General features: G+C 47.8%; 3 long non-coding RNA genes across 5 annotated transcripts; all 3 read left to right on the top strand.

Annotated features, from left to right (window-relative positions):
- The first annotated feature begins 200 nt into the window (after window positions 1–200).
- Window positions 201–21025, top strand: LOC123373737. Of its 2 annotated transcripts, XR_006580841.1 has the most exons (5): window positions 201–304; window positions 942–1236; window positions 2686–2762; window positions 17036–17141; window positions 20667–21025. It is a non-coding gene; the product is annotated as an uncharacterized LOC123373737 (long non-coding RNA). The 2 variants fall into 2 exon arrangements; XR_006580840.1 differs by lacking the exon at window positions 20667–21025 and having other exon boundaries at window positions 17036–19239.
- Window positions 21026–26862: 5837 nt separating this feature from the next.
- LOC123373740 lies at window positions 26863–29462 on the top strand. The gene is made up of 3 exons (XR_006580845.1): window positions 26863–27060; window positions 28365–28503; window positions 29293–29462. It is a non-coding gene; the product is annotated as an uncharacterized LOC123373740 (long non-coding RNA).
- A 1549-nt stretch (window positions 29463–31011) lies between these two features.
- LOC123373739 lies at window positions 31012–43370 on the top strand. Of its 2 annotated transcripts, none has more exons than XR_006580843.1 (3): window positions 31012–31643; window positions 34577–34857; window positions 41276–43370. It is a non-coding gene; the product is annotated as an uncharacterized LOC123373739 (long non-coding RNA). The 2 variants fall into 2 exon arrangements; XR_006580844.1 differs by lacking the exon at window positions 41276–43370 and adding an exon at window positions 36624–38396.
- The last annotated feature ends 17578 nt before the right edge of the window (window positions 43371–60948 follow it).

Raw genomic sequence — 60948 nt, 5'->3', positions numbered from 1 at the left:
GTAAGGGCCGATTCTTTAGGTAAATGAATCCATCAGACAGAAAGAAAGTTGCAAAATGTGACATTTCTAGCAGCTCTTTCCAGTGTCTCTGTAACCCTGCCGCTACCCCCCCCCCATACACTTTCTCTCCCCCATCCCACTCCGCCCCGCCCCGCCCGGGTCCCCTTTCGGAACTGGCTAGGTTCATAACCAGAGGGGATCCGAGAGGGAGTTTCTTTGGGGAAGGAAGGGCCATTTTCGCCACTGAACAAAGAATGAAAACGCACCAACAAAGGGATCCCCCTCCCCAGTGAGGGAGACGCAGGTGAGGAGAGGGCTTGGGGACATTTGCCAGGAGCAGTCAGGGGCTCCTGTCTAGGGAGTTTATTTGCATATGGGGCATTTTCAGGGACCGGGCACAAACGGGCAGTAAGTTTCTGGGGAGACCCCCAACACACACACACACACACACACACACACACACACACACACACACACACACACACACACACACACACACACACTTTCCTTCTGTGAAAGCAGCGAGAAATGACGATTTTCGATCGTCTTTATTTTTTTTTTTGAAGGTGACGATTTCCCCCACCGGTCAGAGCGAAAGCCCGAGTCTGACGCCTAATTAAAAAGAGTGGCAGCGAGAGTCATTCATCTCTAGCATCAGCTGCTAACGGGCTCGGAGTTCTAGTGACTCCGAGGACAGGACTGTGAGAGAGGGGAGCCGAGAGAAGCAGGCGAGAATGGATTTAATCAGAGCCACTGGGAAAGGGAAGGAGAATTTACGGGGCGCGGGGGGGGGGGAGAAGGAAAAGAAACTGAAAAAAAGAGAAAGACCCCCCCAAAAGGAGTGACTGGATAAAAGCGCGGGGGGAGGGGCAGACTCCGGCTCCCCAGAACTAAACTGTAAGCAGTCACCAACCCTTTCCATCTCCCCTTTGCCGCTGCAGGATCAGAGAAACGAGAGAGACATCGGGGGGAAAACACACGGGCTAGAGAGAGCCAGGCAGAGGAAGAAAGGATCTCTCTCCACTGAACTGCGGAAGGGTTTGCCCACCTCGCCTGCCGCTCTTCTCCTCCTTTGCCACCCTGCTCCCTTCCCTCCGTTCTCCTCTCTCTGAGGTTTGCAAACAAAACGTCACCAATCGATAAGCCTCTCGCTGTGTGTGTGTGTGCGTGTGCGTGTGTGTGTGATCCTGACCGGCCGGACTCCCAAATCTGCCGCTCCCGACTTGTTCACTACCTGTAAGTTCCGAATTACAACCTTATACTTCTATACAAACTTTTCTGTGTAAGCGAATCCTTTCTCTGGGAGGGACGGAGGCAGAGAAACAACCAGCAGGGGATCAGTTAATTTCTGACACGAAGGTTTTGACGTCCCAAAGTGGGCAAACAAAACAGCCCCTTGGATTTTGTTAACAATATACAGAATCAGTAATTTAAATATATCTATATATAAATTGTGATTAACCGAAATAAATCTTTAATTTACCAGACTGAGGGGGAAGACTGTGGCATTCAATCTTTGGGGGCGAATCCACATGTATGCCCAGGTTTCGGTTCTAATGTAATTAGCTCTAATTTGCAGTGTGTGTGTGTGTTTAAAATGTATCTACTCTGTGAAATTGAGGTTGGGGCCACTTTAAATGAAAATCTACCTTTCGCTTTCAGGGCTCCTTTATTAAGGGATACCCGGGAGCGTAGCGTCCGGCAGAAAACGAGCTTGTACTTTCCATTAGGAAATGCCAATCAATCCTTTTCAATACACCAATTAATAAATTCGATTGGTGATAGCGCCTCCAGGGTACCTCTCTGGGTGGGTGGGTAAGTGAGTGGGGAACGCGAAGTTAGAAGGAAACTGTCCTCAAATAGCAGCCAGACACCTTTCCCCCCTCCTCGAGGCATGAACTGAGAAGCATTCGAATCCTGAGCTTAAAAATAAGTACAAGGACAAGGAGCCAAAACCAGAATGAGATCTCAGGCGAGGCAAAGGTTTGGGGAGCCAGTATAAAGCCCTGGCCTGTGGAAACAAGACGGGTGTTTAAAAAGGGGACACACAAGGACGGAAGGGAAGGAAAGAAAACAGAGAGGGGGAAATGAACAGGAGAGAGAATTCCCTATGTGGAGCCTTCAGGCTGTGCAGTTAAATTAGTACAGTTTAGTGAGATATCTCAGTGGCGAATATTTTTTGTCTCTGTGTGTGTTTGTGTGTGTGTGTGTACGCGCGATTAGAACAGGGCCTGTAAATTCCCCTCGTTATTTGATTGATATTTAGCCTGCACTTATTTAAACGACACCCCCTCTCCCTACCCCACGCCACGCAACTCTGACCCGGGGAATAAACATCGGTTTTGTTCGGTTAATTTCAAAGTGAACTGCAGCCCCAAGGTTTCATTTTTCATAATTAAAAGGGTCCAGGAAGCTACAAAACTCCTCTAAGCTGGCAATTCATCCTAGATGGGCTGCTCTCTCTTCTGCTGCTACGCTTCCCACATATACAAATCAGAGGGGAAATGGGAGGGAAATAGTGACTTTATTATTATTTTTAAAAGAACCGTGTACACGTAGCGCATAATGGATTGTGTCGTAGGACTTCGATGCTCGCTCTGTAATGTAGCCATGACATCAGGTCTCCTTTCTTTGAAATGCCTCTGCTAATGCAAAACAAAACAAATGTTGTGAATATTTGTGTAGCTGTAGGAAGCCACAGGAAGTTCCCAGCCAGGCGAGCGGCCCTTTGGCGGAGGATGGCGGAGCTGGGACAGGTGCAGGTATGTGGTGGAGGTGGGAGAGGGTGGGTTACGGGGCAGTTATGGGTTGTGAAGCCCCCCTTAACTAGATACGTTTCCAGGTTACTCCATATGGCCAGAACAAAATCAAACAACAACTATCTGCATATTCCCTTCCTGCCAGCCTGCGCCTCCCTCCAGGGAAACACTCACATGCCATTTCAGACTAATAGTGCTAAAGGAACTGATCACTTTTCTCAAACCTGAGCCAGTCAAAAGGACCCTTAAAACAGAGCGCGAGATTCCCGAAAAACCTGGGTACTAATATCTAAATACATAAATAATACGTAATAATGATAATAATAATTAATATAATAACCCGGTCGCCTCTCTTAATAAAGGGGAGCGAACGAGAAAATTCATATTATTGCACGTGGTTTCACCCTGAAAATAGAGATTTATTTGTTTACACTCAGGGCCGGTGGCGGTTGTTGCTGGTTTTGGTGGTGGGGGACAAGCCTCTTTTGCGAGTCTCTAATGTGCAGTGTAAATACAGAGCGGAGGGGAAAGCGCAGCGGAGGCTGATTTTGCAGGTTTGCACTTCAGAAAGGAGAGAAGTAAAAAAGAAGAGAGAGATTGAGAGAGAGAGAGAGAGAGAGAGAGTCTCCCAGGCAGCCTGATCCCATTAGCTCCGTCCTTGGGTTGCATATTTATACGGTCTAGGAGGTGAACAGATGGACTATCAATTTAATTCCATCTTCAACACCATCAGAGATTGATTTTCTACTCGCTTTTAATTTTGCCATAATTAATTAGATCATTACAACTGTTTGCTATTGATCTCCCTACTTAAACCTCAGATGCAAAGGGACTTCAGCAGACCCTTTAAAAACACAGAAGGGAAAAGGAACACCGGGTATATATTCACAATCAAATCCACTATATATACCCAATGAACGTGCCTATATTATGGATGTATATAACTCTACTGTACTCATATATATGTACTAGACCTGCCGCCTGGCAGGGGTGTGTGCATATGTATATATGTATGTATGTGTGTGTGCATATCTATATGTATCTCTCTCTCTGCCTAGATCTGTACATATGCGCGCGCGCACTCCCACGTTCCTAGCTCGTGGATATTGCATTTTATGACTCGATCAGAAATGGCAAAAGAAAATAATAGCAGCAAACATTAGTTACCAAACGTAACATGGAATCCCCCCCCCCATCCTGGCTCTTAGCAGCAGTTAGACACTAAGACAGCAAACGAGTCAGCGCTGGCACACGGCAAGGTTTGTCACACAAACCTCAAGTAGGATTCTGTTTTTCACAGTGACATTAAAAATCCCAGCTCTAGATGTAATTTGAAAGAACCAAACTGCACAATGGTGCGCCTAGCCCGTGATCAGCCGGTCAGGAGCCCCGAGGAAATTCTCCTGCACAGAAGGGGTTGTTTGAAGCTTTGTTTGCAAATCATTAAAAAAAAAGCCGTCAATGGGAAAGGAAGATTTCCCTGTCAGAGCATGGTCTGGGGGCAGGAGGTGGGTGTGGAGTAGCTATATGGAGCCAAATCATTAGCTCCCAGTGTAAACCTCGCAATCCCTGTTCCGAGCTCCAGATCCTAGCGCTGGAACCTGAACTCTCCAATGCCGCTCCCTCAAACCAATGCCCTGACTCACAACACGCGCAGCACAGCACACCCAGGGCCCACAACACACACACGCGAGAACTGCTCGCTCCTCACACCCCATACTTCCACTGGCAAGGCGCAAACAACCTTAAGCACACGCGGGAAACCCAACACACGCACCAAGCAGCCCACGGGAAAAGCGTCCGAGGGGAGTTGGATACAATGCCGTTAGCCTTCTCCAGACGGGACAAAACTCGTGCTAGGAAAAGTAGAAGTTTCAAAAATAAAATTATATACGGGGTAGGGCGGGGGTTCAGTTTGCAACAGATGTAGCCGGCTGAACTGGGAAGGGGAGAGCGAGCGAGAGTAAATACGAGGAGCCCAGGCAGTGTACTATGCACACACGCACACACAAAGTGCATGCCACAGACTCACACACACCCCGAGCGCATGTCACACAAACAGTGCATGCATGCCAGCCAGACACAATTCATGCATTTCACACACACACACAATGCATGTCACAGACACACACATAGTGCATGCATGACACACACACAGAGTACATACATGTCACACACACTGCATGCATCTCTCTCTCTCTCTCTCCCTCTCTCTCTCTCTCTCACACACACACACATGCATGCGTGTATGTCTCTCACACCCATCTGGCCGTTCTCTTGCGGGTTGCCAGCAAAGCACTCACTAGAAACAAGGTGAGAACCCAAGCCTGACGTGGTCCGAAGCGCGGACGCTGTAGGAAGTGTGCTGGGGGAGGGGTATTTAGCAGGTAGGGTGGAAATGTTGGGGGACCTGGTGGAGGAGAGGAGGCCCAAGCGGTGAGGCAGCTCAGCTGCCTCCTGCCGAGGGAGGGAGTTGGGGTGACTGGCTCATCCCCTCCCTTCTGAATATTCACCCTCCCGCCCCCGCCCCTTACCTGCTCTCCCTGAGCTCTGAGCCATGGCTCCTTTGCCTAATGGTCCGTCTCCCCGGGACGGCTGCAGCCCAGGAGATCCGCCGCGGCCTTGGCTTGCTGCGTCTCCTCCCCGCTTGGGTGTCCCGCTTTCCCCCGCGGACTCGCAGGATCTAGGCGCAACCACCCACAACTAAACGGTTTAGATAAGAGCGCGCACCCAGCCGCCCCGCGCACACAGGGAAAGAGCCAGCCCCGGAGAGCGAGCCGCCGCTCTACTGAGCCGGGACAGGCGCGAAGGAGGGGGAAATAAATAACAATCCACGCCAATGCCGCGCTGCTGCTTCTCGAAGTGCAGCGGGACTCACCTGACCCCAGCATCGGGGCCGTGCAGCCGCGGGGCTGGGCAGGGCCAGGGGCGCGAGGTGAGGCAGGGCTGCGGAGCAACTTCCTGGAAGTTTACAGGGAGGTTGCTGGGCTAGCGGGCGGGCGGGCGGGCGGGGGGGGGGGAGAGAACTGGGTGCAAGCGAAGGGAATGCTGAGTGGTGTCAGGCAGCTTTTGCAGCCGGAGAGAAAGGGGGTGCGGAGGCTGGGAAGTGGACAAGGAGGACGGGGTTCAGTGCAGCTCATCTAAACAGATGGCCAACTCTGGAGGTTGGCCTGGGGGGCTACCCTGCCCCTTCAGTCTCCAGACATACCGGGGCTCGCTCGTTTAGAGGGAGAAGCTCGGTTTGGGTACATATGCAGGCAGTTTTGTAAAGTCTCTGTCTGTTATGATGAAGTTTTGGCTGTGTTTGTTTCAGTGAGACGTTTTAATCTATCTATCTATCTATCTATCTATCTATCTATCTATCTATCTATCTATCTATCTATCTATCTATCTATCTATCTATCTATCTAATCTACGATTGTCACATCTTGGAAGCCCTACTAAAGACCTCACGGTTTCAAAGCGTAAGAGCTGTGAAGAAAAATCCTCAGTGGTAAAACACCCCTGAGCGAGTATTTTTCTTTCTCTCTTTCGCTTCCCCCCACCATCCCTGCATTGATTGAAAATCCCTCTCAGCACCAACAAGGAGTCCCAGGAAAAATGAACCATTCTCCTATCGATTCTTCATTAAAATTGCATTTCTGCATTTGCTAAATTGGTTTTAAAAAGCTTCCCCTGTTATTATTGTCTTGTCAGGGCCGACAGTACTGGGCAAACAGTATTTAAAAGCTTGGGATGGTTTTTTCTCCAAAATAAGGCTGAATTGTTGTTTTTTTCCCTAAAGTCTTTAGGAAAATGTTAACACCAGATACAGGGGGAACAAAGCAGCGAAGTAGATGATTGTATAAAATACAGGGCTGGAATGAGACGTTGGTTTCATCACACTTAAAAATCATCGATTGTAGCTTCAAGCAAAGAAAAAAGTTTCTCTTTAAATATTAAAATAGGAGACAATAAAAAGCCAGTGATCGCGGGAACGATTATTTTCCTAAGGCATCATCACAAAGGCTACTTTGTGCCATTGTCTAGTGAAATTCACCAGCTCCCCTCACCAGGGCAGAACCCTGCTCCGAGCAAAGCAGAACCGCTGCTTTGAAACTTGCCTCCACGGGGAGATATTTAAATAATTCCAAATACCTCCCCCCAACACACACACGCACCCCGGATTCCGCCAGTCCTGCCCCCAACAGCCGCCGAAGGATACCCCTCCCCAGCTAGTGTGGGGGAAAACGCAACAAAAGGGACGCTGGGAGCTTTACTTCGAGTTCTGCAAACCTCTCTCAAAAGAGCAGGGAAGCAGAAATGTCTTCCTGATGTGTTTATCCCCTAATCAGTTCATTAGTTATAAACAACATGACATTAGAAGTTTGGAGGCAGTTGATATTAATTTTTATTTAACTAGTTGATGTTTAATCCGTCACGCCAGGCTACATCGGAGTGAGGAAGAACTGCCTGACGCAAACCAGTTAGAACTTCATACACCGCGGTGTGTGTTGGGGTTCTGGGGGGTGGAAATGGGGACACACAAATAACACAGGGGAAGGGAAACGGGGCCTGTGGGGAATGAGAGAGAGAGAGAGAAAGAAATGGGGAGAGAAAGAGAGGCTAACGGGGCAGGGGGAGATCCCAGGGCAAGGGCAGAGAGAAAGAGAAATTCAGGGCGATGAAAGAAAAAATAGCAGGAGCAACGAAAATAAAAGGGCGCGGGAGAGACACAGCGAACAGGGGCAGGAAAGAGCGAGGGTGGGACAGGAGGGAGAGGGATCGAGAGGGTGAGCAATGGAGAAAGATAGGCAGAGTGGGACGACAAAGGAGGGCAGTCCTTGTGCCAAGCCTGGCTGGAGGAGAGAGGGGCTCCAAGCATCGCGGAGAGACCCGGGCGGTGTCCCCGCACGCCCCGGGCTGTGCGCCTGTGCTATGTACCGGGGCAGTCCCAGCTCGCTGCAGGGCAAGGACCGGGGAGCTGAGCCCCCGCGCCTGTCTCAGGTGCGGCGTGGGGCTGGGCGCTTCTTTGCAGAGCGCCTTCTGTGCGACCACTTCTTCCTCTTCATTCAAATAGGCACCATTTCATTAGAGCGGGATTGGCGGAGGGATGAAAGCAACACATGGAAGGATCCGGGTTTATATTGATCGCTCTCTTCCCAGATTTCCGGGATGTAACATTTCCCATTGGGGTCAGGCAAGAGGGCACCGAGCCTTTGTTCTTAAACAAAACGCAAAAGTGCTTACCGAAATAATTCCGGTAAATCCCTGAGTGCGAGATACGTATGTGTATGTGTGTACGTATGTACCTATGTATATATCAGCTATATTTGCTAAACGGATATACAATTAATTAGAATCTAGAAATATAGACACATCTGCTATAGCCTTTATTTTCTTCCTATATAAGAACATAGAGAGTACACACACACATATATATACATACACGCACTATGTATAAATATATATATGTGTGTACCCTCTACGTTCATATATAGGAAGAAAATAAAGGCTATAACAGGTGTGTCTATGTATAAATATATATATGCTGTGTACATTCAAATCTATACGTGTGTAAATATCTAGTTAGATTGTACATACACATGCATATACTTCTACATAGTGTGTGTATGTATATACATATATATATACACATTCAAATCGATATGCGTATAAATATATAGTTAGATGCTAGAAATAGACATACTATATAGACCTACTATAGACGTACTATATATAGTCTATATATTTTAGCCCTATATAGGCAACATACAGTATACACTTATAATTCTGTATACGTTTATACATAGTCTTTTTCTTTAAAATGTATTATACACATCTATTTATCTATCTGAATGTATATTGTTTTAAATATAAAGCTAATGTTAAAATTATCTAATACACAGGTTAAGGAAAGAGTGTCTGTACATCTGGGTATAATGCTTAATTATCCAAAAGTATTAAGTTTAGTTTAAAAGTCATAACATGCATGTAGTCCATAATCTCATACAGTACATAATGACATTAGTAATTGCACATATTAAACAATTAAAATACCGCCCTGCAAACAAAAATAAGAAAGAGGATCACTTTGAATGCATTAATTAATTTATTTTCCTGGGGTCTGCATAGACCTACATTTGCATTTCTCTGGGCGAGCTATATCTAAAATGAACACACATATTAGCCATATTTAATTTTAATATCTATTTTCAGATTAATCAATCACTCCGTCTATCTCCCGTATAAAGGAAATAGTTTACATTCCGAAGAAAATTGCCTGCTTTCCAGCAGTTAATAGTTAACTCTAGAAGAGAAAGTTCCCAGGGAAGTGCAGCGAGACAGAAGCGACTCTCCCCTGCAAAGTGTGAGCACCTGGCACTCATTCCTATAACTGCGATAATTCAGTTCATAAAGCCCCCTCTTGGAGAAATCTGCTCCTTAGTTCCGGGCTCAGATCACCAGCTGACTCTGGTCGTTTTAGGAAATAAATCACGGAGCCAACATTTAAAGAAACAGAGGAGACGGGGGGTGATGGCACAAATCACCTTCTCCATAGGTCAAGAAAGATTTCACTGCAACAGGCAACACAGTCACAAGCAACTGGCTTCCGTGGGGTGGTACATTTTAGTGTAGAATAAAAATGCAGGTTTCTCGCCTGTTTCCCTGTAGAGAATCGCCAGGAAGCCGGGACCGTTCCGTTTTCCTGGCATTGCCTACCGATTTGTCCAATGCAGAATAGGTCTTTTAGCAACCAGACTCCACAAACCAGGGCTCACTCACCCCACCTCCTCTAGGTGCTTTCCCCGGACACAGAGCAGTGAGTGTCGGAGGAGGAAGGTAGCTGGGGGTGAGCGCTGGCTGGGGACAGGCGCTGCTTTGGAGTGCACTGGGATGACCTTCGGGGCTGGCCTGGTCGAAGGGACTGAGTGGATGGGCTCCGGGTTTAGAAGTGGGGTGGGCTGGTGCAGGGAGGGAGGTTAGCTGGGTGCTGGGGTTGCCATTGAGTTTTTAAGGTGGGTTGGGCACTGACCGCCCAGGGTAAGGGGGAGTTTGAGAGGAGCCTGAGTTTGGAATAAGGCTTGCTGGAGCACGGTGGTTTGGGATTCGCTCTGGTTCAGGGGCTGTGTGAGAACCGGGCGGTGTTTGGTGTGATGGGGGCAGCAAGGAAGAAGGGGATGCTCCTGGGCGCTGAGGACAGCCGGGAACTGCGGGATTTTGTCTCCCCCCCCCCCGGGTTCATTGCAGAGGAAACAGGTGGGAACGGGGTCCAGGTTTGCAGTAGGTCCCACCTACAGTGGGAGTGGGATTAGGGGGGTTTGGATGAGGAGTCCGTTGGGGTGAAACTGCACTGGGATCCAACTGTAGCTGGGTTGCTGTGGGATTAGCGCTGGGCTGGCTTCATGCTTGGGCTGGGTTGGCCGAGACTGGGCTGGGTTGGAATTAGCTGCGGGGCTGGGATGGAGCCAGAGGTTCGGGTTGCAGTGAGACGGGGCGGAGAACGCCAGGGTTCAGGGATAGCGATGCTTTGGGGCTGTAGAGGATTGGCAAGACGATGGCTCTTGGGTGGGGCGAGCCGGGTTTAGGAGTGGGATAGATGAGGATGCTCATCTGCTACTGGAGAGAGATGCAGAGATGGTGCACGTGGTTTGCAATGGGGTCTGGGGTAGGCCAGGGAATAGGGAGCCACAGGGCATGGGCGAGTAGGGAACAGGTAGAGGAGCTGCCAGGGGTCAGGACCAAGATGTGGGCGAGGCAGGCCAGGTTACTGGGTGAGCTGGGCCTGGCCTGGCCTGGGGCGGATTTCAGTGCGTTGTTCCTGACAGGGATCAGTGACTAGACCCCCTGGGGCCAGGATCTGGGCTGGGCCGAGTGTCTGGCAGTTCTGTGGGGGATTATTCTGGGATGTGCCTGAGACACACGTGAAGTGACATAGCTGGGAGGGCTGGGTGCGAGGCAGGGACCAGCGGAGCGAAAAAGCGAACGGGCTGGGCCGGGGGTTAAAGTTGCAGTCGGAATATATGGGCGTGTGGGGCAGGACCATTTGGAAGCTACAGCAGAGCGGATTCAGCCCAGGTTGCTCAGTCCTGGGCTGACGGGTATCATTAGCATCAGAGTTTGGAGCTCCAGGAAATGATTAACCAAACTGTTCAGAACATTTGCAATTCAAACACCTGCCTTCGCAAAGGGAATTTTAACCATCTCTCTCTCTCTCTCTCTCTCTCTCTCTCACACACACACACAGTTGAAGCGGCTCTATCCACCTATCCTTGCTAAAGGGAGACTTTTCTCCCTTCGGAAACAACCGCGGGTTAAACTTCCTGCCGAAGGCAATACCTGATGCCTGTCGATTATGACCCAGGCACTGCGAGGAGGACGCCTGCCCTAGCCGGTTGTTATTTCAGGCTTAAGCGCCCAGCGATAACTCTACTCGGGCATTGCACGGGGAGCGGATCAGTTCACCAGAGGGGGCAGTACAGCCGGCCTGTGCGGGAAGCTTCTACCCACCCAGAAACTCCTGCAGGCTGCAGCTCTGCTCTCTTCTGCGGTGTCTCCCCCAGGCCAGGTGCCCTGGAGCACAGGCGAGGGGGCGATATTTTTGGACACCCCCTGCAGCTCAGCTATAAAACAAAATCCATTCCCAGCCGCTCTCCGCACAAAGCCCCCACCCAGCCGAGAACAAAACCCAGCGAAGTTGCTCTGAGATGCAATCAAACTCCCCTAGGTGGCTGCTCAGCGCACGAAAGTGAGGAGGAGTTGCTAGAAGCGGGCGGGTTGCAAGCACATGGGTTGGTGAACTATTATTTTTTTTTCCTGGTGGGTTCTGAATAGTTTCTAGCTAGAGATCGGGTTTGCCAGGTGAGGAGCTGTCAGCTGGGGTGGGCTGGGTTTGCCCTCTGTAAAGGACAGCCTGGGCTGGGCGGAGGGAACCCCCCACTACAGAGTTAGTAGCTTGGATTTGTCGGTGTGAGTTTGTTGGGGCTAATGTCCTTAGCAGAAGAGGAAGAGAAAACAGAGAAAATCAAAAGGAGGGAGAGATATAAAGAGAGCGAGGAAATTTCATTAGCATGGAGAAGAAAGGAAAAGGAAAATATAAGAGAAGGATAAAAGTGAATGATAGGATGAAAACCAGGAGAGAGAGATTTTTTACTAACAAAAGACAAAGTGAGAGAATAAAAAAGAGGAGAAACTGAATGAGAAAATGAAAAAGAGGGTGGATAGATTATAGTATTTAAGAAAGAAAACGACAAACCAAGAGAATGAGGAAAAAGAGGAGAGAGAAAGGCAGGACGGAAGCAGAGACATGATGAGATTTTTTAAGAGCAAGTCAAACCCTTGGTGGATATTAGCATGATAACGGAAAAGCAGCAACATTTATCACACATCGTGAGGAGGTGGTTTTGACACTGGAATTTTATGAAGCCCCTAAATCGCTGTTTAAAATTGTTTTTAAAGTTTAAGTTTTTTTGCCACACTTTTTTTTTAGCTTGAATTTTTATCCTTCGGTTTAGGATTCTTTGAGAGTGTGTGTGTGCGTGCGTGTGTGCACGCGCCCCTATGGGACACTCTCTCTCTCTCTCTTTCTCTCCCTCTCTCTCCATTTTTTCCAGAAAGTGATCTCCTGACAGTTCTTAGAAGAACCGGGGATTTGATTAGGGAATCGGCCCTTGCTACTGTCCTTCTGCGGCGCTGGAATTCCCGTTTATATCTATTCTGGTTCATTTCTCCTCTTCCACCCTCCACAACTAAACGATAATAATGAATAATCGAACGCCCTGTATGACTCTCAGAAAACTTTGCCAGGAAGTTTGGTCTGAACTGACTACAGCCTTCTGCTTTTGCATATAACCCCCAGAGGACATTGCTGGGCACAGTCTACTATTTTTCAGTAGCTTGCCTCTCGGAGCCAGAACTGGGCGGCTAACACAGAGATCCCCGCATCTGATACCGTTGCTACTACGAGATCAGTCGCCCAAGGGGACTGACACCCCAGGAGGAAAAATCAGCTTGGTAGAAGTAGCAGTTTAAAAAACACTAGAGAGCTGAATAAACAGCCACCTTCCGTAGAGAACTGATTTCTAAAAGAGCAGGGGTGAAATCCGGGCCCGCTGCTGGGTTGAATGGAGCCGGGATTTCACCCTCGGTGGTTTATGTGACCACACTTGAAGTTTCAATAGATTGAAATCCATTCTCCCCTCTCAGCGGGGGGGAAGAAGATTTGGAGGTGTGGAGAACTGTAGAGGTTCCAGATAAAATGTACCCACCCATAACAGCCCGCTTTGAATGGAGGGGGATTAGAAATGCTCTAGGAAAACAAATGATTATAAATAAAAATAATTGTAATAATACCCCCACCGGCTGCTCCGGACTGGCTGAGCTCCGCTATGTGAACCCCCTCTCTGCACATTCAGAGAGCGACAAAGATTTTAGTGTTTAGGGGGAGGCTCAGAACGTCACTAGAGACTGTAAGAGGCAGGGGGGGATTTAACTCCTGGGCCTGCCACCTTAGTCCAGGACCAGGACCGGGTGTCCCTGCTATGGCCTGGGAGCTGCAGAAAGGAAAGTTGCAGGTCTGTCTCCTAACTCTGTTAGGGCCGGCTCTCAACCAGTTGATATAAGAGGGGGTTCCAATCTCCCCCATGGGGGGAAAAGGCTGCAGGGGTAGGAACAAGCTAATTTCAAGCCGATTTCTCATTAGTCTCCTTAGCGCCTATAAGGGAGAGAAAATTAGGCACCCAGCACACGTTTTGGCCACTTCATACAAAATGCAGATTTGCGAGATGATGTGCAATGTGCCCTCGAGTCAATGATCACAGATAGCTGACTGCCATTTTTCTCTCTCCTATTTGGAGTTGAGATGAGAAATGCCCCTGAGCTCTCCAGGTCCAGGCAGGGTCCTTTAATAACTGACAAATTGGCTCAAGATCTCCACCCACCCCCATGCAGCAGGAAGGGAAAAAAAACCCTGGCTTTTCTCCAGCCAATCAATGGGAAAGCTCCCTTGTTTCCGAAGCGGTCCCTGTGCAGGCAAGGACAGGATTTAGCAACGGCGCGGCAGGAATCGCCTCTTCCTATGTGTCCCTTTCCAAGATCTCCTTAGCTGCGCCCCCAGCACAGCTAAGTGACGGGGGCAGCTTCTGAGCGCGGTCCCGCACAAACAACCAGCTGCATTAGAAAAAGAAAGCAACCCGCCCAACGGCTGCCAGCCCTGGAAGCACATTTCAGCAGAGAAAGTTGCTAAGGGCGGTGTGTGATGGGCACCTCTGGCTGCAGGGATAATTTCTCGCCATGCCAGGAGTTCAATCTGCTGGCAAGTCCTGAGACTACAGTTTTGCAGAGTCGTGGGGGGATTCCCCACCCACCCAGACATAGAGATATTCCCCGAGCCTTTAAAGAGAGAGAGAGAGAGAGAGAGAGAGAGAGAGAGAGAGAGAGAAGTTTAAGGAAACTTGAAAGGAAGCTGACATGCTTAGCTCGAAGTGTGCCATCTTCATCTCTCTGACACGCATTGGCATAGAGGGGCCAAGCAGATCTGGCTACTCACTCAGAGAGTTGGGCTTCTAAATAGAAACCAGCACGACAAATGCTGGAGCGGGAGGCTAGAATTGGGAAGAAGTATCAGTTAGGACATGAACATCCAGTCCACGCTTTGACAGTCTCAAATGCATCCCCCACGCCCCCATTAGGGAAGAAGGGGGAGGTAGGGAAATAGAAAGGGAAGGAAAGACAAGAAGAGGGGGAATATAAATAAAAGCTTTCCAGCCCGCTGGAAGAAGAAATGTGTATTTCTTTTTTCTAAACACTCCTAATTTTTCAACCCAATTGAAAATAATAAAATGTATAAAGAGAGCAGGGATGCAGTTTTCCAGAGCTCAGCTGCTGAATAACTCCTCATCAAATGCACCGATTTCTTTGATTAATCCCGAGGTCTAAAGCAGAAGCAGTTCCAATATGAAACCTTGCACGCCAAGCTGCTTCTGCTTCCCTACTTTGTTGGAATCGTTTATGTGCATTTTTTACAATAATTTGAACTCCTTTCCCCCTTAATATATCCATTTTTCTGAAGCGGTACCTGCTCTCTAATTGCCCTGAATACAGATCTGAGGGTGACCAGACAACTGAACCCTTCTGGTAATTGCCTCGATGGCACAGTAGTCAGAAACTTGCAACTGCTCTAATTCCGAGTGGAAAACTGTATATATATAGTTCTATATAGTCATATCGAGAATCGAGAATATATATAAATATATGTTTCTATATGTGTGTGTGTTTATATATTATACGTGCATACATACATATACATATGTTCATCTCTGTGTATATTGTTTTATATAGTCATATAAAGAATTTAGAATATATATACTATATTATATATTACCAATTCTTTTTATATAACTATCTATGACTGTTCTTTATATTATCAATTCTAACTCGCTGTATTACCAGTTTTCTGATTCTCTGTATAGACCTGTATATATGTGTCCAGTGAAATATATAAATAACCAATTCTCTATAAAATATAAAACATTTAATATATACATGTATTACTGCAGATAACCAATTATTTTTAAGACATCAAGTTAACATTTCACACACATCTATAGAAAGGTACACACATATATAGACATATGTGTATATATCTCCGTGTGTTTATATGGATATCTCTTTCTCTGGGCATGTGTATATGAAATATTAACTTGATGTCTTCTATAAAGAATTGATAAGATCTGCCCAGTTCTCTACTCTTTCGCAAGATGATTTTGTTGTTGCTAAAACACCACTCCTATTTCTCAAAGAAGCTCCTATTTCAGGGGGTTGTCCCCTAAATACTAATACACAATATTGAATAATTTCCCTAGCTCTTGTCCTGTATCATCCGACTTTGAATTAACCACAAGCGCCAAATTTCAGCCTCTGATGAATGTAAAATTTGTCTGTGTATTTCGGGGGCGAGGGGGAATAGCCCTGCAAAGGACACTAAAATCGTGGTCTATTTGGTGGCTACCTCGCAGGGATCGGAATGGGTTTGATTCTTGTTTTGTTGGTTTAAACGGATTCATTTTCAATCCACAGCCCCAAATATGATAGCGCCGAATACTCCCTCTCTGTGTGTTTGTGTGTGTACAAATATAGTTTTTGGTAGCGAACTTATTTTAAAGGAATCCGAAAGAGTTTTTGGCTGGGTCTGGGCTGCCCAGAGTGGGGGCTAGACCCTTTGAAGAATGTTAGTTCTGTGTTGTGTTTAATTTTCTTGCACTGGCTCAGGGCTGCTTCGCAGGAGGCGCTAATTGGAGTGTAACTGCCAGGTCATTGATTTCATGTTACCAAAGTTGTGGTGGTTTTTTTTTGTTTGGTTGGCTTTTTGATGTGAAATTTCAGCCCAGATCAGAGGCACTCGGAGCCGGGTGCAAAGCGGCATCCCTGGCCCAACTAGTTTTGTCTAGGCGATCGCACAGAACCCAATTAACGCAATCCACCCACGCTGCTTGGAAGAAAAACCTACAAACGCAGCGATCTTTATACCGGATCTCCCCTTTGCTGGAAATCTGCTTCTGACACTAAACTCTGAGTGCAGAGAATTATCAGTGGCTTTTAAATAACAACAAAGGGGGGGGGGGTACAAATAATTAGCCCCACCCTCTTTGGGTTTCAATGGCTCTAATTAAAAACTCGAAAGGCAATTCCGAGGCAATATCTAATAATAGAATTAGCAATCGGTTCCATCATTTCACAGAGGGATTTACTTCTGGGGTAGTGTGCGAGCTCTATTAATAATAATAAAAATCCTGCTAACCCTCTTTTTAAAATTAATAACTCTGTAATTATAATAATTTTATGTGCCTTTTTATAAGAAGAGGTTAATGTTGCCACAGTCTGGGGATGGGAAGGATGAAGTGAAGCGAGATACTGCTGCTTAAACTGACACCTTCCTATTTTATTAGGAGACATTATTATTATCAGACATCTGCAGGTAGAGAATTAAAATTAAAATCGCTTTCAACAATTCAATACACTTTTTATCAGCCATCTATCTGAAAATCATGAACATTCATCATCAGAGGCATTCTCCCTGAAAACAAGAACCCATTCAAATTTTATACAAATTATCATATTTATCATAGTCTGAAACTCTGGAGTAACATCTCCACAAACTGTCTGCTAACTCCCCAGGGAACTGAATTTCACTCCATAGCAGCTCAGAGCAATTCTCTCTCTCGCTCTCCCCCCGCCCCCCTTCTTCCCCTGTCTTTCTTCTGGCCCTTTCACACTCCCTGCTTCTTGCATCTCAACAGCCTTGAGAACGGCGAGAGAGCAGAGAACAGAAAGAGAGATGCAGCGACAAGCAACATTAAAACAACAGACAACAGGGAAATGAACCCCCCACCTATTGCAAGAGAAGTAAGTTCGCCTGATGCCGTAACAGCTCAAAGTGTCAGTAACAGTTTTGGAAGCCGCCTGAGCACTTTTCCTTTAATCTGGCGTTTTTGCAACAGAACTGTCCCTCTTAATTCTCAATTAATTATTATTATAACGCTTAATAAAATCAGTAATATAATAACACAATAATATAATAACCGGATTCTCCTCCATGCAACATTTAAAACACCTCGACTGTTTTGACGTGAAAAATTCAATTGGCGCTGCAAAATATATTGGCTGTCGTTTATATGGGCACATCGGGCTGGCGACAAATCCAAAGAATCGATGCTTTGAGTTTGCTGCTCTGGATTAGACAAATCACTGCCCAAGCCGTGCTAATGAGAAGAAGTTCATCAGCTCCGCATCAGTGCAGGGCCCCCGCTGAACCCCCGAGGAATTGTTGTGTAAAGACCATGTTCCTTGCAAAGAGCGAAACTAAATGACCAAGAGGCGCAAATTGGACTGGGGTGACCCAGGGCACTAAGGCGCATTTCTGATCAGATAATGCACAGGTCACCTGTGGGCTAACTCCACTTCACCATTACTGCTTCTCTTTCTTTCTTTCGGCTATCCATTTTATAATGTCTAAATCCCACTTTTCTGTGGATCTAACTATTCAACCAGAGCGGATACAACTGGCCTCGCGGTTTAAAGTAACTTTCCAGCAAGTTCAGATGGTATTTCCCTCTCTGGCCACCTGCAAAATAACTCAAGGCTGAGCATAGCCAGGCCTGATGCCACTTCCGGATCCCCAGCTGCTCGCCCCTCCTGCCTGCCAGACCTTGGAGCCGTGTGGTTCTGGGGTTCAAGCCCCGTGTTTCCCGACTCCACGTGTGTAGTAGACACTGGTTTTGTAATCGTTGCAGTCCCATTTCCAGGGAGGAGGGTAACATATGGGTCGCGCGGGGACCCACTACAGAGATCCCACTGCTGACATCCCCGGAGAAAAGGGACCCTCGATAGGGGAAAAGCCCACTGCAAAGGGGCCGGAGACACCCTCCCCAACCCCTGCCACCAGAAGCGAACTGGCCGCCTGGAGGTTTTCTTTGGACCACGGGGTAACCTTTGGGAGGGGCGGGGGTAAATTGGGCGTGTTAGGCAAACCCTACAAGTGCAATTGGCTCCGGGGAATGGCTTTAAAGAGATCCCGAGGCAAGGGAAGGGGGAGCGGGTGTGACCGAAGGCACTGCGCGGGGAAGGAGAGCCCAGGAGGGACTGGGTTCAACTGGGGCATCCTTAGTGTCCCCTCTGCCCCCCACGCCTTAGATGTCATGCTGTAGGGCTGGAGCCCTGGCTCAAGTGGGATCTATAGATCAGGCCATTTTCCACCCCCCTCTTCCCTATCCACTGCTAGAAACACCGACCGCACCCACAGCGTCCCCCCAGGACCTCAATGGCCACCCAGCCCCAGCACCCATCCCACCAGCTGCCTCCTCTCCCTGCTGGCCCCAGCACTCCAGCCTGGGCCAAGCGTATCCCTCAGCCCTGCAGAAAAGTAGTTCCAATACAATGTTTGTTAACTAGGTTATCTAGGCTGTAGAAGATTTTAATGTTGAATTTTATGGCTTTACCACGCTCTACCGTCCTTGTGAATATTGTAATATTGCATTTTTTACAAGTTACTCTTCTGTTAATGTTCCAGCTAGTAACTTTTATAATCCTCCTCAATGAAATTTTTTTGTATTCTTCCGCACCGTTAACCTCAATGGTGGCACCTCAGCCCCTGGCAGGAGGCAGAGATGAAATGAATTCCTCTTTAATCAGAAATAATAATAATAAAAACACACACAAGGCTCCCTCTGCCTTTTATTTCAGCTTCCCTTCGAAGGGAGAAGGGGGGGGGGGTATTCAGAAGTCTCCATTCTCCCACTCTCTTGTGCTGCCTCTACTAGATCGGGTTTATTCCCCCCCCCCCCCCCGGCTGTTAAATAAGGAGTCCCATTTCTTTCCCTAGCCGAGCGCTATCCAGCTTCACCTGACCCTGATTTGCTGGGGAGAGGAACCCAGCAGCTAATCCTCCTGCACTGCTGTGTGTCATGAGTTGGCAGGTCTCACTAGAGCCTCTCCCAGGATTTTTTTGGGGGTAGGGGCATTTTTGCGTGTGGCTGGGAGCTATTCTGATATGCGTCTCCCATGGAAGTTGTTCTGCTTTATTTAAATAATTAAGCAGCAAAGAATCCTGTGGCACCTTATAGACTAACAGACGTTTTGCAGCATGAGCTTTCGTGGGTGAATACATTGCATCCGAAGAAGTGGGTATTCACCCACGAAAGCTCATGCTGCAAAACGTCTGTTAGTCTATAAGGTGCCACAGGATTCTTTGCTGCTTCTACAGAACCAGACTAACACGGCTACCCCTCTGATACTTAAATAATTAAGTGATCACTGGGCCAGAGAAAGCATTAGGAGGACTCTATAACCCAGTGGTTAGGGCACTCACTGGAGAAGTGGCAGATTCCTTGTCCTTATCAGGCAGAGGGGAGACTTGATCTAGGAGCCTCCCACCCCTAGGGGAGGTCTCTGACCCCTTAGGCTAATGGTTATAAGGGAGCTAGCACCTCTTGCCCCTTCCGTCCCATGGTTGTATTGAGTGACCTTGTGTGCCGGGGCTGATTGATAGGTGGCCTCTGAGCATGCCTACCAAGCCTGGCCCGGCACATGAGTTAGGTGCTGAAAGCCCATTTTCCCTGGTTTGAGACTTGCTCCAAAGTACAGGTGGGAGAAAGGTGCCTGGATATCTAGACTGAGGCAACAGTGCAGGCCCAGAGGCAGAAATGCAGGGACCTGGGGACCATTTACTCCAAACACTTAGGCAATGAGCAAGTTTAGGTGCCTACAGGGTAGGTGGTAGCCAAGTGGGAATTTTGTGAGTTGCAGTGGTGCCTAAAAACAGGCCTTAGGTGTGTAAGTACCTTTGGGGAGCCCCCCAGTAGAGCTGGATGGTAAAAGATCTAAAACCATACCAGCCTAGCAGAGGTGAATTTTCAGATAATAATGTACTGAAACTTATTATATTAACTGCCCCCATAGTTCCTTAGATTTAAATAGGAATACCCCCCCCCACCAGCCAAAAAGCTGTCAGTGCCCTGATGATGAATTAGACTTGCAATGGCAAATAACCACCCAACAGGAAAAAGAATCCTATCCCAATAACAGACTGAATGCCCCCTCCCCTGGTGAATGGGGAATTCTGAATGTATATCTAACCTTGATTAGATGGTTTGTATTTACCTGGGTTGTTAGACTTTCAGAACTTTGTTCTGACACTCAGCCTAAACGGTGGCTGAGAGCGCGATACAGGCATGGCTTGCATATTCATGACAGCAGCATGAATAGGGGTCAGCTACTAGCTAGGGCTATATCTCAGGCTGCGGTCCCCTAGAGCAGCTAAATTGCAAGTCTCACAATATTTGGTGTTTTTTTTAAAAAGCTTTTGGTGTCAAGTTGATATGTGAGAATTCCAGCTCTTGTGTATATTAAAAAGTGTGTTTCTTGTCATTGTAGTTAAAGGAAAAAAGCTTGAAAATGTAACCCAAAATGGAACCTAAAATCTAAAAAACCAGAAGGTAAATAAAAAGAATCAAAATTTTATTATTCTTCTTTTAACATTTCATAATCAATAAGCAAATTTCATGAATTTTCAGGGGCCTGACTTGTGATTTCAAAATGCTTGGGGTTGGCCATATTGCTATAGTGTGTTTAGTTATTAAAACAGCTTCTACCTCCTTTGCAAATACAAAACAGGTCATTTCAGTAGTTTGAATGGCAAAGATCATTTCCCTAATTTAGAATGCTATTAGTTGGCCATATGCATAATTTGCTTTAAATTCAGAGTCCAAAGAATAATCTGAAAATGAAAACAAAACAAACAAAAACAGTTTAATTATATATATACAGTTTTCCTGATTTCTCATTTTAATTTTTGTTATTTTAATTTTATTATAACTATGCTTGGCAGATTTTGATTTTATTATAATTTTGAGAGATAATACTGATGTCTCTTTTTAAGCTTTTTTTTATCAATTTAAATTTTCACAGTTGGGGAAATTATTGGGGGCATCAGACAATAAATATTTAATGACAGTCGATGTTAATTTAAAAAAGTTAAAGCTTTAAAGCCATTAAAATACAAATTGTCAACATCACATGTTAAAATGTAGAGTAGATAGCTTTAAATTAAACGCTACTAAGTTCTCAAGCAGAATTTTTCTTACTTTGTGTATCTGTAAATTTCTGCTATTATCAATGGAAATATTTTTTCATTGGTTTGTATGTGTACGGTGAAATCAACACTTATTGACATTTACCGATAAAAATCTAATCTTTCCAAGTCCAATTATAACATTGTAGGTGTCTTTATTTATTTCATGCTCTTAATTTAAACAAATGAGTTGCACAGCTGCAAATGTCTCTTTAAAAAATCAAGAGGGTTTAGAATCTTTTAGTGGATCCAAATTATTATTATTATTATTTATTTGTATTACAGTAGCACCTTGATCTGAGATTAAGGCTCTGTTGTGCTAGGTACCACACGAACACCTAATAAGAGACAGTCCGAGCTCTGCAGACCTTGCAGTCTAAGACCCGTATTGAGGAAAACATCGCCATGCAGGAAAGCACTTAAGCATGTGATTAACTTTAAGACCATTTGCTTTGCTTTACTTAACTTTAAGCACCATTGAAGTCAATAGGACGTAGCACATGCTTAAAGTTAAGCATGTGCTTAAGGGCTTTCCTGAATCAGGGTCTAAACAGAGAAGGCATCAAAAGGGAATATTATCCCCTTTTTATTGCTGAGGAGCAAAGACATAAAAAAGAGGTCAAGTGATTTGCCCAAGGTCATATAGGAAGTCAGTGGCAGAGCTTGGAATTAGCTTAGCTCTCCTGAGTCCTGATGGATAAGTGCCTAAGTCACAAGGCCATCCTTCCTTTCTAAGGGCCTAGTCGTAGCAGTGGAATGGCTCTCATTGACTTAAATGGTCTTTGGATCAAACCCCTGTCTGGTTTCTTAGTCTGGTGCTCATGCTGGATTTCATGATTTTTACCCTACTATTTTATAAGGGATTATGAAATGAAATGTCTTAATTGACTGGGAAGTGCCCTGGGCAAGATCAGGCCACTTTTCCATTGTGTCAGGAGGGGAGAGTTAAGGACGTCAGTGACTCAGCCAGAGGTGGTGATGGGGCTGTTGCAGGAATGGGTGGGTGAGGTTCTGTGGCCCGCAGTGTGCAGGAAGTCAGACTAGATGTTCATGATGGTCCCTTTTGGCCTTAAAGTCTATTAATGAGTTAACTAATAAAGCAAAGAAGAAGCTTGAGAACATGTTTGCTGGATGCAATAGTTTGCATCAGGCTTTTTGCAGCAGCTAATGCCTTTGCACAAACACGCATTGGCAGTTGGCTCCTGCCAGCTCCACATTAGCGAAGGACTCATATGAGCCCTGTCTACTCTGCCTCAAGAGGTGTCCTAACTAGCATGCATGATGTGGCGTGCCCTTCCTGCGTAGCTTTCTGTGCAGAATTGGGTATGGGGTTGGCCCCTCACCCCTTTTTGACAAAGCCCCTCCATGTCTATAGGATCTACTGCCAGAGGCACAGAACTGCTGGCTGCCAAGGGGCACATCTGATGCTTCCCTCCTCCAGTTTTTGATGATTTATACTGCACAAAGAAGTCCTGAAGGTGCAGAAGTCTGGTTCTGCTGGAGGACTACTTGAGATCTCACCAGTGTTTTGGTGACCTCTAGTAGCCTGTCTTGGAGACACCGGGAGTGTTGAATGTTTAACAAAGATGTCCTTTTTTGCACATGCTCAATAGACATCAGAGTTCAATAGGTGTTCACAAAACCCAAGAATTTTACATAGTCTGAGGAAAAATCCTTCTCCCTCTCAGCTTTTAGTTTCCTGTGATGCCATTGTCTCACTAGTTCTCTAGAAGCCATAGACTCTCCCAGGGTATTGGAGACCTGCTTTATTAATGAATTGCAAAACAAGCCAAGCCCCAAGATGATTTATTTATTTGTGGTAAAAAAGCTTCCAGGCCATCTTTATCCAGCCTAGAGAAAGCAAAAGGGCTCAAGGCATTTTTTTCCCCTCCCCATTGCAGATCACCTGTAAGCACTTCAATCAGGAATGCATCTGCTATGGCTGGGTCCTCGCAGAGCATGGCAAGATGTTGCAGGGGATCCTTGTCTTTAATGGCCCTTGGTGGCCAAGTCCTTGGCCCCACCACAGCATGTCTCTGAGGGTCTTCTGTGGCCTGGGCCTCTGGGTAGGTCACTTACAAGTTCAGTCCCCTGGGGGGTAACAAAGGTCCCACTGTTAGTTCAAAATCAATCTTTAGCTAATAATTTCTCCTGCCCCTCTCGGGCTGCTCTAAACAGGCCCCCCCAGAGGATTCAGGGGCCTGGGGCAAAGCAGGGGAGCTGCGGCGCTTGTACTCACCCAGCGGCGGCCTGGGTCTTCAGCGGCATTTTGGCAGCGGGGGGCCCTTCAGTCACTCCATGTCTTCAGCAGCACTGAAGGGCCCCCCGCTGCCGAAATGCCTCCAAAGACCAGGAACGCCGCTGGGCCAGGGCTCGCGGGGCCCCTGTGGGGCCTGGGGTAAATTGCCCCACTTGCCCCCCCCCCCGGACGGCCCTGGCTCTAAAGGCTACTGCTTTGCCCCTACTCGTGGGCCCTGCAGAATGCCTCTTAGACTGCTTCTTCCCCAGCAGGATTCCCCCACTGCCTTCCTTCCCCAGGGACTCCAGCACTTCACCTCCAGGGTCTCCCTGCCCCTTACAATTCCCATCTCAGGACTGCCCCTACAGGACCCAAACCTCCTCTCCATGGGTCTCTTCCAACCTCCTAGCAAGTTCTCCACTGGGTTTGTATAGTCTTTTCCCCACTCTTACACAGGTGGGGTCACAAATTATCATTCAGTTGCCATTTCACCATCAGCTGGGGGCTGGCTGGTAGGTCACAGGCAAGACTGAGTCAAGCTTGCCGTAAAGGGCCAGCCAGCCTGTGACAACATCACACTGAGATTGTCGGCTCTTTGGGGCAGGGACTCTTTTTGTTCTTTTTGTCCAAGGCCTGGCACCTGGGCATCCTGGTCCTGCTAGGCTTTGCAATAATACAAATAATAATAATATAAGAAAGTCACTCCTCAGAATTAAGCAGCTGTGGATCTTACTATGCTAATTCAACCTGATGCGCGTGTGCGCACACACACACACACACACACACACACACGGCAGGGGGAGTGGGGGAGAAGAAAGAGCCTGTCCAGAATGCCAAGTCTGAGGGTGCAGAAGGATCCTCACACCAGCATCTGGTGCCAGGGTTCCCATTCCCAGCCTTACAGGTCAGTGATATACTCACCCCGGAATGGTAGTCCAAGGAGTTACAACCTTCGGAAGAGGCTGATGGTCAAAACTCAGGGCTTTGGTGCGAGGCTGTATATTATCATGCTGTAAGTGCAGTAGAGTCCATAGCCCAGCCTATTAACACAGGGGATTTTACCTCTAGTTTTAGAGCTAAGTGGAAAATAGCAGCTGTGATCCAGAATGAAGTTATAGGGTTGTCTTCTATGGGGTAGCTCCTTGATTCTGACCCAAATCTGTGACCTTCAGAACAAACTGGAAGGCGATTGTGGGGGTGGGATATCGCTGGGGTTAGAGTTGGATTTGCTTCTTGGTGATTTGGTGGTTTTGCAGCATGAGTGGAGGCTGCTGAGCCAGCCTTGTCTGAATGTGATTTTAATATCGATTCACATATTCTAAGGCCACAAGGGATCACTGTGACTATCGAGTCTGACACCTGCACAACACAGGCTAGAAACCTCCCCTACAATCATTCCTGTTTGAACTTGAACATCGCTTTTAGAAACAATCCAATCTTGATTTACAAATGGTCAGTGATAGAGAATGCCCGGCAGCCCTGCTAAGCTGTTCCAATGGCTAATGACTCTCACTTGGCTAGTGGCTTTTAGTTATTTGTTACTAGCAAGTCAAAAAAGAACTGGATAAGTTCAGGAAGGGTAGGTCCATCAATGGCTATTAGTCAAGATGGCCATGGATGCAACCATGCTCAGGGCAACCCATAACCTCTACCTACCAGAAGCTGGGAGTGGAAGATGGGGTGGATCACTTGATAATTGCCCTGTTCTGTAGGCTCCCCCTGAAGCTCTGTACAGACCACTGTCAGAGACAGGATACTGGGCAAGATGGGCCATGGTCTGAACCAGTATAGCAGCTCTTATGTTCTTAAATGAAATAAATAAAGCCCAACCAAAGCTAAATTAAACCCTGGCCAATAAGTGATTGCTATTGCCCTCAAGCCCAGTGAGTATATGTATTTAGAATACAAGGCTGAGGGTTTAGCAGAGGGACATAGGGATGTAGTTAACCTGGAGTTACAAAGTAGGAGGGCAACATAGAAGGTGGCAAGAGGGCTTGGTTGCCATACAGGGGATGCCGCTAATTCAGTTACAGTGGAAGGTTCATATTAAGGCCCCAGTCCTGCAGGTGGGTGCCCTGGCCTTCCAGAGAAGAGCAGAAGTATCTGTTGATGTATTATGAGTATCATTTATTATTTGTATTGTGGTAGAACCTAGGAGCCCTGGTCATGGCCCAGGAGCCTGTTGTGCCAGGTGCTGTACAAATATAGAACAAAAAGACAGTTCCTGCCCCAATAACTCCTGGAAGGCATGGAAAAATAAAAGAGAGCGTAGCCACAAGGTGAAGCTGAGCAGGACAGAGTAGTGGGCAATGGAATGAGGGCGGGCCAGTGCAGAGGATGCACTGGGATCCTGTTCTGCTATGAAGACAAAGAAGACTTCTGCTGCATGAAGGGATATGACCATGTCAGCCGAAGAATGAGCAGATGAGCAGATCTATCGACAGACAGCTGTGGAAAGCACCACTGGAAGGGGCAAGACTGGCAGAGATTACGGTGATGCAGGAGAAAGAAGAAGGTGAGGAAGAGAGTGTGCAGAAATATGATCCCCAACAACTCCTGTTATCTCAGAAAGGGACCAGGTCCAGGGTCACCTCGAGGCGTAAAGAGGGGAAGGGGGACATGATGCAGGAAGGGATTGCGGATATATTCAGGAAGAGCCCATTGTAGTCAATGGGAATCTCTCCATCCATTTCAATGGGCTTTGGAGCATTGAACTGGGACTCTAATAACCAATGCACTGAACTCCGAACCTAACTTGGGATCTTCTAGTTCAGGGGTAGGCAACCTATGGCATGCGTGCCGAAGGCGGCACGTGAGCTGATTTTCAGCGGCACTCACACTGCCCGAGTCCTGACCACCAGTCTGGGGGACTTTGCATTTTAATTTAGTTTTAAATGAAGTTTTTTAAAAAATTTAAAAACCTTATTTACTTTACATACAACAATAGTTTAGTTATATATTATAGACTTATAAAAAGAGATCTTCCAAAAACGTTAAAATGTATTACCGGCACGTGAAACCTTAAATTAGGGTAAATAAATGAAGACTCGGCACAACACTTCTGAAAGGTTGCCGACCCCTGTTCTAGTTCTATGTGGGGTTTGTTTGGGGCACAGAGCTGATATTCAAAGTTTGTCTGCTGGCTGATTATGATATTATTAATAATAATACAAATAAATAATAGTGGTCTATTGGCATAAAACAGGAGTAACACAGTGATGAGGCAGGCACATGCTTTTCATTTATCCACAGGTCGAAACAGTGCAAAATTCCCTGTGCTGTCCCTATCCATGTCCTGAAGTCTGGCCTGGAAGGACCAGCCATGCAGTCCTTGGCCTTGCTGTAGAGACCATGGTAGAGGAAGCCCCTCAGTGGCGCTGTTTTGTGTGATGGAGACACCTGCCCCATCTGGAGGGGGACCTTTCTCACAGAGACCAGTGAAATGCAGACATGAGAGGGTAACAGTTTTCACTTTCTGTAGCTCGGGGTTGTACTCAGAGTGGAGGTGATGAAACCATGCAAGGCTCTCTGTCCTGTTACTAGTTTCCTAGTTACCACAAGAACCAGCCAACCTGCTTTTTCAGATGTTTCAAAGAAAATAAGAAGTTGGCTGGCTGCTGTGGGGTACCAAGTGAAGGTAGAAGCCATGGACAATGGAGTCAGCTGAAGGGGAAACCCTAAAAGCCTGTGCTATACTCCACTAGGATGGGATCTCTAGGGGTAGCTTAAGTTTTCATGGAAGAAGTCAAGCCACAATGAAAGTGGTAAGAACTTTTCCATTCTATACTCTGCTTTTTCTCCCCAAACCCCACTGGTCCTGTCCTGAAAAGGCTGGGGCTTAGTGCTAAGCCAGAGACTGATCGCTGTGGCTATTGGGAAACAGTTGTGCCCACTTGCGTTTAGTGAAAATGCAGCCTGGTTTTGACTTCTGCTTAGCGCTTCACATATTTTTGGGGTGTCCTAATTCCAACACAGATGGGTTTAATAAATGCAAACTTTTCATGCCTTTAGATTTTCCTACTAGCTGGTGCATTAGCTACTTTTGAAGGAAATTGTTTTCCAACTAAAAAGTTATTAAAGCTTTTAATGTGAATGGAGTGGTTATGAAGCAGCCACTTTGGAGAGGAACAGCGTTTACATCAGCGACTGAAAAGCTAGATATGCAGCAGATACTGCAGTAGTGAAGTAAACGTGCATTGGAATGTCTGTGGCGAACTGAGTGTGCATCAGAGAATTTGCAGAGAACCCAGTGTGCAATAGGGAGTCAGTGGAGGGGAAATGGAATCTGTAGAGGATGGGTGGATTTGTGTCACTGAGCCAACCATGGAGAACAGGCTGTGTGACAGAGAAAATTAGGTGTTTGTCAGCAAAAGAACTTGAACTTGCAATCTTGGGTCTTTAGGCCTGGCAGGCCTATGCTTTTGTCTAGACAAGGGAACTATATTCATAGTTATGCCAGTGCAAACAGACTCGGTGCTAAACAGGGCTTACACCAGTAATTTACTCTCATGCAGTGTCAGGCCCAGAAGTGCAGGGTGGTGTTCTGTGCCAGGCCCCGGGGAGGAAGGTGTCATGCTGCACTGGGCGCAGGGGTGCAGGCAAGAAGCAGCGGGAGAAGGACCATGTACCAGGAACAGGGTGGCATTTCAGTCTTTTCCCAACAGCTGGTTTGTGGGAGGGAAAACATTTTTAGACACACGCATATTAAATTATTTGCTGCTTAATATGGTGACAAAAACCTTCAATTTAAAAATGACTCCAGGTTCCTGCCACAATAATCTGTCTCTGAAGGGGTATGCAGCAAGGAGCAGATTCCCAGCAAAGGAAGTTCTGCTCCCTCTCTCATGGGGCTGGAATCACTTCATTTCCCAGTGCATCCTCACTCAGACATGTGCATGAATGTAAGTGTACTTCTGAAAATGCCAGAGTCTCTCTAGGGGTTTGCATGCGCTCTGTGAGCCTGTGCAGGCATGTCTGAGTATGTGTGTAGTGTGTGTGTCCCTGCATGTGTGTGTAGGTAAATATGCTCATATGTGAGTGTGTTTGTGCATAGATGCGTGTGCATCTTTGCAGGTATATATGTGTTTGTATGTCTTTAGTGTGTGCGGTGTGAGCATGCATCCATAGACATGTTTATATGTCAGTGTGCATGTGAGTAGGAATGTGTAGCTTTATGTTTGTGGATCTTTGCACATATGTGTGTGTATTTCTGTGTACTTGTGCATCAACATGTGGGTGCTAGAGTGTGCATCATTGTATGTTTGTGAACATGGATGTGTGTGAACGGGGGGTGGATGTGAATGTATAGGTCCCTGCGGATTTGTATGTTCTGTGTCTGTTGGCCTGTGGATCTTTGCACATGCATGTAGTGTGTAAGTCCGTATCCTCATCCAAATGTGTGGGTGCCTCAGTCTTTGCATGTGAATGTGTGCATACATGTTTAGTGTGGGAGGGGGACGTGTTTGTGCATGATCTGTGTGAGTACGCAGGGCTGGGTGTGCGAGTGAGTGTATACATCTCTTCCTGTTGCAGTACAAGTATAATACTGCACTGTCAGGAGGACCTTGGCTGACAGCCCAGCAGTGTGGGACATGTTTGCAGAAGATGAAGCAGAATAGATGTCACAAAGTTATTTTTGTCTATCAACTGAAGCATTATAGAGACATCAACAAGCTCTTGTCTCATGCCAGCTTAATTCCTAGTTAATCAGCAGGCTGCTTGGGCAAAGGAAGGAACTCACATCATGGGCTGATGAGCCAAACTTCTCGTCGAGGACTGGAGGCCCTGACAGGCGTCCTAATCACTAGTTTGGCTTTTGCCTGGATGCGCTGCAATGCTCCTCTCCATGGAAGAGCCGCATGCATTGTAAGTTGTACCTTGTTATCTCCTAATCTGCCAATGGGATGGAAAAGACCTGCTAGGTCGTTTTATCACCCCCTTCCCCATGGGCCACCACAGGTTTTTTTTGCAGTATATGCTCCAGTGCTTTGTCCAGTCGAGTTGTAAATGACTCAAACCCTGAGGCTTCCTTTGCTTCCATGGAGAGGCTGTTCCACAGCTGCAGAGATCTCACTGCCAGGAAGTTTCTTCTGATATTTAGCTTAAATTCCCCTTTGCTCATTTCCGCCCCATCACTCTTAGTGTCACCCCTGTGGAACGCCCTAAATAACTCATCTGGCTCCTCACTGTGCTGGATGCCCTGCAGAGACTCTTTCCTCCCCGATACCCCCTTGGCCAGCCGACACATCACACAAACTATGCTGGTTTGCACCAGCTCAGGATTGGATCCCTTTAGTTCTCGTAACTTGCTCTCCTCCTATGAGACCCTCCAACATTATTGCTGCTCTTGTTCACTCTGCTAGGGAAGGCCCATTCCCTTCCTGCTTCGTGACTGGCACGTGTCTATCCCAGCTTGGCAGCCCAGCTCATTTAGTTTGTTGATCACATGAATTTGGGTGACTCACCTGATACCCACTTTCTGGGAGCTGCTGGCCTCGTATCTGGTTATCTGAAGGTCCATGAACAGCAAATAACACAGGGATAAGAACAGGCCAAACTGACAACCACTGTCTCATTTGGCAGACTTTTCATGAACAGGTTTCTAACCTCATCTGACCATCTCCTGTTCTTTCCTGTTCATGCTTCTAACCCCCTGGCTGCTTTGGGTTACTGGGCCCACTGGAGTCAATGGCAGGGCTCCCATTCTCTTCAAGCCCGTTATTTATCTGTCTCCAGTGGCTTTTGCAACTACTCCCCTCTTAGTATCAGCCACACATTCATTCATCCCTTTCCCATACCATTAATCACTATTTGAACACCAAACCCTAAAGTTCCCGAACGGGCATCTCCCCCAGCTCGGTGCGCCATGTCACCTGACCCTTGCTTTCTGGTCCAGCAGCCCGTTTTCAGTCCACACGATGCTGCTTCTACCCAAGCTGATCTGACATTGGTTTTCTAGGGGGATTTTGCCAGACACTTTTTCAAGGGCCACTACAAAGGTACAGGAACATTTGCTGTCTCTCCGATGGTTGTTGAAGGTCATGTCTGTCCCAGTGTTTCCTCAGTTCTCCATGACTTTCCCCTTAAGTGGCATGCAGTGGTTACCGTTGTTATTAATTATTATTAGCATTACAGTAGCTCTAGAGATCCCAACCAATATCAGGACCCGGAGTGCTAGGTGCTGTATATACACATCCCAGAAGACAGCCCCTGCCACGAAGAACTTACAGTCTAAATGGACAAGACAGACAAAGGCTGGGAGTGCAAACAGGAGCATAGAGTGGAGAAGGGAGTTGCCCATGGTCACATCAATTCCTGGAACACAACCAGATGGAGGCCACCTGCACCCACTGCTATGTTTAATATTTCCAAGTCTCCCCTTACTCTTCTGTTTTTAAACCAACAACTGCAGCAACAAGGACCCCATCATTCCCTGATTGTCTGGACCAATGGCACTCAACCTGAAGCTTGGAGGCACGAGCAGCAGGGTGCATGGAGCGCAGATCCCAGGAGCATGTCAAGCGGGGAGGGATACTGAAAAAACCGACTGTCAGTGAGGGAAGAAAGTAAGATCTGTCAGCTCTGCAGGAGGAAGGAAAGAAGCTGCCTGGAAGTGGGCTCCTCCTCTCTGGAGATGGCTGTCCCCTCACCCCGAGGGAAGCTGTGATGCAATAGGACTTTGCAACTTATGTTTCTCCTTTTGTTTTAAAATTCATTGAGACTTGATATGAGAGCTGAGCAGATTTCAGTGCATAGATCTGATTCCCCACTCCCTGGCATGCATGAAGTTTTTTATACTAAGGCAAAGCAGGTGCAAAATGTGACTTAATAGTATTTTAAGCCAGCAAAATTCTGACTTAATAGTATTTGACATCCACCCTGAGTGGTGTATGTGGCTCCATAAAGAAGTGGAGAAGCAGGATCCTGGGGCATGGGGACCAGATCAGTGGCTGGTCCCATCCATTGATGTCAGTGATGCTCTGCTACCTTACACTGAGGAGGATATGACCCTGGAGTCTGAATGAACTTCCCTGAAATAGAGGTGAGCAGCTGAAGTGAAGTGGTGCAAATGTCCCAAGCCTGCATCCCAGGGGAAGGAGCAGCTGGCAAAGTGAAGCGTGATATGATGGGGTCTTCTCCACCATATAAGGTGGACAGAAAGCTGGCTAGATTGTCGGGCTCAACGGGTAGTGATCAATGGCTCCATGTCTAGTTGGCAGCCAGTATCAAGCGGAGTGCCACATGGGTCGGTCCTGGGGCCGGTTTTGTTCAATATCTTCATTAATGATCTGGAGGATGGCATGGACTGCACCCTCAGCAAGTTTGCAGATGACACTAAACTGGGAGGAGTGGTAGATATGCTGGAGGGTAGGGGTAGCATACAGAGGGACCTAGACAAATTAGAAGATTGGGCCAAAAGAAATCTGATGAAGTTCAACAAGGACAAGTGCAGAGTCCTGCACTTAGGACAGAAGAATTCCATGCACTGCTACAGACGAGGGACCTAATGGCTAGGCAGCAGTTCTGCAGAAAAGGACCTAGGGGTTACAGTGGACGAGAAGCTGGATATGAGTTGACAGTGTGCCTTTGTTGCCAAAAAGTCTAATGGCATTTTGGGCTGTATAAGTAGAGACATTGCCAGCAGATTGAGGGATGTGATCATTCCCCTCTAGTTGACATTGGTGAGGCCTCATCTGGAGTACTGTGTCCAGTTTTGGGCCTCACACTACAAGAAGGATGTGGAAAAACTGGAAAGAGTCTAGTGGAGGGCAACAAAATGATTAGGGGGCTGGAGCACATGACTTATGAGGAGAGTCTGAGGGAACTGGGATTGTTTAGTTGGCAGAAGAGAAGAATGAGGTAGGATTTGATAGCTGCTTTCAACTACCTGAAAAGGGGTTCCGAAGAGGATGGATCTAGACTGTTCTCAGTGGTAGCGGATGACAGAACAAGGAGTAATGGTCTCAAGTTGCAGTGGGGAAGGTTTAGGTTGGATATTAGGAAAAACGTTTTCACTAGTAGGGCGGTGAAGCCCTGTAATGGGTTACCTAGGGAGGTGGTGGAATCTCCTTCCTTAGAAGTTTTTAAGTTCAGGCTTGATAGAGCCCTGGCTGGGATGATTTAGCTTGGGATTGGTCCTGCTTTTAGCAGGGGGTTGGACTAGATGACCTCCTGAGGTCCCTTCCTACCCTGATATTCTGTGATTCTATGATTCTCAGGACTTTGGGATGAGTCACCATTAGATTGCTTGGCAGATGCTGTTTCCCAAGCACATGGTGAGATAAGTTACATGCTCTCCTACGAGTGTTACGAGGTCACGGTGCATTCCACCTGGATGGTGTTTCTTCCACCTTGTCCTTTCTGCCTGGCAAATGTTGTTAATGAAGATTACAGGGCTGGGCTCATAAAAGTTCAGCTTGCAGCCTATGGCGAGCACTGAATGGACATGGTATGTGGATGTCTGGGAGAGGCATCTATGTCAGATGCCGTCCCAGTGGCCTTGAGGAAGGCTGTGCACCGCCCCAAAGAGGACTATCCTTTACTCCCCAAGCTAGGCAATCTCAGTCTTCCGTGAATAGCTATTCCAGCACCGCCCCATTGCATGGTGGTTTGGTTCTGAGATAACAGTAGTTCTTATTCCAGACTACCCTGTAGCATTGCCACACAGGGTGCTTTTAACTGCTTTAGAGCTGGCTGCATCTCAGTGGCTGATGAAACTACCCTTACGGGCAATGGTATATCAATTTGCTAAGTGCCTGGCCGTTGAAAAGTGTCCATCAAAGTACAGCGATCGCCATTGAACTGTGCACAGTTATCTTGTAGTACCAGCTGAGAAACCCCAGCCAGCCAATGTAGGAAGAAGCAGATGTCTCAGCTATCACACAGGAGTATTTGGTGGCACCTACTGACTTGTTAATCATAGAATAATAGAACCGGAAGGGACCTTGAGAGGTCATCTAGTTCAGTCCCCTGCACTCCAGGCAGGACGAAGTATTAGTATTATTAATGGCTATCTGTTAATTATTACTATGCTCTTCACCTCTCCTCCTGCTCCGTTACCCACCCCAGAACAGGGTGCAAGGTTACGTAGTTCTGTGCCCCCCAATCTTTTCCACCCCCTTGCCCTATCTCACTGCCTTGCTTTATATAATTAAGTCCAGCCACCTCCCCCTGATCTCCCACTCCACCCCCTACCCCCGGCATGTCTCCACAATGGAACTATGCCTGGCAAACACTGTCTGTAAGCACCTGGCCCAGAGCTCATTGGCAGGGTGTCTTTTCAGTGATTGGGCTGGGCGCTGGATCAGGCCCTAAGGGAGTAACTGAAGTCGACAAGTGAGTGTGTTGTATATGGCAGTGAAAGGGAGGGAGGTGGCTGGAGATCCAGGGCTCCCCAGCACTTAACCCCCTGGCTTTTCTCTGCTTGTTAAACCCTGTCAGCCCTCCCATGCCATATGTTTTCTCAGTGCTCCTGAGGGAGTTCAAGGCCCAGCCCCTTCTCCCCAGCTGGCTCCCTGCCTGCCGTTCCCAAAGGAGCTGTGCTGTAAGGGAGGGCATGTCAGAGAGCAGTGCAGGCTGGGAGGGCGCTCTGCCTTTCCGGGTGGCACCCATGCCCCAACTGCATGGCCCAGTGGCCACTCTTGACAAATGGGCATGAATGGAAATGCCAGACCTCAGGCGAAGTGTGGTGAGGAACTGACTGTCACCCCCATAGGGGGGAAGGAGGCCAGTCAGAGATGCAGCAAAGACTGCTAAAGTTGGACACATAGACACCAATATATGAGCTGGAAATTCCCTGGAAGTCCCATCTAGCCAGCCCCCCTTTGGCTCGTCCCTTGTGGTATGTTCTGCACCCCCCATTCTCTGGCCAGGCTAGGTTTGGAAGGACTCCAGCGATTAAGCTTTCACTCAGGTCTGGATGAAAGTGTTCTGGGTGCCTAGGCCCACTTGTCCCACCCTGTCTCTCTGCTCTAGGATCCTAGCTTACTTTGGAGCCAGCGCCCCCCGGAACAGGAACGTTGGGCGGGCGGACCCACACCCAGCTCAATCTGCAGCCCATGAAGAGACCATGAAGGGCAGCTGGAGAATGATGTCATGTAGCCGAGATTCAGGGGAGCAGCAGGAGGCCTGTGCAATCCAAACCATACAGGGGGACCAGTGGTCAGGACACCATACTGGTGAGCAACCAGAGAAAACATCTGCAAGCGAGGAACTTATGCCATTGTGCCTCCACAGCTGCCTCTTTGGATGGCCAGGTAACCAGCAGAGGGGTGATGGGAAACTACTCGCCCCTGTCAATCCTGGCTCACACCTCCTGGCCTCTGAGTAATTTGCATGGCCTGGGAGACCCTAGTGGGGGGGTCTACCTCACACAGGCAGTGAAAGGGTTAGTGGAGCGGCAGAGGACACAAAAATTGTGGGAGTGGTAAATAATGAAACAGACTGATACAGAGCAATCTGGATCGCTTGGCACAGGGGCACAAGCAAACAATATGTGTTTTAATACAGTTAAATGTAAATGTGCACATCTAGGAACAAAGAATGTAGATCATACTTCCAGGATGGGGGACTCGATACTGGGAAGCAGTGACTCTGAAAAAGATTTGGGGATCCTGGTGGATAATCAGCTGAACTTGAGCTCCCAGTGGCCAAAAGAGCTAATGTGATCCCGGGATGCATGAACAGGGGTATCTCAAGTAGGATCAGAGAGATTATGTTACCTCTGTATTTGGCACTGATGTGACCGGTGCTGGAATCCTGGGTCCAGTTCTGCTGCCCACAATTCAAGAAGGATGTTGATAAATTGGAGAGGGTTCAGAGAAGAGCTAAAAGAATGATTAAAGGATTGGAAAACCTGCCTTCTAGTGCTAGACTCAAGGAGATCAATCTATTTAGCTTAACAAAGAGAAGGTTAAGCAGGGGTGTTGGAACAATTTGTATGGTGGGGGTGCTGAGAGCCATCAAACCAAACTGTAAACCCTGGATATGATGGAAACCACTTCAACCCAGGGAGTATGGTAGTACCCCCAGCACCCCTAGTTCCAGCATCTATGAGGTTAAGGGGTGACTTAATTACAGTCTATAAACATCTACATTGGGAACAAATATTCTCTATCTACCAGAGAAAGATTGAACATGATTCAATGGCTGGAAGTTGGAGCTAGAGAAATTCAGACTGGAAATAAAGTATATATTTTAATAGTGAGAGTAACCAATCATTAGAACAATTGACCCAGGGTTGTGGTGGATTCTCCATCACTGAAAAAAATTTAAATCAAGATGGATGTGTGTCTAAAAGATCTGCCCTAGGAATTATTCTGGGGCAGTTCCCTGGCTTGTGTCATAGAGGAGGTTAGACTAGATGACCACAGTGGTTCCTTCTGGCCTTGAAATCCAGGAATCTGTGATGACGAGTCAGCCCTTGGACAGAGGATGAGAGTGTCTGTCCCCAGGGCAGAGGCGACTTGTACTTGCCCATAGTGAGGGCAGTAACTTCAGCAGATGTTACTGAGCATCCTCAGTTCATGTCAGCATGCTCAGTGCAAGCCAAGCAGCAAATCGGGGAAGGGACGGGGGGATGGACATGACCCTGCATTCCCTCCCATGCTTTTCCTCTGCTCCAGGGCCACACACCCACAGCACAGCCTATTTGCTTGTGACTCTATGCATATCCAGCCGCCCTCTTTGACAATTCTCTGTGCCATAGCCTCCTTCATTATTTAAGGGAAACAAACAAAAATTACTATGTGCATATCCTTGGCATCCCTTGGCACAGAAGGCACAATGTAAGTATAAGGTTATTACTTAGTGTTACCACTGGGCCAGATGGACCCCTCTGCCAATGAAGTCTTTGGAAAAGGGCCCTGGGGACAAAACATCTTTGCAGGGTGCGCTGACAGAGGTATCCCTAGATGGCACCGTCCTTGGGATAGTTTTGGCTGCCCCCTGAGGAACAAATGGGATTCCTGCCCCAGAAATCTTCTAGGCAATCCTCCCTGTGCCACCTCTTGACCCTCTGCAGGAAGCTTCAGGGGTTTCTTGGGAAAGCCAGAAGACCATGGAAGCTGCTGCTTGGATTGTCATCTCCTAGAAGTTACCACATTTGAATAACAATGGTCCCACGACACAAGGAGCTTCTGGAATCGTTCCAATGCCTTCCTTTGACTGCATGAGGAAATCCGAGCCTGACAGCAGAATTTGTCATTGGAAGTAGCCCAGTGCCCTGTCTGTGTATGGAACAGCATCACAGCATTTCCAAGACCCGCTGCCCGAGGTCCCCTCGACATGTAAGCAGTGGTTTGTTGTCTCTGCCTCCTTCCCACTGTCAGGCAGCATTTTAAGAAAAATGGGTGCAAACCCCCGGAAAGACGTGCCCTTATTAATCACCGTTAGGGCTGACGGGGGGTGGGGGAGAGGAGTGGACGCTTTCTCTCACACATCCTGATGCAGCAGCGAAACTGGAAAGTCCACTTCCCATACTGTAAACAAGGCCCTGGAGCTGAGCCCAGAGTCACTCAGATGGAAGCAGACGAGCTCTCAGTGTGTTTACAATCTGCCACGGAGATGGACAGGGCCAAAGCAGGCTCACTGGGGCATTCCGCACCTGCCAACGTTATCAAGAGGAGCGTCTCTCCCCTCGGTGAATAGCAGCTCACCGGGGTCATTTACAATCTGGCTGAGCTGCAGCTAGTGCCATGGTGCTGGGGGAACTCATGGAGATTTAGACTGATAGCGGCAAACGGAAGAGCAGAAACCTTTACCGGCCCTGCTGAGAGAAGGGTGACACAGAAATGGAGCCATGTTTTGGGTTATGCTGAGCACTTTCTCAGCCTTTATTAACACCCATGGCTGGCTGTGACCAAGCTGGAGCCTATGACATTCCCTGCAGTGCAGCCCCACCACCCCTGCTGCCCTCCTCTTCACACCAAGGGCTGCAGCCAAGAGGAAGCATTGCATCTGATCTACGTGGTGGCCTGGCCTTATGGCCCCTGCCAACTTTCAGATCTCAGCCCTGTGCTCGCTGCGCTATTTCTTTATGTAGTAAAAGCTGCACCTCCAGGAGATCAAACCCCCATCCCCATTTTGAATAGCCTCTTTAAGTATCTATCCAGGATACAAGTGCACATTGGTTTCACCTTTAATTGAAAATCAGTTCTGCTATAGGCAACCCATTTTGGCTGGTCCCTTACAGGATCGCGGAGACCGGTGTGACTGTATGTTGAGACGAAGTCCTGGTTTGTGGATGGGATTGCACATGGTCAGGATGTGAGCTGTGAGGGGCCTAGTACTGAAAAGGCCCATAGGGCACACACAGATAGAAGCATGGTGTGTAATGAGAGCGAGATGCAGTGGTTAGGGAACTGTGCTGAGACCCGGATTCAATTCCTGGCTTGGCTACAGACTTCCTTGGCCAAATCATTTAATCTACCTTCTTTTGCTGCTTCCCATTTGTAAAATGAGATAATTCTTCTCTACCCCAGGGTGCTCTGAGGATCAATTCATTAGTGCTTGTGAGTTGGTCAGTTACTGTGGGGATGAGGACTGGATAAATATCATGAAGAGGGTTACTCTAATATTTCCATTGGCTTTGACTGTTCATTTGGCTGAATAGGTTCCAACTTCACCACTGGCCTATTTCCATCGGCAGAACCAAAGTTTGTGAAGGGCAAAAAGCATGGACCAGGGGTCATAGAATCATAGAATCTCAGGGTTGGAAGGGACCTCAGGAGGTCATCTAGTCCAACCCCCTGCTCAAAGCAGGACCAAACCCAACTAAATCATCCCAGCCAGGGCTTTGTCAAGCCTGACCTTAAAAACCTCTAAGGAAGGAGATTCCACCACCTCCCTAGGTAACCCATTCCAGTTCTTCATCACCCTACTAGTGAAAAAGTTTTTCCTAATGTCCAACCTAAACCTTCCCCTCTGCAACTTGAGACCATTACTCCTTGTTCTGTCATCTTCTACCACTGAGAACAGTCTAGATCCATCCTCTTTGGAACCCCCTTTCAGGTAGTTGAAAGCAGCTATCAAATCCCCCCTCATTCTTCTCTTCTGCAGGCTAAACAATCCCAGTTCCCTCAGCCTCTCCTCATAAGTCAGCAACCTTTGAGAAGTGGTGTGCCGAGTCTTCATTTATTCACTCTGATTTAAGGTTTTGCATGCCAGTCATACATTTTAATGTTTTCAAGTGTATAATATATAACTAAAATATTGTTGTTTGTAAAGTAAAAAAGGTTTTTTTAAATATTTAAGAAGCTTCATTTAAAACTAAATTAAAATGCAGAGCCCCCCGGACTGGTGGCCAGGACCCGGCAGTGTGAGTGCCGCTGAAAATCAGCTCGCGCACCACCTTCGGCACACATGCTATAGGTTGCCTACCCCTGGCATGGACCCTCTGGTGCAAAGGGGAAGTTTCTCCTGCCCTTTCCAGGTTAGCTTTGTTTAGGACTCACCTGAGCAGAAACCTCCAGTGCTGTGCAATGACTCCTTGGGATAAACAAGGGCAAACAGGGCTGCTAGCAGTAGAAAGCTCTGAATTTGCTGGGAAGCCCTCAGAGCTCTGAGGTCCCCATGTTCTCCAGCTGATGTCAGTGTGTCTTCACTGGCTAACAGTAACACTGCTGGATCCTCCACGTTCTCCCTCTGAGTTCATCAAATGCTACAAATTGTGGGGGAACCTTCACCAGGATCCCTCAATTCTCCTTCTTTCCTTGTTGTACAGACAGTTATTAAACTTGTGGGCTGCTAATTCTTACTCCAGGCTCCCCCTCCATGCAGAATTCCCAGCATAACTGGGGGGGAAAGGATGTCAGCTAGACAGCCCTGAGATTAGACAATCTATTGCATTCAGGTTTTGTTCCAGGAGACATTTGGTCATGACACCCAGAGATGATGGGCACTGGCAGCTCCCACTGGCTGCAGCAGGAGCTGCTGATGGCTCTGAACATGGAGATCAGGCCCATACATCTCCTGTTAAAGTCAATGGGAGTTGAGGGCACTCAGTGTCTCTAAACAGTGCTCAGCACATTGCAGGATTGGGGCCTAAATAATTGCAACAGCCCATGGAACTGCAGAGGTTGTAACTATCCCAGGAGTGACAGAGCTGCTCATTGGCCTGCAGCAGAATCCGGATCAGAGCTGACTGGAAAACAGAACTTCCATCCGAAGAGAAATCTGGACATCTGGAAATTTGTTTTCTTTCCAAACTGGAACGGAGAGGTGATATTTTGAATTTTTTTGTGGCCTGGAAATTCCGAAAGATGTTGACCTAAAATCATGAAAATATTTAATTTTGATCATGATATATTGTAATATAATGCATTAAATATAACATATAATATATGCAATACTAATATTAGAGTGTCACGTCAAAGTTGAAACAAAATCAGAATGCTGAACTGAAAAATTTTTAGCTTATCAAAATGAAGCATTTTGACATTATCAAACTGAAAGGAGAGTGTCAAAATGATTGGTTTTGACACTTTTCAGTCAAAAATGTTGTGGGATGGCCTCCCTAAACTCTGTTTGCAAGAAGCTGGGAATGGGCAACGATCATTTGATGATCACCTGTTCTGTTCATTCCCACTGGGGCACCTGGTATCATCCACAGTCATAGAATCATAGAATATCAGGGACCTCAGGAGGTCATCTAGTCCAACCCCCTGCTCAAAGCAGGACCAATCCCCAGACAGATTTTTGCCCCTGATCCCTAAATGGGCCCATCAAGGATTAAACTCACAACCCTGGATTTAGCAGGCCAATGCTCAAACCACTGAGCTATCCCCCTATTGGAAGACAGGACACTGGGCTAGATGGACCTTTGGTTTGACCAGTATGGCTGTTCCTGCATTCTTATGAAATTGACACATGTGTGTGGAACATTTAGATTTCAGCAAAAAAGCATTTTTCTGTTAAATTTTTTTCGACCGCTCTCCTGGAGTCTCTGGTGTTTCTGTAGGTCCTTGGGAGTCATTTCATGAGCTTGCAGGGAGAATGCAGCAGATTCTGTGTTCTGCCTGTGACCAATTCACTCCAGCACAGCCAGGGCCTTTTGCTCCATCCCCTCTGCGTGGCACAAGCTGAGCAGAGTATATAGGATGGAGAAGAATTGTCACTATGTGGCCACAGGCTTACACTCCCCTAGGGCTGCAGCATGGTGCTGCAGCGGCTGATGCATGTATGAACAAGAGGGGGATGAGAGGAGGGAGAGGACAGAGAGAGGAGTACAGAGCACCACTTCCTAACCTACGAAGGGCACAAACACGGAGCTCTGATAAGCACAGGCTGGCAGCCATAGCTATGCCCCACACCTGCATCCTGTTTGAATCTCTGCTTATCCGGAACTGGAATCTCTTCTCCCAGCCTACTGATAGGAGGGGAAGGTGGGTGGGTGTGGCTGGAATGCACCTTCCATCTAACAAACAAACAAACAAAGGAAGGAAGGAAGGAAGGAGGCAGGTGCCCTTTGGGCAAATACTTGTTACATTGACAAACTTGTAGAAAATGATTAAGGCTCTAGCTATTTGTGGGCTGGAGGGGACCTGCGCTGCTGCCTCTTGGCTAACATAGAAAAGGTAGTTTCTTGGGAGGGGAGCAGAGGGAGGTGAAACAATTACTGTCTTTGTGGTGTCGTCTCTTGTCAGCTGTTGTTTTTGTTTTCCCCAAATGTTGCAGGCTTCATGCAGGGAAACAGGCCCACGATCCTCTGCAAAATGGCTACTGTCCCCTCTCCCATGCCCTCTCTAAGGCAAACTCTGCTGGGAAAAGACCAGATCCATCAAGAGCGGGGTGATAATACAAACCCCCGTCACATATTCCACATCGCCCTGGGATTTCCGTTAGAACAGGCAGGGATTGGCAGAGCAGTGAGCCTCCCCCAGATGTGGCCTCCTGTCATCATCCCATAGCATGGAAAGACCAGAACTGGAGTGGCTGTGAGGTCCCCCCAGCCAGCCAGTGCTCCTACACACTTCTCTGCAACAACTTCTGCTGGTAGCATCAAGGAGCTCATAGCTCATAACAGTCCTTCACAGTGTGCTACAGTGACTTCTGCTGGAGTAATGTTCTTCTCCTCAGAGCCATTGTCTCAGAAACCATCGCTCAGCTCCTACCGAAGGGATGGGGGTTGGAGTAGTTATGAAGTTCTCCATAGCCCAGGCTCCTATTGCATGCTTAGAATGACAGTTTCTAGGGGAGGCAAGGACTAGAATATGTGCCAGGATCTCAGCTGTGCTCAGCTCATGCGTGGTGTAGCTGGGGGTGGGGAGGGAACGTGGCTCTAAGCCACCTTCTCAACTGCCCCGATCCTGGGGCTGCCCAGGGCAAAGCCAGGCAGGGGCTGTTAAGGGCAAAGCCACTGTTCTCTGGCTGCAGAGCTGCCATAAGGCGACCCATCCCTGTTCCTGCAGCACTTGGGTTTTCCTTGGCGCTCTCCCATCTATGCAGCCATAATGCTGATCCATCTTAGCCCAGAAAAGCAGATCAGGTCATAATGCTGGAGGTGGCAGCAGGGCAGCTCGTAACACCTGGAAGCTTGCCCCCCTCGAGTGCTAATGGCTGGAAGATGCCCTATCTGCCAAGGGGAGTTAGGAACACCATTCCGGGCAGATGAACAGAAAAGTACATCCATTTGCAGCATCTCTGGTAACGGGACAGCCTGCCATGTTGGCTGATACTGGGGATTGAAGCGGGGACCTCTACAGCTGACAGCAGGCATCATGACAGCTTGAACTAAAGAGAGAGCTGGCGGAGAGGCTGTAGCAAGCTCACAGCCTCTGTGGATCAGGCACCGAGCAACTGCGTAACACACATTAACCAGAGGGCTACAGTTGTACTGCACCTTCCTGGAGACATTCATACGGGCCTTCCCATGGCTCCCAGCAACCACTTGAGCTGTTGTCCGAGGGGCCTGTACTGGTCAGAGGTGCTACACATGCGTGAAGCCTGAGAAACAAGTGGAGGCGAGCGGGCAGGGACAGCCAGGAATAAGGGCCTGCGGCTCGGCCTGGGACTAGCTAGTTCAGTCACCTGACCGACTTCTGAGCCCAGATGAGCTACAGCAGAACTGCCTGATTGGTTGCAGGGAGCCAGACAGCCTGCTCTTGAGCCCAGGAGCGCCAGCAGGTTGCTGGCTGCTCAATGCTTCTGCCCGCAGCTGCCATCGTTCCTTGTTCCCATCCCTGCTCAGTTCCTGACTCTAGGTTCTGACCCTCAGCACAGTTCCTGGCCGCTGACGCCAGCTCTGACTGCGAGGCCTGACGGCCCATGTCCCCGGTCCTGACGGGCGCACAGAGACCATCACCACCTATTTTTGCATCTCCAGGCGTCCCAACGCTCTCAATGAAACACATCTAAACATGGCTGTGACTTCAACCTCCCCGCTCCCACCCCACTCCTCCACGCCAACAGGCAGGCAGAGCTCGTCAAGAAAGGGTTAAGAACCGCTCCCCTAGCCAGCTTTGCGTATTTAAAGTGAGTAAAGGTTTAATTACCAAATGATGACAGTGTCATATGGTTTTGGTGATGGCGCGTGGCATCCGATGAATGCAGAAGAGGGGAGGATGTGAGAGAGACACTGAGTGGCAGTGGGGAAGCTAAAAATGCCAAAGACAGTAAAACATCTGTAATTTGCAATTCGCTAGTGTTCGCTGATTGCTCATGGATTAAAGATTAAAATCTATTCTCTGGCAGATGGGGGAGAGAGCGAGGAAATTCTTACGAGCATGTTTTGCATCTGCATTTCATTCTGCTCCTCTTTACAATAATCACGGATGAGGAAATAAACCCAGCTCTGGGCTGGCGGGGAGGCGGGGAAAGCACACAATATGGGCAGGACTCAGCATGCTTCCCATGATCAGAAAATGCAAAGCCTGGCACTGCAAGAGGAAAAGAAAGTGACATCAGAATCCCTTTTCTGATGCCCAGGTCTCTGCTCTCGCTGTTCTGGGTTGAACCTTGCTATGAGGCTCCGAGCTGCTGGCAGGCTTTCTTCTGGTCACCCCGACTCTCCATTTGGGGTTTCTTTGATCCAAATGGGATGTTAGCCATCTGTCCTGTCTCCAGGGACAGCCAAGGCTGGCTACAGTGTCCATGACATGATGCGAACGCTCGCAGGCAAACAATACAAGTAGAAATAATGTTTGCGGGTATAAATCATTTTTATAACTTCAGCTAATCAGAATCCGTCCCTTTTATGGGCGTGATGAGCTCCCTCTCCCTTTCTTTCTCCTTCTCCCTTGTTCCCTCGCTCTTGCAGAGAGTTTCTCAAGTGTGCAGGACATTAAAAGAAAAATGGATAATAAAACTGCAAATGGGGGGCCCAATCCTGAGAGGTGCACCGTGTCCACAACTCCCATTGACTTGAGTGGTGATACCGCTCAGGATCAGGCCCATAATTTGGAAGGGCCAGAGCATCCTTAGCACCTGTTAAGGGTGGGCAGCGATACTCACTCCCCAGCAGCTTGTCAGGCATAGGAAAGCGCCCAAGAATCATAAAATAAGCCTTGCCTTCTTTCTAGCACAGGGTAGGTATTGGCAGCGGATCCATTAGTTATAAGGATAATCTGTCCTCTAGGAGGCTATGAGACTGTTATCAAGTGCTTAGAGAAGGGAACTAGGAGTCAGGATTCCTGTGGTCTCTGCCTGGCCCCAACTAATTCACTGGGTGATTGTGGCTAAGAAGGCAAAGCGCTCCGTGCCTCAGTTTACCCAGGTGTAAATGGGGATATTAATACTACTTGGTGCGCAGACTGAACCCGCTCCACCAAAACTAAAAGGTGTGCCTGGGTGACACACACAGTAAAACTTAGTCCAGTGTTTATAAAGTGCCCTTGGATAGAAGGTGCCATGGAAATGCAAAGTCTTAGTGACATTAAAATCCATCGGGGGAAAAGTGAATCCTCATCCCCCACCCCCACCCCTCCCCCCACTCCTTCTTGGATGAATAACAATCAACCAGTGAGCACACTGCATGGAACCTATGCTATACCCAGGCATCTGTTCACTGTGACACTGGCAAGAGAACGTATCCCTGAAACATCCTGAAATTGCCTTTGGGCTCACCAGATGCAGCAGGTGAAATTCTCTGCCTGTCGCACTTGGATGTCCGGTGGGCTGTGAGGGTGTAATTTAGAGCAGCCTCTGGCCCATTCATCTTTACCACCCGAGTTTGCTTAGAAAGCAATGCAGGCTGGTATTTCAAATGAGCCTAAGGGAGTGGAGCACCCACCTGCCATTGTGCCTAACTCCTTTTGACCCCATTGAAATCCCAGCCTGAATGTTCAGGTCATCGTGAAGGGGCAGCAGTGAGAATGGCTGTTGGGCTGTAGTGTGACAAGCTGAAGTGGAGGAAGAGGGCTAGATTGCTGGGGGTCCTAGTCTGGGGTGATACCGAGGGCACAGGGATGGACACGGGCTAGGCTGCTACCACACAGACGCTAGAGCTTCAGCACATAACACCAGCCTCTCGGCCTGCTCAGTAGAAGTCTCTTTCATACAACTCTGCTGGCCGCACTGCTCCTTGCTAGTGAAATGGGCCTGATCGGAAGCCCATTGACGTCAATGGGGATCTGTCATTGGCCTGTAGTGCATAGACAGATCCCCGCCCAGGAGGAAAACCCGAGGCTGCCCGTGTTGTGTGTTCTGGCCAGGCTCAGAGGTGGCTGGACTAATTTGGGAGTAGGGGAGGGAATCCCAGCCCTACTGCCAAGCTCCAGTAAGCTAAAGTAACTCTCTCTCCCCGCTCCCACCCCCGAATACTGTTTAGCTCTTTATTTGCCATCCCCTCTGCAGAGCTGCTCAGGTCTCCTGAGATCCCCAGCCTATTTGTTTTCCATCTGCTGCCCGATGGCCTGGAGTGGCACTCATCGGTTATGAGCCCCCTGCGAAAGGCTCCATTGGGATAAGCACCTGAAAAGTATCAGTGTTGCTCAGAACAGAGCAGGTGGCACGGTGGGGCCACTGGCTCCTCCGTGGGGCCCTTGGGCTGCTCACCACTGGGGAATCCTCTCCTCTGTTACATTGTCATTTGGGCTGGCTGTGGATTCAGTGGGTGATACTGACTGGGGCTAGCAGTGGAGAGAGATTATGGGAGGTTAGCAGAAAGAGGGAGGCTCATTTTTCTGTTTTCACCCCTTCCACTCCAGTGCCGCTCTTCTGATGCCCTTTCCACCTCTATAATTCATAGTTATATCCTGAGAGCACCATTGGTCCATGTTTTTTCCCCTATGGGGACACTGCTGCCACAACCTGCTTCTCCTTTTTAACCCTTCACACACAGATCAAAGGCCCTGCTATGTTTGTCTGCTGCTAATTAACGATGTGTGTGTGTGGATGTGTTTGTTTGTGTTTGTGAATGTTTGTAGGTCTGTGTGTGGACACAAACAGGTGTATTTGCCGATGATGTATATTTTGTTATTTGTGGCTGTGTGTTGTGGGTGCTAGAGTGTTGGTGAATCTGAGTGTATCTGTAAATGTGTGTTGTGTGTGAAAGGATGTTGGTGAATGTTTTTGTGTGTGTGTGTGTGTTGGGGGTAATAGGGCATGTGTGTGCAAATGTATGTGTGTGATTACCTATGCTAGTGTTGTGATGTTCATGAGTGTGTGTTTGTGTACGAGCCAATCTCTATTTGGGAGTTGGAGTGTAGGTATTTGTGTTGGTGTGTGAATTCCTGGGCAATCATTCACATATGTGTGCATTTGTGGAAGTGTGAGGGTGTTTATGTGAGTGCACACACGTGTGTGAGCTGGGATCTCCCTGGCAGACAGATCATCCATATTATCTTGAGCCTTTCCTCTCCTAGTGCATTGACTCTGTTGCCAAAGGAAGATCCAGTTCCAAAGAGGCTTTTTGCAGCCATTTCTTGTAATGGTGGAGACTGTCTGGGACAGCAGTGATTCCACTAGGGGCTACCTGCTTGAGTATTGCCTGGAACCCCATTTACTAGGAAAGAGGGCCCTTGAAGTGAATGGAGGAGGGCTCAGAGACAGGGGCATTGCTCTCAAATTTGCATCCTCCTGTTAAAAGTGCCGTCAGGTACCTGGCCTCAGGTTTCCTGTGGAGCACTTCTGCCATATTTGTGCTCTCCAGCAGGCAGGAGCTGAGCTGGCCCAGCAGGGCTGGAAAGGAGATGATGGGACTGTAGGTGGTAGCTGTTGGGCCTGTCAGAGTGACATGCAGTGACAAGCTGCCTGGCCCTCTGCTGCTGCTAAATCAAACTCTTCCTGGGAAAGGCTCTGAGACCAGCTGACTGGTCAGCCCCGTGGAAATGTGTCAGACAGACACAGCCATGGGGGCTGAGAGAACATCTCCCAAGACCTCCATGATGGGCAGGAAGGCGGCTTTCCCTGGAGCTCCTCCTGCACAGGTAGGCACGATGGTGGGGTCGTGTCAGTGGCTCTGTGTTTCACAACAAAGCACAGAGAAACATAGGCCAATAAAGGAAGGTGTAACAAGGAGACGCGATTATGGGGAGCAGGGTGGGGGTAAGGGGCTCAGAGAGTGGAGGGGGCAGAGCAGGGGATGAGCTATTCTGTGGAAAGGATCTGAATTTTAAAAAGCAAGAGGCCATTCTGGGGCTATGTCGCAGTGTCCCTAAGAGACAAATCAGCCCTTTCTTTGTTGCTGTGATACAGGGGAGGTGGATGGACGGACAGACAGGAGATGGACAATGACACCAAAGCATGGAAAAAAAGAGAGACTAAAGTTATATCTAGCTAGCTATCCAAAGAGCGTGAGCAAAACAGATAGGGAATGGAGCATATTCCATTCCTCTACACTGTGCAGAAGGCCGGCGTGCAGAAAGCAGGTGTTCTCTATGTTCTGTAAAGCAGCCCGGAGAGTTAAGGCATATGTGTATTCTAAACCAATAGTAATCAACAATAATGTGCAGTCTGGGATCCGTGCAAGGAGACAAGTCGGTAAGTGGGTATGTTCTCCCCCTCATTGTCTCCCCCTCATTGTGTAATTGCCTGCACCAGGCCTGGCCTGCTCATGGTGCGGGATATGGAAGCAGGGATTGTGCCACTACAGGAAACTGCCCCCCGGAAGCTTCAGTGCCTGAGCTGCAGTTTGTAGTGTAGGTTACCGAAGTGCCATGTGGCAGCTGCCATTCCCTGAGCCACACAAACCCTGTTGGAGAGGGTGGAGCCATGGCTGGGAGGGGAGCTGCACAGCCACAGAAGGGAGCGCGGGGCCCTGTGCAGCGTACGGGGTGCAGGTGCTATGTGTGGGGTGGCCATGGAGCTCTGGGATTTGGGTTTCCTGTAGATCCCATGCCCAATGCCATGCTCCTTTTTCACGGGCATTGCATGCAAGAGGGTGACATGCCACCCCAATCAAACCTTTGGGTCAGACCTCCCCTCCTGCACAGGTGCTAGGAGGGGAATTAGGCAGAGAGAGATAAGGGGTGGGGATGGGATGGATTGAAGGAGGGGGGACCCAGGCCAGCCACAGAAAGCACTAAGGCAGTGTTTGATTAAGAAGAGTAAAACAACCTCCTTTGAAGCAGGCCATAATTGGCAGGCTAATGGGAGCGCGTTGTCTCCTGTGTGATCTGTTTCACCAAGCGAAAAAAGATGAGGCAGCGCTGAAGAAAACTGAAGAAAGATCAATGGGAGGAGGGGGACAGCATGGCAGATATAATTAATTACTGCATATTAAAATGTTTGTTTACAGAAATGAACAGCTACAAGAGGTCTGATGTTAATTAATTTACAGCATTTTTCACCAGTCCCTGTGCCGTGCTGGCAGTCATGGAGGTAGCTCCGTGGCAGGTAAGCCAGTGTCTCTTTGGATTTGCATCAGCCTCTTTGAGGTGTGCTGGAAAGCCGGCAGAGTTTCGACCGGCTGCTTCATCATGGAGACAGACTTGCAGTTTGGATTCGGGGGAATGTCTTAGAGAGCCAGGAAAGGGGAGGGTAATTTATGGACCTGTGGCCATACAAACCTGTGCTGTTTGCCTGTCCTAGTTCAGAAGCTAAGTGGTGCTACCATGGGCCAGAACCTGGAGAAATCTTCAAGAGAAAAGCAGGTGGTACTGGTGAATTGGTGTGCTAGGAAGTGTTGATCCCCTCCCACAGCACGCTGCTAGGGATACTGCACTGCCTTTCAAGTACAGGGTGATGCTAATGGCTGGCTCAATGGCATTGGAGACAATGTATGACCATTACCTTGGAGTCCTGGCTAATTCCATTCTCTCTGAGAGCTGCAGTTGCATTAGGGGTGTATTTTACGTTGATTCGTGCTTTTACAAGCTGCCATGTGCTTCATCCCAGAGCGGGATGTGAATACAGTATTGTCGGTCTGCCAAACTTTCTGCTGGCTCAAACATATGTGATGCCAATGGGTAATAGTTATTTTTTGAAGGGGAGGGTGCCACACTTTCCAGGGTCTAACCTAGGGCACTAACTAGCTATCCAAAGAGTGAACAAAACACATAGAGAATGGAGCATATACCACTCCCCTACACCTTCCAACAAGCTTCCTATAAGATGATCCAGAGCTGCTTAACTATTTGGGTCCTAGTCCCAGGCACATTGAAGCCAATGGAATTTTTAATGTTGACTTTAACAGAATCAAGGTTTGCCCCATTGAGAAATCTCCATCTGCAGTCACACGTGGCATTGTCTGGTACTCCAGTCTCTCTTCCTCATCCACATCCTCCTCTGAATTGGCATAGAGGGCAGAGTGTGGCAGAGGCATGCTTTGCATGCTTTCATGGGGGTAGCATTTCCCCTCCTCTGATGGCTCTCGCTGCCCTCCTTGCTGTGCAGGAAGCAGCCTGGCTGGGGAGGGACGGATGTCTGTCTAGCTGATGCTATCGAGCAGGTTAGCTGGGAATGGGGGCGAGGTGCTAAGAACAATGTGTGAGCTGTAGAGATGGAGTGAAAACCCTGAGGTTATTCAGCAAGCTGATAAGGCCTTTCACACACTCTTCATAATGTGCCGCTGTATCTAAAAATAATTAACCGTGGAAAGGGATCAGAACCAGGGCTGCTAGGTTCTCCAGTATCATCCCCGCCAAAGGCAAGGAGGCGGAAGGCTAGATTTCACATGTGAAGTGACTCCTTTGTCAATACAGCATGCAGACCCTCCTCCTACCCCACTCCAGGCAGGCATTTACAAACACAGGGCTGTTAATACCACCGTGAAGAGTAACCAAACCTTCCTTGCACCCGAGGTCCCATTCCCTGCATCCCCACTAGCATCAAAGCCACCTCCTAAGAGGGCCATTTCATGGACACAATAAAGTTGTTGGGACAGCTGGTGTAAATCAGCCCTGATACTGACCCATTATCAATCTTAATATTGGCCCTCTGACTGGCCCCTGTGATTTTAATTGGCTCTTAGTACTTGCAATTGTTTCTGGCTATAGCCCCCTGCAATTAACTCCTGTAATTGGTTTAGTTCTAGCTCCACCATACTGGCTGTTATTAAGAAGTCCTAATGTTGACCTATTTTAACGGGCCCTTAGCTACCACCATTTGCCCTGCTGTAGCTTTGAGCATTTCACTCTGCTTAGCTCTAATATTAGCCATACAACTGATCTTGACATTGGCACTTAGCTGTTGTAATTCTCCCTATTACTGACCCTGGCAGTCAGCTGAGGAGCATAACGGTAATTGAGTTATAATCCACAGAAGAATGTCATACTGGCAGGACTACAATATGCTAGAAGATGAAACCCAGAAGGACTGAGTTAAGATTTCATATTTATTAAATATGCAAATAAGGTAAAAAAAGTTCTTATTAATACACCTGGCCCACAGTCGCTGGGCATGTCCACCTCAAGGTTTATATTTTGGGTCTTGCAGGTTTATATTTTGTCTTTCACAGTGGGGATTTTTTTTTTTAAACCTTAACTGCAAGTCAACTGCATTTGGGCCTAGGGAATTACAGGGAGGGTTCTAGGTGCTAAGTGTGGCAGGAACATTCGCTTCTGTTGTTGGCATGTTAGCTCTGAGCTAAGCTGGCGAGAGGGCGAAGTCTGTGCTGAAGAATGATTTCTCAAACCATTAATGGGCTGGAAGTAGCTGAACATCTGGGAAGATACCGGAGCAGCTGTTGCTGCTCTTCAACTTTCCTTCTGCTTTTCTGTTAACCAAGAAGGTGCTGGGAGAAGGCACAGAGCAGCAAGAGAAGAGGTCATTTACTCCGCGGCCAAAGCCACAGGGGACCACAGCTTTGTATGTCTTTGTACAGCACCTTGCTGGATGCAGCATCATTCCTGATTGGGATAGTAAATAATAATTTCACAATAATAATACAGCTACTTCTGCAGTCTGCCTCACCCGAGCTTTGCCATATTGCAGGCATGCTGTATTTGCACAGTTGCCATTTACTTTGCTCTCCCAGAGTCACTAGAGAATCTAATGATAATCTGCTAAGGTACAGTGTGCAAATCCCCTGAGTGTGGGCCTGTGAGAGATATGCTGAGCAGGGACACTGAGCGTAGGTAGGGACTGATTGTGATCTCACAACCTCTGGGGTAAATCAGGAGTAATCCCAATGAAGTCAGTGAGCTAGCTTCTCTGCTAGAGTAAATCAGCATCGTTCCACTGACTTTGACAGAGTCACACTGGTGTAAAATGAGAATTAGGCCCGTGCTGAGGACATACGCTGCGAATCAGTTATTTAGTATTATTATATTATTACTGTAACTTATTTATTTGTATAACAATTGTGCCTGCAGACCCCAAGCAAGATCAGGAATCCATTGTGCTCTGCACTGTACAGACATGGAATAAGAGACAATCCCTGCCCCCAGAGAGTTTACAATCTGAATAGACAAAACAGACCCAGACCAGGTGCACTTTGGGAATAAAGGGTGTCATGATTTTATTGCAAGTCCCATGATTGTTGGTGTTTTTCTTAAAGCCCCAGCTCCTGGAGTCATGTTGCTTTGCGAAAACCTTGGCCTTTTTTTTTTTTATTAAAGGAAGCTTCTTGGTCTCATAGTTGAAGAGAAAAGCCCGAAACTCTTTTGCTTAAGAGCAGCTCACAAGAGAGGTTATGCCCACTTCTGGTTTCAAATGAAATGGAGTAAAACAATGAATGTGTAGTCATGCAATGAGTGCACCATTACTGAGTTTGCTGCATTGACACTCCAACCTGCATCAAATCAGGCCTGAACTGGCCCCAAGCCCTGTAGGAACCACATGAAACAAGACATAGGTAAGGATGCTGTTGAGATCTCTGTGAGCTGAAACTGATGAGGAACGTCCAACTGTAGTTTCCACTGTGTCTGAACACGAGTGAGAATTACATACACAATTCATTTTATTTCTTTATTATTCAGATCTAAACATGCCATTTGTCTTTGTCAGGAAACAAACGGACACATTGAAGTGCACGGGGGGAGAGGAGGAAAATGAATAATACACCATCAATCGGGGTGCACCTTGGCCATGTGACCATGACTTGGGAGCTATGTACTAGCTGATAGTGGACCATCCTGTGGTTAGATGGGGCTATTGAAGCCTGGATCCTACTCACTCACCCTGTCCTCACCGGCACCATGCTGTTATTTAATTTTATCATTTTAATCAAAAAGAACAGACGGTGATTGATAAAAGGCACCTTTTGCCTGGATCATTCACCCTTATTCATGGAGGCACATGGGGTGGAGGCCTGCTGGCTCCAGGAGGCACAGCACAGAACTCATAGCCCAGCAGGAGGGAAACCTTTGGTGGCTTTAAACCACCTTTGTACCCTAGCAATATTGGGCAGCTCCAGGGCCTGGAGGGACCCCCTGGGGGCCTGTCGGTTATGGCAGCCTCCCTGGGCCATGCTATAAACTGAAGTGCTACCTGGAGCCTACCAACATGCCCCTCCTGCCATTAGCACCACCACCTGCTTGCATCCTACATCAGGGCTTGCAGGGGGGTCCTCGGGAGGCAGCCGTACGGCTGTCTCAAACGGAGCCTGCACCAGGGGAATGCTCCTCTGAGGCCGCTTTATGACCCCTTTTAACCCAGCCTAAGAGAGCTGGAGTGGAGCAAGGATCCTCCTCCTAACACTGCTTACGATTCTTCAGATATATCCTGGAAGTGGAATGGGGTAAATTTGCCATCCTTTACTGTACTGTAAAACCCATTGGGCAGGTTATTGTAGTATCATAACAACATATCACATTCATGTATTACTACAACAGAGTGCAGAGGCCCCAGCTGAGACCAGGACCCCATTGTGCTAGGCACTGGACATGTACATAGTGATGGACAGTATCTGCCCCTGTGACATTCTGTTCAGGACACCCAGTACTGTAAGTGATTGTGTTACCCCTCTGTCAGCAAGTGTGTCTGCTTCACTAGCAAACTCCTGGAGTCTCTGCTGGTCTAAACCCTGCCTTTCAGGTAGCATACATTGAACTCCAGTTCCCAGGATCCCCAGAGATGTCTTCCTGCCATGTCCAGTCCCTCTCACAGGGCACTCGAAATCTGCTTCCAAGGAGACAGAGCACACACCAGCCTGTTTGTTTACTTGAGGACTCATACTTAATTTCATCATCTCAGCATGGAAATGGTTTATAGTAAAACTAAGAATAAGTTTATTAATAAAGAACAGAGGTTTAAGTGACACTAAGCAAAATAAAAAGAAGCAGGGCTAGTTACAAATAAAACATGCTTTCTAGGGACTAAAACTTCATTTTAGCAAGGTGATATAAGGACCCAGTGACTAGCACCCAGGTCAGTAGAGCCTGGGACAGCTGATAGCTCTACAGTGCCACTATGTGACTATGCAGCTAGGGACATAGGTGCTGGAACTAGGGGTGCCACGGGTGCTGCCACACCCCTGGCTTGAAGTGAACTTCATTATACAGGATTTACAGTCTGGTTCAATGGCTCTCAGCACCCCCACTATACACATTGTTCCAGCACCCCTGGCCAAGGAGCACGCTGCAGGAAGTACTGCCCAAGAGCCTCGGAGTGACAGTATCCTGGAGCCCTCTGATTGGCCAAGTGCCCTATTTAATCCCAGGGTTTGTCCCAGGAAGTTGTCTGGGCAATCCTATGGACAGGGCCATCCTTATGGGGGTGCAGGGCCCAGGGTGGAAGTAACGAATCCGTCACTTCCGGGACTGACTGCGCCAGCCAATAGCACTGGCCTGTGGGGCCCCCCAAAGCCCAGGGCCCAGAGCCGTCGCCCCAATTCACCATACCAAAGGACTTTGGTCTGCTGCCATGCCAGGCTTTGCTTGTTCTTCAGTCTCCAACTCCAGCCCGACTCTGACCCTGATTCCTGCCTCTCGATTCTAACCTGGTACTATCACCAGTCTCTGATCCCGGCCTGACTCTGCCTCTTGCTTATAGAGCCTGGCTCTTGTGATCCCTCCTGCCTGGTGATTACTGTCCCTGGTGGGCAGTCCCCAGCCCAGCTGTGATTGCTAGGTCAGACTGCCTGTGTCCCTGTCCCTTACAGACAACCTTTGCCTAAGCAGTTTTCTCTCTTACATCAAGTTCTCAGTGTCTTCAACCCACATGGGTGAAGGATCCACCTTCCACATGTTCCAAGAGCACTGGTCTCGGTCCCTAAAGTGATGGATAACTAAAATGTCTATTGCTTCCCTTATATTTCCCAAAGTCCATTGTCTCTCCCTCAAGACCCAGGAAGGCTTGCTGGGGTGCAGACTCCATCCCCTGGCACACTTGCTAAGTTGTCTCCTCTGCTGCTTGTTGGCTTTGTTTATCTTGTATGTAAATGCACTTTCATTGTTCTCTGCCTATAACCAAGCTGGTCAGACATGTAATCCACATTCCTTTGTCTAGGGAAGGCTTGGTGTGTACACTGTCTCCCAAACACATTTTAAGAGCATACTTCCAGCACACATACAGATCTCCTTGTACATACCCTGTACATACATCACACAAAAATTTTCTGGACCAGCTTGTCACCATTTACATACGATACCTTACATGACACCTCTGAGATACATATTCTGACAACATTGTGTTGAGGGTACTGAGTGTGTCAGGTCTGATGTGAGCTACAGTATGGGGGGCCTCCATAGAATTCAGTGGAGTTATGCTGATTTACACCAACTGAAGATATTAAATCAATATTGTGGCAGAGCTCTGACCTTGCTCCCGTGGGTCCGGCGCTTCTAGGCAGTTTATGCTTAGCCTCAGTGGCTCACTGTGACCCTCCACGTAGCCCTTCTCTCTCTAGGGCCAGGGTTACAGTCTACTGAGCCCTTTTAATCATAGGCCTGCAAGGAGGTTGGTGAGAGAACTTCCCACAGTCTCTGTTGTCCCTGGGAGCTTAATTTCAGAACAGTTTTGCCTCCTGTCCTGACAGGAGCCTGACTTCCCCTCCCAGGAGATGTTCCTGTAGTGGTGGGTTGGGTGGAACCCAGGCCTGACCTCTACTCCAGGTTCCAGCACAGGGACCCTAATGGTAGCAGCTGTTGACAGCCAACCTTTTACTGCCAGAGTTGCTACATTTCCCTGGGCCACTTCCCCACAGCTCTCCTGCTTCTCCCTTACCTTAGGGCTCCCTTAACAATGGTTTGAGGGTGTCTTCATTAACCAGCCCTTCAGCCACACTTGCTCTCCTTTGCCTGACTGGAGTGAGCCCTTTTTATAGTATCAGCAGGGCCTTAATTAGAGTCAGGTGGTCACATTAACTTAATGGCCTCACCTGACTCTTTGCAGGTTAATTAGAGTCAGGTGTTCTCATTAGCCTGGAGCAGCCCCTGCTCTGGTCAGTCAGGGGACAGAAAACTGTTAATTCAGTGGCCAGTATATCTGCCTTCTGCTATTCTGCTGTACCCAACTGGCCTGGGTCTATCACAGTATGTAGGCACTGAAATAAAATTGGCCTGATTTCCAATGGTGCTGTGATCTGCTAGCTCCCATTGACTTCAGCAGGAGAGCTGGATTCGGAGAACTTCTGGAGATCAGGCCACTGTTATTTAGGTGCCAATGTGTGGATCTGGGAGCCTTCAGCGCCCAGCTTTGGAACTCTTGAGCTGATCACATTGGCCAGGGAGTGGGATCTGTTACAAACCACTGTATCTTATTTCGTCTTTCTTTGCCCTGTTCCATCAGTTGGGTTCAATAGCTCTTGTTCTTCATTGCCAGCTGTTCTTGTCAAGTGCATCTTTCAAGCTGAAACCACCCTTTGTCTTGTCCTCCTTCAGCAGCTCAAACTCAAGGTCTTCCTCATGGTCTTTGTCCCATAACTACTAGCTCTTGTATTCTCTGGCCAGTATATCCCACATAAACCACTGTATCATACAAATGTTTGAAACAAGGGCTCTGATCCTCCTCTCACTTAGCCAGTGTGAATTGGAAGTACTCTCACTGATGTCAAAGGAGCTGCCAGCAAGTGGCATGCCAGGCCCTATGGTGTTTGGTTCAGTGGTGGTGTTCAACAAAAAACAGCTATCAACACAATGCACATCTTAGAGAAGGGCCTGAATCAAAACCTCCCATCTGGACATGCCTGACGTTTGGGACTAGCTGAGATCTTTCTCCAAACTCTGGGGCTAATGCTTGTGCAGTATGTGATGTGGAATTAGGGATAAATGGCACAACTCCTCAATTGTGGGTTGACTGTGGGCTATAGAACCAAGACAAATCAGAAGGTTGGAAGACTGACCCCAGCATGAAACATTGTTATATTTAACCACGGGTTGGGAAGGGGAGGAAGCCGTTGACAGAGCAGCAATTCTGTCCAACTTCCTTGTTGCTCTGACTGTGTTATAAGTATCATTTGTAGCAATAATATGGTTTTAGGTGCTGACCTCAGTGACTTCTGTGTTCCTGGATCAGGATCTTTATTTTCCAATATATTTCCACTAAAGATTAAATCTCAGCTGTGCCACCGACTTGCTGTGCAGCTTTGGCTGAATCACCTTGAGCCTGATTTTCAGAAGAGCTGAGTCCCTGTGGTGACAGTTGACTGCAGTTAGAGCTATGCGGATACAGCCTATTGCAAAAACAAGCTGGTTACTGTTCCATGCCTCAGTTTCCCCATGTGTAAATAGGAATAATGGTAGTAGTGAGCATCCTCGCAAGAGTGTTGTGAGGATTAATTAGCTGATGATAATAAAAACCCCAAACCAACCAAAAATAGGCCAGAACCTCTGCTGGTATAAATGGTGCAGCTCCACTGGTTTCAGCGAAGCTCTCCCCATTTGTAGCAGGAAATAAGCTTGCTCCAGGGCCTTAGTTACTACAGTGGTGAGTGCAGTTTAAGAATCTGTATAGAATAAATGAGACTCTGGCTCACTGTGTTGAATGCTAAGGGTTAGCTGGTCATTTGGCGTAAGTTGCCCTAGCTCCACTGGCTTCAGAGATGCTTACTCTGCATTACCCCAGCTAAGATCTGGCCCTAAGTATTGCTGATCAGTACAGTATGCTTGCAATTGTGTACACCAAGTGTACATCACTCTAATAGTATATTTCATGCTTCCTCCCACCCATGCCTCTCTCCTGCTCTCTTTCTGCGGTGTGGACCCCTGTCTCTTTCCTATCTTGCCGAGTTGATATTGTGGTGAAATGAGCAGTAGCAAAGCCACCCTGTTTAAATGTGTTTTGAAGAATCAGCGAATGCATCTGAGCGCCCCCCTTCACGTCCTGCACTAACAAATGAAGCTCCTTGTGCCGTCAAAGTAAGATTGATAACTCCGCTGGTGTTTCATATTCACTATTCTGAATATTGAGGGAGGTGTGGGTTCCCCCGAGACACCGACCTGCTTCTTTCCCCGTTGTCTCTTGAGAGCTGCCGAAAATGCACATGCAGAGGCACCGTGGAGCTCCTTCCTCTTCCAACTTCATCAACATTTAGTCTCTCATTTCAGAGCTTGGCAGCTGGAATTCTGTCTGCCATGCACGATGGATGACCCTGTCCCACCGCCTCCTCCTCTCCCTCAGAAGGGGCACTGAAATTGTTCTCAAAATTAAAATCAAACCAGGCCCATTTTTATGGACACGAACCTGTGATATATTTCACTTATGAACTTTTGAGAGGAAAAGCAGGGAAGGGGGGAGCCAGAACAAACCCAAAGCTGCTTCTTTTTCAATTTGCTGTCAAGTGGAGCTGTCTGCCCGCAAAGAACCAGGGACTGCTAAAGAACAAGACAATTTCCCATTGTGTTTCTTTCCTGCTCCTTTGCTTCCCATAATGTTAGGGAGTGGGGGGAGAGGGGAGGAACTTGTGACGAGAACCGTTTGTAGCTTGTGGATGTGAAGAAGACAGTAAGTCCAGCTGGTGTAAATGGGCCTAATTCCACTCATTTCAATGGACTTAGGCTGATTTATGCCAGCTGCGGATCTGGCTGTAGATGTTTATCTTACAACAGCTCTTTAAACCGTACCAGATCCTCATGTATCTCATCTAATACCTGCTTGTGATACTGAGGGCTCACCCCATGGTAATATGTCTCATTCCGTACCCCAGCATAACACTGCCATGTCTCACCGAATACACCCGTATAATAGCATAGCTCATCTAGTAGCCCTGTACACACCAATATATCTTACTAGATAGCTTGACCTCTGGTGCCAAACTCCTTCCCGCAATCCCCCTATAGCACACCAGCATGAGAATCGGTTGAATCAACAATTTTTTTTTTCAGAAAAATGTAGGTTTGGTCAAACTGAAACTTTTCATGGGAAAGGTTCAGTTGTGATGAATTTCTTGACTTGAAGACATTTGGAAAAATAAAATGACTAACCTGTTGAGATGTCTTGTTTGGATATTTTCGAAATGAAACATATCCATTTTCTGGTTCGAAATGACTTGAAATGTAAGCTAATTTAAGTGCAATTAAAAAAAATTGTTTTACATAGTTAAAATCAGCATGAAATATTTTGAAATTATAAGATTTCAAATGAGGTGAAACAAAAGGGTTTTTTTGGCTTTTCGGTTTATGAAATTCATAATGGGAAAAACTCCTGAAATCTCATTTTTGGTGTGTTTTCACAAAAACATATCCTACCCAGCTCTGTCCTACACAGAGTAGCTTTCTAAAGAAACCCAGCACAGCATATTCCAAGCACTGAATCATCCTGGAGAATATGTCCCATCCAGAGGTTCAGACCGCTGCCCATGCACAGAAAGGAGGTGTGTTCTAGATGGCTGATGGTGATGTGAGGTAGACTGTGCTGCCCAGTGAGGAGGAAATGTTATTATCCAGCTAATGGGAAGGGTTTTAGTCCCCTGTATAGGACCCCAACCTGTCCAGGTTATGGGATGGGCTGAACTCTTTTTATTGGGATGATGGTACTTACCCAGCTCACATGGGGGTTGGGAAGTTTAATGAATGAAGGTAACTAAAGTGCTCTGAGAGCCTGCTATGAAGGGTCTGTTATTATCATTATTTTATTACTATTTCTTTCTTTATTTTCCACGCTACAGAGCTGTCCCTTTCCCTCTCTAGTTCAACGTGGGGTACCAGCGGGACTCAAGAATGGGCTTTGCTAATGCCATCTACATGGTCACAGGTTAATGGAGAATATCAATACATAGGGCCTGATTCTCACCTTTCTTACCCGACCTTGGTTTTATCCCACTCTGACTCTACTGTCTTCAGGGGAATAGCTCCCGATTTACACCCATGTAAGAGACCAGAGATTGTGAACAAAAAGAAATTGCTTTGACCCAGTTAATTGTTGCTGGCTCTGTCTGCCTGTGGACTGTGTTAGAAGGATGTTCCCTGTGGGCTGGAGACAAAGGGAATAGTTTCCTGCAGGATTATTGTTATTTGGGGCAAGAAGCCACAATCTCCCTTGTGGCAGGGGCTGTACAAATGCCTAGTGAGAGGTAGCTACTGCCCTGAAGAGTTTACAGTCTAAATAGACAGGGCAGGCCATGGAAGTGTTGTTCCACTCCATTTTACAGATGGGAAATCGAGGCACAGAGAGAATAAATGACTCGGCCAAGGTCACAGAGCGGGTCAGTGGCAGAGCTGGGAATAGAGGCCAGATCTCTTAGATCCAGGCCAGAGCTGTGACTGAAAGGCCATCCATCCTCCCTGCACCACCTGGGGAACCTACTGACTCTAGCTGAATGGTATATGGCCCAGGCACACCAAACAGAGCAGTCTGCATAGGTGACTGCAGAGCAGGGCAGGGTGGAGACTAAGTCCTGCAGAGCCAGACAGGGGCTCCCAGCCCTTGAATCCATGCTGTGCTGGAGCACTTCCAGCACTCCCAGGCTCTTTCCTGAAGCCCTCGAATGAGTGCAACTGAAGCTGTCAGTTCTGTTGACATGAATTAAAAGCAACACGGCAAGTGGCATTTTCTAGCTGCCGTAATTATCTCCCAAGGAGGAAACCAGCAGCTGCCTTTGGCGCTGCTCTGATCAGCTGCCTCAGGCAGGTTGGTTCTTACAGCTTCACCTCTGACGCTGCATAATGTGACACTCAGATCAGTGGCTACGGGGCTCTGGACCCAAGCACCACCAGACATTGGGACAGTTTGGAGCTGGAGTCCCACTGCCCGTCTGAATTCTGTCACTAAAATGGGCTGCATAAAATCCCAGCTCTGACCACCTGCACGTTTGGATTTGGATCCAAACCTGGCACCCATCTCTGAAACAAACGGGCACAGGGACAGGGATGAGGGAGCGGGTCCAAACTCTTCCTCTGAGCTGCCACCTGTTGCTAGAAGAGAAAGGTCTTTAGGGTTCTGAGATACTTGGACACATAAAAAACTCCAGCCATCTTTGTACTTCCCAGGGCTGGACAGGACTGCAATCAGCTGTGAGCAAACCCTCTAGGACAGATGTTCTCCTTGTCTTTGAGCCAGAGTCTGAAGCAGATGCGCTGTATCTCTCAAGGGAAAGGCTGTTCTTGGGGAATTTGAAGCCCAGGTTCAAATGGCTTGGATAAGCATCCCATTCTGAACACAAACTGGCCATAGGGCCACCTATATAGTCAGTGATGCTATGCCATGGAGTGGAGCTATGTTATTTCACACTAGCTGATGGCCTGACCATAAATCTTTTGCTCTACTAGGAACATCTCCTTGGAGTGGGACAGGGAGAGGAAGGGAAAGTTGTTCAGAATGGCTCACCATTCAGCTGATTAACAAGCAACTCTCAATAACTCTGTAATGAGTCCTATCCGATACTTGGCCAGTATGGATATCAAGCAGAGCAGGGGGTTACAAATACAGTGCAGACATTATGCGCGTATGCTGTATACACATACATGACTGTGTGTTCCCATGTGTTTGTTCAGCACCTAGCACAGCAATTGCGTAATTCTACTGGGGGCAAAGCAAAGAATAAATAAGGATAATAGTATGCCTGGATATGACACTGCTACCCCACCTGCTCCATTGATTGTCCCATCACCTCCAGGCTTTGAGCCAGCCCCTTGTGTGGGGGTGGGTTCATC

This window comes from Mauremys mutica, chromosome 7 (genome assembly GCF_020497125.1).
Source record: "Mauremys mutica isolate MM-2020 ecotype Southern chromosome 7, ASM2049712v1, whole genome shotgun sequence".
Classification (NCBI taxonomy): domain Eukaryota; kingdom Metazoa; phylum Chordata; order Testudines; family Geoemydidae; genus Mauremys; species Mauremys mutica.
Note: the sequence above shows the minus strand (reverse complement) of the source record. Positions and strands in the feature narration are given on the sequence as shown.